The sequence below is a fragment of the Poromitra crassiceps genome, assembly GCF_964638095.1.
Source record: "Poromitra crassiceps genome assembly, chromosome: 18".
Classification (NCBI taxonomy): Eukaryota; Metazoa; Chordata; class Actinopteri; order Beryciformes; family Melamphaidae; genus Poromitra; species Poromitra crassiceps.
The window spans coordinates 4,457,447-4,529,535 of NC_139636.1; the positions used below are offsets into that span (position 1 = coordinate 4,457,447).

The 72,089-nt window shown below is 43.7% G+C and overlaps 4 protein-coding genes and 1 pseudogene across 6 annotated transcripts in view; 4 read left to right on the forward strand and 1 right to left on the reverse strand.

Moving 5' to 3' along the window:
* Positions 1-17,151: 17,151 nt before the first annotated feature.
* On the forward strand, positions 17,152-19,810 carry LOC310792467 (GDP-Man:Man(3)GlcNAc(2)-PP-Dol alpha-1,2-mannosyltransferase pseudogene; annotated as a pseudogene). The gene is made up of 3 exons: positions 17,152-17,207; positions 17,988-18,527; positions 19,441-19,810. The product of its transcript is annotated as a GDP-Man:Man(3)GlcNAc(2)-PP-Dol alpha-1,2-mannosyltransferase pseudogene (transcript).
* Positions 19,811-27,421: 7,611 nt separating this feature from the next.
* On the reverse strand, positions 27,422-28,985 carry LOC310792769 (small ribosomal subunit protein uS3m-like). Its single transcript, XM_083654516.1, has 4 exons — positions 28,928-28,985; positions 28,254-28,325; positions 28,031-28,142; positions 27,422-27,855 (listed from the first exon to the last, which is right to left on the reverse strand). Exons 1-4 carry the CDS (start codon positions 28,967-28,969, stop codon positions 27,572-27,574), a joined length of 510 nt encoding a protein of 169 aa, XP_083510642.1. The 5' UTR covers positions 28,970-28,985; the 3' UTR covers positions 27,422-27,571.
* A 299-nt stretch (positions 28,986-29,284) lies between these two features.
* Positions 29,285-39,314, forward strand: setd6 (SET domain containing 6, protein lysine methyltransferase). 2 transcript variants are annotated; one of them, XM_083654662.1, is made up of 9 exons: positions 29,285-29,380; positions 30,489-30,569; positions 31,116-31,260; positions 32,148-32,289; positions 32,587-32,781; positions 33,573-33,696; positions 33,880-34,081; positions 35,118-35,254; positions 38,724-39,314. In XM_083654662.1, the coding sequence occupies exons 1-9, from the start codon at positions 29,291-29,293 to the stop codon at positions 39,078-39,080; spliced, it is 1,473 nt and encodes a 490-aa protein (XP_083510788.1). In that variant the 5' UTR covers positions 29,285-29,290; the 3' UTR covers positions 39,081-39,314. The 2 variants fall into 2 exon arrangements, with proteins under 2 accessions (XP_083510788.1, XP_083510789.1); XM_083654663.1 differs by having other exon boundaries at positions 29,318-29,380; positions 30,493-30,569.
* Positions 39,315-56,384: 17,070 nt separating this feature from the next.
* On the forward strand, positions 56,385-58,855 carry LOC310792468 (uncharacterized protein; the record flags this gene model as incomplete). Its single annotated transcript, XM_083654153.1, has 3 exons — positions 56,385-57,196; positions 57,770-58,753; positions 58,795-58,855. The coding sequence occupies 3 exons, from the start codon at positions 56,385-56,387 to the stop codon at positions 58,853-58,855; spliced, it is 1,857 nt and encodes a 618-aa protein (XP_083510279.1).
* A 12,825-nt stretch (positions 58,856-71,680) lies between these two features.
* Positions 71,681-72,089, forward strand: part of bbs2 (Bardet-Biedl syndrome 2) — an 11,580-nt gene continuing 11,171 nt past the window's right edge. The window contains exon 1 of the mRNA XM_083654851.1: positions 71,681-71,757. The gene's annotated coding sequence lies outside the window, so the exon portion shown is untranslated. The remainder of the gene's footprint in view (positions 71,758-72,089) is intronic.

Genomic DNA, 72,089 nt, shown 5'->3' on the forward strand with positions numbered 1-72,089 from the left:
TAAAGCCTAACCGCACGGAGCATTCCTCCTGGCGCCCCTGCAGTCATGATTGTATAGGCTACTTTTTTTACTTTCACTCGTGCACTTTCTTGATACATGAGGTGAATTCCCCTGTAATTTTTTTATGAATGAGCTGACCATTCACACCTTTTCCGGCTCGCTGCGACGACGCTTTCAAATGGAGGCGGGTTGCCAGGTAACCCGGGGCTGTTACTACCTACCGTCGCGGGACAAAAGGCGTAAAACAATTGTCCACCAAAGCGCGTTCACGACTTTCACATCGGAGGCGCGAATCCTATTTTCCGTGCATTTTTCGGCTTTCAAGGCCGGTGTGAAAGAGCCTTCTCTATCTATCTATCTATCTATCTGTCTGTCTGTCTCTCTGCCTGTCTGTCTGTCTGTCTGTCTGTCTGTCTGTCTGTCTGCCTGCCTCCATGTCTGCCTGCCTGTCTGTCTGCCTGTCTGCCTGCCTGTCTGTCTGTCTGTCTGTCTGCCTGTCTGTCTGTCTGCCTGTCTGTCTGTCTGCCTGCCTGCCTGCCTGTCTGTCTGTCTGTCTGCCTGCCTGCTTGTCTGTCTGTCTGCCTGCCTGCCTGCCTGGCCATCTGTGTCTGTCTAACCAGCAGTGCCTCAGGAGGTCCCTGAAGATCATCAAAGACACAAACCATCCCCACAACAGCCTGTTCTCCCTGTTACCCTCAGGGAGGAGATACACAAGACTCCTTAACATACACAAATAGTGTAGCAGCTGTACTGTACCGTACTGTAGCTGCTACCATTATGTATGTCTAATGTTTAATTGTATGTTTAATTAGGTATATGCAATTAGCACCTGTACGTCATATACGTCGAATTTAAAATGTTTTAGCACGTCTAGAGTATGCACATGACATGTGCACCTATGTGCAGTGAATATGCCACTGTCTCTGACTTGTCTTATCACTATACTGCCTTATTGCTTGTTGTGTCTCTTGTTGTTTTTGCACTCATATGCCCTGTTATATTTGTACTATGATGTAAACGGAGTCGACAGCACAAGAATTTCACACGTGATACTTGTACCACGGAGTGACAATAAAAATCTTGAATCTTGAATCCGCCTGCCTGATCGCCTGAGTGCAGCCAAAGAGTGTTCAAGGCAAGAATTGACTATTTCTTTTTGAGAGTGCCGCTTTGGCACAATGGGACAACAGGCCAAAATGGCAGGTTTGCTATGCGCTGGTGTTGCAATGGATGATGTATTAGTTGTCACTTCTTATCAATGTGATCTTATCAGTGTTGGGGGGCCTCATGCTAGATGTGTAGTGAGCGTAGAGGGCGGGCCGGCTCTGTGTATGTGGATTGAGAGGACACTAGGGATGTCCAATATTATCGGCCTACCGATATTATCGGCCGATATTAGCATAAAAAAATCGATATCGGAAAATATCGGTATCGGTTTTCATGCCATTTTTTTTTTTTTTTTTTAAATACAGGGGGAGTCTCACTGAGAGCAATGCTCTCTTTTTCAGGAGTGCCCTGTTCACATTCACACACACATTCATACCTGGAAGCTGACCAGTATGACCACAGTCTGATCTGTTGGCCACTGAGCAGCTCCACTGGAGCGATTGGGGTTAAGGGCCTTGCTCAAGGGCACCTCAGTGGTGGTAATGAGGGAGGGGCAAGCGCTGCCTTTTCACTTTCCCCACCCAGATTTATCCTGCCGGTCCCGGGGATTGAACCGACGACCTTCTGGTCACAAGCTCGCTTCTCTAACACTTACAACTTTAACACAACATGCATATTATATATTAAACTCTTCAGCTACATTAAGCTACATTATGTAACTTGTTACGTGAAATTTTGGTGGAAAAAAAGCCCGCTTATATCGGTATTGGTTGATATCGGTTGATATCGGTATCGGAAATTAAGAGTTGGACATTATCGGATATCGGATATCGGTAAAAAAGCCAATATCGAACATCCCTAGAGGACACCTGTTTTGGGTGATCAGATTGCCATCTGTGAGCAATCTGATCAGCCTTCTGTATATATAGTTTTCTATTCCTCCTGTCAGCATACACTTGAAAAAGGTCTTGTACCCAAACGTTGTATAATAAATCCCTGTTTGAGCAAGTGAAGACAGTGTGCAGGTGTCCCTTCCTCTTCTATGTAATAAAACATCTAAAAGCTCAAATCTTATCTGATGGGAAACCCTGGGACAAAATGGCATCAAATGGTCTGTCTGTGGTCTAATTTGTGTCAGTTTAGGGGTCCTTGATGTGAAAAGGTTTGAGAACCACTGGCATACTGTAAATAACAACAGCAAAATATACAAACATTTATTTTTTATTGTTGGTAACTGTAAAACTCAACCTCAAAGTCAGATGAAGGAAACTAGCATTACATGTTGTTTTCCAGGAGATATAAAAACTACTAGCTACATACTAACTACACTGCACAGCCCAGTTGCTAGACTACAACAAACAAAGAAAACAACAGCAACTTGACATGATTGTAACCACTACGAAACTAGTTTAACAGATCCGCGATAAGTCCCTTTGATCTGGTTTGACTGAACAGGATCAAAGCTATCTAGTTAACTGATACTACGACGCTGGTTTTTTACTAGGTAAGTGGACCTGGGATCTGCCTGTGCACGCGCACGTTTTTCGCTCGTGCACAGGCGCGCGTCCACGCGAAAGAGGTGCGCCAGCCAATCACATTATGAACAGCTGAGTTTATCCACGCCCACACCCATTTCCACACCCATTTCCTCGTTCAATGAAGCGCAGTGCATGATCAGAGTTTTAGCGGATATTTAATGTATCCGCGATTTAATGTCAGAATGAAAATCCGCGTTGGATAGTCTGCTGAAGGGCTGTCTAAAGCAGCAGCTTGTATTCACATCAGTCATTTGATTTACTTCGATCAGCGATTTCTGTCTGATACAGCTGCATACATTGATACAGCAGCAACAAATGTAAATGTGTAATCTCAGTCTATACATTTCCACAATCTGTAAGCCTATTTAGACCATAGATTTAGAAACGCATGCTCAATGAATAATGATCTCTATCACTCATGTGTGTGGTTGCACTGATCGAATAATTCATATATAAAATAGCCTAGTATAAAGCCTAATAGCCTACTATAAAAGAGAAAACTGCTGAACTGATCTTGAGACGACACCCTCACTCCATTTGAGGGTCCATTCATGATATGCGCCGCGGTGATTAATAGTGATCATATTTCTCCACGCATCGTTGAGCTGTTAAGACATAAAGTGGTAAGTAGGCTTAATTTAATTATGTAGCCTACAGAGCCACAAATGTTTTTCTTGTTATATTCTCAGTTGACTGCAATCTATTTTTCATATGGCGATCTTATATGAACGGTGAGTGACTCCAGAGAGCCGATTATATGGGTCTGTCATGGATTTTGATCTTATCCTCTGAAGCTAACCTGGTCGCAACCAGGTTAGCTTTGCAGCGTCAGTTGCCATGGTGATTGAAAGTTAACTTGCTTTGTAGTACGGCTAAACCAGGTTTAAACTCAAACTTACTCGGATAAGGCATTAAACTAGCTTCGTAGTACAGGCTACTGTTCAGATGTACCGGTAACTGAAGTTACCTTGTGAGTGTGAAATCCACAACTGCATTTATGCGATTGTGTCACCAAGGCCATTCTGTCCCCCTCAGCTGCAGAGACACTTTCTGTAATAAAGTGATGACAACACAGTCACTGACCAACAACGTTATCAACACATTATAAAGCTAAGTGCCACCAGAGGGTCACGAGACTGGAACTCTATTCCAACTCACATCACGCATCTCAACACCTACAGATCATTCAGCCATCACTTAAAACCGTTTCTGATCAACACACAAACCTGTCAGCACTGAAAGCCACGTCTGTATGTCTGTACACTTAACATCTGGTTGTAAACATTGTCTATGTCCCTCTGTGCTGTTTGGTCTGCTTACTGTTGTAGCCTATGTGTAATTGCTTTTAACACTTGTCTGCTTGGCTTATCCTGTTTGTTATTTTGTTGTCTCCTATGCATGTACCCGTTGAGACTGCTGTGTCTTTTTACTCTTGTCCTTTTTAACCTGCGCTATAGCTTTGCTCAGTGTGTTTTTTACAGTTTACTTCTATTTTTATTCTTTTAGGAAGCCTGTTGCAACACCTTGGCCGGGGACTATGGGTGGAAACTAGCCTTTTGGCTAAACCTGGTGTATTTACATTGAATTGTTGATGAATATGCTCTGTCCCCTTTTTCAATAAACTGAACTGAACTGAACTGAACCACGTTATACACATTATAAAGCTACGTGCCCCCACGTTATACACATTATACAGCTAAGTGCCACCACATACGTTATCGGATTAGTCTGCGTGATTGAAAACAGCAAAGTGTATTGTGTCATGCTGTTACTTTGAACATGCTGTGTCATATGATTTTACGATAGAGGTCATGTCATGCCATCTTTTTTTGCGACAGATGGCCCAAACACATGCACATGCCTTGTGCGTTTTCTTACTACTAGACGCCATGATCTGACATAATGTCATGTAATCTGAAGTATTACAGAAAATAAACAGACGCCAGTGTGTGCAAATGGCCGCAGACGAAGAGTCATCATCAACATTAGCTCGTGTGTTTTCTTACTAGCCTAGCATTAGCATTAGCGTTACGTTACTACCCAGACTGAAAGAAACAGCCAACTTTAATCGTTAGCTAGCGATCGACAGAGCTATCTACATTTAACGTCACGTCAAAGACTGTGAGGGAAAAATACGCGCAATTTTTTATCAACGATAAAAATGCAGATAGCCAAAACCTCGGTTCAGTTCAATGTTAACGTTAATTCAATTCCGGCAGATTAGCATGACAACGAACATGTAGAAACATGTTACCTGAAATTGACCTCGTCAGTTGCCTTATTGATGAAATATTGATGTCGCATTTGATTGGCCGACTTGTACAGTGCATTCCTTGTCGAACGTTGATTGGTTCTGACAGAGAGGCGGGGATTTGGGACAAGTTTAAAACGGCGACACTGCGTTTGAGAGATCAGTGCATCGCCAGTTCTCTCTCGAACAACAAGCATTTTAGTTGTCTCTCAAGTACCTGTTGCAAAGCTGGACTTTCAAACGATGAATGTCACCACCACCACCACTGATGACTATGCGGTTACCTGGAGCAGCATCTGCCGCAGCCCAACACGCTCTAGCAGCAACAGCAGTGCTATGCGCCGTTGGAGCGTACCGGACGTGCTCTCCAGCGCCTCCATTGACTACTGGCTGCAGGCCGTAATGGGCGAGGGCTCCTTTGGTAAAGTTGCCCGGTACCGCAAGAGCGACACACAGACCGACGTGGCTGTGAAGGTCCTGGGGAGGGGGGCTCTGGCCTTAGAGGACTATAACAGAGAGGTAGGTATTTTATTATTGTGATGATCATTTTTCGCATGATGACTGTTAAATTGTTTAAAATCAGTTGTTTATACCCAGCTGTCAGTGAGCAGAGTTAGTTGTTTAAAATTGTTTAATTTTAGTTTAGTTAATCATGCTTTTTGACCTGTAAACTAAATTATATGGCTGGCTATGATGAAACACATCAATGCTGACTTTGACATATAAATGTATACATAAAAAAAAAAATCTGCATTTCATGGGTTGAAATGGCTCACTGTGTCATCTGCTGTAAAAAGAAAAGAAAAAAAAAAGACAAATATTGTTGTTTATTTCAGTTATGCAATGCAATGAACCTGGCTATCTTCTCATCTTCTCTCCCCAGCGGGCGATGCTGGAGACCATCAGTGTCTTGAACACGGACATGTGTCACCTGGTGAAATGGCATGACTGCTTTGTTCACCAGGGACACCCCTGTCTCGTGTTTGAATTGCTGGAGCAGACCCTGTGCGACCTGATCAGAGAGAGAGCGTTCCAGCCCCTCACTCTCACTGAGATCAGGCCGATCATAAAGCAGCTGGTCCAGGCTCTGGCAGGCCTGAAGTCAGTAGGACTGATCCACGGGGACATCAAACCAGACAACATCATGCTGGTGAAAGCCGTGGATCAGCCCTACAAAGTCAAGCTCATCGACTTTGGCCTGGCCGCTCCTGTTGCCTCAGTCAGGCCTGGAGACACATTCTCTGCTCTGATTTACAGGTATGTTCTATTGAGAGTTTTGTAGCACTACTGTTCATGAATAGTTGGCGCTCTTCTATCATTCCTCTAGCTTCTAGGATTTCTAATTCACAGTTGGTTTCACTGTCACACATTTGTTTATTTGTTTGTCTTATGTTTTGTCTCTGGTCTTCCACCTTCAGGGCTCCAGAGGTCATCTTGGGCCTCCAGCCTACTGAGGCCATGGACATGTGGGCCCTGGGTTGTGTCGTGGCCTACATGATCCGGGGTAGCCCCATGTTCATGTACAATAATGAATATGATGCCGTAAGTACATACCTATGCCTATATTTGACTGTGCAGTTACTCATAAGACCACCAGGTGGCTTCTTCCACAGACCCATTATGGAGATGTGATGTAGAATCTATGCTAATGTGCTGCTGTATTGTCTTTCCAGATGAGATGCATCGTGGACACATGGGGGGTTCCAGAGAACGAGATGCTGGATGCTGGAGTCTACACCTCCATGTTCTTCAGGCAGGATGCGGGCATCTGGACACTGAAGGTATTGTAACACCCTCCTGCTTTGGCTCTGTCTGTTTCCAGAATTCGTTGAAGATCGTTCAAACATGTGTGAAGAAGTATCTCATAGGCCTACGTTCTGTTTCTTTAGTCACCTGAGGAGTTCACCGGGCATGGCGGGCAGAGGGGCACCACCTTAGACATCCTGTCCCCATGGGAGATGCGCTTCAGGCGATATTTGCTATATGTAAGTGCCCCCTGTTTTCTTAAGAAAGTGTGTGTGTGTGTGTGTGTGTGTGTGTGTGTGTGTGTGTGTGTGTGTGTGTGTTTCAGCTTGAAAGGTTAACATTCAAATGGCGTTTAAAAATGTGTTTAGAATCTTTAATGCTCCTACAGTTGGTGTAGTAGTAGTAGTAGTAGTAGTCCAGTATTACTGTATGTGTGTATTTGAGCCACATATCAAGAGCAGCATTGATTTGGTATTTATTCATTGTTTAAATTAAAGACGTGTCAAGTGTCAAATAGAAGGAAGGACAGACTGACAGACACAGACTGACTGACAGACTAAACCTCCCTTCCTTGCTTGCATTTGGCACTGACAAGTCTTGTAACAATTGCTATGACTACCAATTAGACAGACAGACAGACAGACATACATACATACTACATACATACATACATACATACATACATACATGAATATAAAGTGTTCATTTGCTGCTTTTCAAATGAGCTGTGAGGTGAATTGGACTGAACTGTCATTGACTGTGTTTTTAAATGCAGCGGAACCCAGAGGCAGCAGATCCAATTGAAGTTCTGGATAAGAGGATGTTCCTCAACCTCCTGGAAACCATGCTGGCAGTGGACGTGAGGCAGAGAGCAACACCCGCCGAGGCTCTGCAGCAACCGTTCCTCCACCTGGGACACTTGGAGGACTTCTACACCAGCAGGCACAGCTCTTAGTAAGTGTGTGTCAGTGTGTGTGTGTGTCAGTGTTTGTGCCTGTTGTGTGTCTTGGTGTGAACGCTGCAGTGTGTGTGCCTGTTGTGTGTCTTGGTGTGAACGCTGCAGTGTGTGTGCCTGTTGTGTGTCTTGGTGTGAACGCTGTTAACAGACAAAACACATGGTTGGACAGGGGCTGGATGGATGGAGGGATGGATGATAGGAATGATGGATTGATGTATTGATTGATGGATGATTGACTGTCATATTTCTTGCAGTGTGAGAGAGGCCTTCCTGACCATGGATGTTGCCATGACAACTGCCACCACTGGCCCAGCTGACGGGGCTTCCACCGCTGCCCCCACTGTGGTCAAGCCAAAAAGTAAGATACACATTTGATCTGTACAAATGTATTATTTCTGCCTCATAGTATGTTTCCTCATGTTGAGCAGGGTGACCATTTGACTCAACTTCAAATGACTTTTCTTGCAGAATTCAGACCTGTTAAGAAGCTGCGCAGATTCGGCTCCAGGGTGTTGAGGGCCCTCTGTTGCTGCTTTCCCCAGGCTGAGGAGTGAGGAGGAGTGAGGACGACCAGGCTATGCTCATCGCCTTCAAAGAGATCACCACCATGGCCGACCGCGTCAACGTACCTAGCAATATCATCGACAGAAGGTCTTCAAACAAGTTTACGAACAGAAGAGCCTGAAAGGGCGAGCCAACGACGCCATCGCATCTTCCTGCCTCTACATCGTGCCTGTAGACAAGAAGGGGTTCCAAGGACAGGCGCTGGGGACGAGCATGGACCGCATCACTGCAGATGGCATCATGTCCCACTTCTGCTCCAGATCCAGAGTGCTGCCACCTTCATCACCTGGAAGGCGGTGGAGCTGGACCTGGTGCGCGGCAGCCATCTCCATGGCCTCACAGGCCTCGTCTGAGAAGAAGACCCAGAACGAGATGGGAGAAATAGCTGGTGTGGCGGAGGTGACCATTAGATAGTCGTACTGACTCATGTAGCCGCGCACCACAGACCTCTTCCCTCCAGACTCCAGATTTGACCAGGGCCGGCTCTAGGCACAGGCCATTTAGGCGCTCGCCTAGGGCGCCGCGATCACCAGGGGGCGCTGCACTGGTTGGATGCGTAATGGACGATATATTACTGTCTTGCAGAGGCTAGACTGCTCATTTTTAAAGCTACAGTGAAGCTACTGGTGTCATATGAAACTAGAAGTCCTAATGCATCCAGTGGTCAAATGTCATGCTAGCTTGTCAGAAAGGAGGCTAAATAGTCCTCCAAAGTTATGCTAAATTTTGGCGAGGGAAAAACTGGCATGGCCATTTCAAAGGCACCCCCCCCCCCCCCCCCCCCCCCCCCCCCAATCAATTCTCGGGTTGTCAAAAATGGTTTCAATCTTGCACCAAATCTGTGTAACAAATGGTATCAACCCAAATATTGCTGCAAAAAATGTGACATGGCTGTCGACAAACTGCCCCAACTGTGAAGATGCTCTGCATACAGTGACCTCTGCTGTACTTATAGGATTATATTCTTTTGTCTTTTTCTTTATTTCCCTCCTAACTTCAGCTTTTGTTGAGTCACTCTTGCAGGAATACAGAGGACACATTCCAATGCTTAAACATTTTACAGATTGCAGACTGTACTTGCAGTATTTCATTTGAGTGTAGCCTATATACAGTAGGCTATATATCATGTATGTCCAAGTGAGAAAATGTAATTGGTGTTTGCAATTATTGCCTGCTAGACATTTCTGCCTGGCGTGCCTCCTACAGCGCCATAGGGTCAGCTGCAGGGTCATCAGCCATTTTGTAGAAAAAATGGCCAGGTTATTTTGTTCTGTAACCTGTATACTGTATATATAATTTCTTATATTATTAGATTATATTCTCATTATTTCTGTATATATTTTTTTCTGTATATATATTTTTTTTTGTAGAAAAATAATTGCCAGGTTATATTTTGTTCTGTATACATTGTGTATATATTATTTCTCATTATTATATTATATTCATATTATTTCTGTATATATTTTGTTCTGTATACACTTTATTTGTCACAGGTATATTTCATACAAACAGTTATTTAACAATACTGTGACTACTGTTGTTGGTTTGGAATGTGTCCTGCCTAAGTATATTTCCTAAAATAAATTTTAAAGGGATAATCCATAACTTTTCCATATTTGATGTCAGTTTTGCCTCACTCTAATGCTAATTATACCAGAATAGTGGTTCAACACCTAAACTTTAGGTGTTGAACCACTATTCTGGTATAATTAGTGTCTTTAGGCCCTAAAGACACTTCATGAAAGCATTTGCATGTTCTAAACACCAAAGAGCAGGTCCCGTTTCCCCAGAACTGCTGACTGAAACAACAGTGATTTGTCTGGAATAAATATAAGAAAGTAGAAGAATTACATTACATTACGTCATTTGGCAGATGCTTTTATCCAAATTTAAGCGACTTATAATATCACATTTAGTCAACAACAGTAGAGAAATCAACTATGCAACACAATCTATGATGGCTACAACTTTTTGGCGGAGTAGCACTTGTAGAAAGTAGTTAAGGAAGTAAAAAAAAAAGATGTTAGTTCAAGATGGGCCTAGGCAGAGCCTGATGGGCGTGAATTATAAGAAGCTGCAGTCTGTCTTTTTCACCTCAGCCATTTTGTATCTAAAATGTCTACATTGCAACATTTCTAGTGGAGCATCACTGACCACCTAACTAAGCCTACATGATATTCTAGTTTGGTTAATGCAGAGATGGTCCTGACCTCCCTCGGGCCCCAAGCAATTTTTTGGAAAGGGGCCCACCTGACCCGTGAGCCATGTAAAGTATTTGCCATTGCCACACAGTCAACTGAATCTATGATTGTAGCTACTTGGTTGAGGATCCAGCATCTCCTCTACTGGCATAAGCACCTGTAAATTAAAAACAATACCACTGTATTAGCTATTAATTTCATCAGCTGCATCAGGCCCATTCAAAATGGCTCCCACAGATTTCCTTTTATACGTGTTCAAAATATAAAATCCTATTGGCTTGGCTGAATACTTGATTGTATGCCAGCTAATCAACATTTTAAATGTAATCTATAATCAATACTTAATGTCATTCCATTCACTGCATTACATCCCATCCTTCTTGCATTAGTCCAAACCTTGACTGAGACTAGTAGGTAATCATTGTCTTCAGTGGTGTAGTGGTCCCTGGAGAAGTGGGTAGCCTAATTTACGCCCCCAGCCACTTTTTTTGGTGATATATATATATAGTTATATATATATATATACAATACCAATACCAACTATATATACAGTAACTATAAATATATATGTATATATATATTATGTATACATATCCACTTCGAGCTGTAACCGGTTACATCAGTGACACACCTTTAACTAAACGGTGTTAGTTTGCCATAACTTCTATGGAGCACTGTATCAATACAACAGATAGGCCGGGAGGGAATAAAGCTCAAGAGAATAAAATGAGTGACTAACCCAAAGGCAAGGTTTATTAAAGAAAAAAAATTATATTATAACAGTAACATGCTTGCTCACCCCCTCCCTCACGCATGCACACAGCAGTGCTTCCCTTCGGAAGAAAATGTAGCACATTTTAAAGTAAATGCATCAATCTGGTGCACTTTGAGAGCAACATGAAGAGGCTAGATCTATGAAGAACTACACACATCACATTCATATCATCTTTACTGTTAACTGGCTTTACAATGATGAACAATTGTCTCTACATATATTCTGCAGACATACAGTATGGTAGAACACCAGAACTGCACACACACAAACATGCTGAGCAGTAAATGGTTCAGAGTCAACTCTGCAACCGGCACTTGTACAACACTATTTTAAAGCATATATAAAGCATTTATAAAGCAACACATTTAAATGGTCTTGAATTTGACATAGACTTATTAGGACTTTTAAAGGGTATTTTTGCCTAAATTGATTTATCAACTTTTAATACTTTTCAAGACCCCGCGGATACCCTGTCAACAGGTTAGATGCAGTGGTGTTTCATGTTCGTAAACTTTAGGGACAATATATCTGAATTCAATATATGTCAAAACAAAATATGACACTGTATGGTGGGTAAAAAAAAATACTGGTGATATTAGCTCCATGCTATTCTGCTGTAGTAATCACAAATCAGACACTTAACCAATAACATCACATTTTCACAAGCTCTCCGTTTATGTTGTAATGGCATTTTTACATTGTTTACATTCTAGCAATGCAATGTCAAGATATATGTATGTCTGAGAAACAAACATGATTAAGGATAGTCAGACTCTGATGTCGCTGAACTTTGATCCATTACACGTTTGGTTGGAGGACAGAGAACTTGTTCCACCTGTAGACAGTGGAGGCGCTCTTCAGCAGGTTAGATGCAGCGGTGTTTCTTCAGACGAGATGACTGAGTGAACACTGCGTTTGTGTTTTGTTAGGTTACATAACGCACTGAAACTGCTCCCACATTGGTCACAGTGGTAGATCTTCTCTCCAGTGTGAATGCGCTTGTGTGATGTTAGGTTACTTAACTGCCTGAAACTGCTCCCACATTGGTCACAGTGGTAGGGCTTCTCTCCAGTGTGAATGCGTTTGTGTATTGTTAGGGCACTTAAGTGCCTGAAACTGCTCCCACATTGGCCACAGTGGTAGCGCTTCTCTCCAGTGTGAATGCGCTTGTGTGATGTTAGGGCACTTAAGTGACTGAAACTGCTCCCACATTGGTCACAGTGGTAGGGCTTCTCTCCAGTGTGAATGCGTTGATGTGATTTTAGTTGATATAACCCAGTGAAACTGCTCCCACATTGGTCACAGTGGTAAGGCTTCTCTCCAGTGTGAATGCGTTTGTGTCTTCTTAGGTTACTTGACTGACTGAAACTGCTTCCACATTGGTCACAGTGGTAGGGCTTCTCTCCAGTGTGAATGCGTTGATGTATCTTTAGGGCAGCTAACTCACTGAAACTGCTCCCACATTGGTCACAGTGGTGGGGCTTCTCTCCAGTGTGAATGCGTTGATGTATTTTTAGGCTACTTAACACACTGAAACTGCTCCCACACTGGTCACAGTGGTAGGGCTTATCTCCAGTGTGAATGCGTTGATGTGATTTTAGGCTATCTAACCGACTGAAACTGCTCCCACATTGGTCACAGTGGTAGGGCTTCTCTCCAGTGTGAATGCGTTGATGTGTTGTTAGTTTATCTAACCGACTGAAACTGCTCCCACATTGGTCACAGTGGTAGGGCTTATCTCCAGTGTGAATGCGTTTATGTGTTTTTAGGCTATCTAACCGCCTGAAACTGATCCCACATTGGTCACAGTGGTAGGGTTTCTCTCCAGTGTGAATGCGTTTGTGTGTTGTTAGGGCACTTAAGTGACTGAAACTGCTCCCACATTGGTCACAGTGGTAGGGCTTCTCTCCAGTGTGAATGCGTTGATGTGATTTTAGTTTATATAACCCAGGGAAACTGCTCCCACATTGATCACAGTGGTAGGGCTTCTCTCCAGTGTGAATGCGTTTGGGTCTCTTGGTGTCTCCCTGTTTCCATAAAGGAAGACATAAATAAAGAATTAGGCAGGACACAGTGTGTGTGTGTGTGTGTGTGTGTGTGTGTTGTTGTTGTTGCAGCAACATCAGTGATACAACAGTGATATTTTTCTCACCCCTTCTGAAGAATTCATTTCGACAATGTTCCTCCCCTCCTACACCAGATGTCTGTCCTCCCACCAAGCAGCTCTGTAGATACAGGAGGGTTAAATTACATCAGTCATATACAATTTAATTACAAATTCTCAAACTCTTTAGGAAATTGTTCAAAATTGAATGGTATGTTGCTTACAATTGATTGAGATAATCATACTTAGGTTTGAAGGTATACTACTAGGCTACTATATATTAGCAATCTAAAGGTTGAAGATTTGTGAGTTCTTAAATAGAGGATGATTTCAATGAATAGCCTTAAGACAAATTCCAATCTTGCATTTTGTGGCAATAAAAGCGATTCTGATCAATGAAATTGGGCATGAGATAATTTGGGATCGCGTCTAAAACGGAGAGAGCAGCAAGATGCGTATATTTACCCCGCTAGCCGGGCGCTTCTCGATGCTCAGTATGAGCGAGAAGCGCCCGGCTAGCGGGGTAAACTCAGCCTGGATTTCTATTTTCCTGCGCGGCCGTCTGTGCCGTGAGCGACTCTGTCAAGTAGAACAGATCAGGGCAGACAGGAACTCCGAAACCGGACATTCGTCAAATAAAACCAATTTCAAAGTAAAATAATGTTTATTTACGTTGTTGATTGCCCCCTTTTGAAGTGTGAAAAGAGAGCGAGATCAGAGGGGGAGGGGGAGCGGCTTCTAGGGGCTCGTTGCCTGCGGAGCAACAAGTAGAGAGCTAGGACTCGCCTTCTCTCTACAACAGCACGCACTGGGAAAACGGGAGAACAGACTTAAATATGATGCAATTGCGTTTTATACCGCCGAAGGTAGCCATTAGGCTAACAGTTATCCCAAACATATTAGGCTACTTTATATATTTATATATGTCGTTATTTACTACCCATGATAACGAAGACAGTAGATCTGGGGCAAAATATATAGCGGACGAGCAGAGCGCGCAAAGTGAGCTGCGCTCTCTGTGTGGACACTTTATGCGTATCAACTCGTATTATAGGCTACTACTATTCAATAAACAAAGGAGATAATCTATCGTCTTCATGATTCTAGAAGATAGGCTATATATCATGAACAGTATGCACAATAAGGCTAATCTAATTCTGCTAGATGATTCACCTGGAGTCTTTGCGTTTCCAAAGTTGTCCTTGCTGCTTCAGTGCTTGTGCGCAGTATAGTTGTTAGTTGTAGACTGGACTGGATCGGAGCACAAAGAAACCTTGATCAGAGGCCTAGTCCTCCTGGTCTATTGTCCTGGAATTTCTGCAGAAAACGTCTCTTTGGTGATCAGAGCTGGGCAGCGGTATAAAGAAGCTGACCAACTGTAAACAGCTGTTTATATAGCGCAGGTGACGTCACACGTATGAACTCACCGACGCCCCGCCCATTGTAGTACAGATGGTTCAGTTGGGGGTTGTGAGGCTTTGTTTGAATGAGGTGAGGGCGGGACTTTGTAATCCTTTGTCCTGCAATGCATTGCTGTGACCAAGCAAGCAGCCTATGCCAATTTGTGGCTGTGGTTTTGTAGAGAGAGAGAGAGAATACCACAAGAATACCACAAAAACCCAAAGTAAATTAGATTGCTATTTGGCCCTAAATCGAGACTACACAGTGGCAGACTACCTGACCACTATTACTGACCCAAAAATGAGGAAGACATTGACCAGGTACAGACTCAGTGATCATAGCCTGGCAATAGAAACAGGCAGACACCGACAGACCTGGCTACCCAGACAGAGAGGAGAGGCTGTGTTCACTCTGCTCCCAAGGAGAGGTGGAGACAGAGCTGCACTTCCTGTTACACTGTGACAAATATAAAGAAATTAGAGACTCAATCTCCCCCAAAATTAACCAGAAGTACAAACAATTTGTAAATATCACGGACACATCTGCACTTCAATATCTTCTGGGAGAGAAACCTAAATGCGCCATTGTAGCAGCACATTATGTGTGGAGCTGCCATCAGCTGAGGGACAGCCAGTGGACAGGAGAGCCATCCACATCTGGCTGAAACACAGAACAGCTAACACACTGTATTATTTGCACTAGCATCCAGTTTATTGGTTTGTATGTTTACATTTAAAATGGTAAGTTTTTAAGTTTTAAATTTGTCATTCCAAATAGGTTTTTTGGTCAACACCAATACTTTATTTTATCTTATTCTATTCTATTTTATTTTATTCTCTTTTTGCTTTGATTGGTTTTTCGCTCTCTTCTGAAGATTTCAATATAACAACGGTTATTTACAGATTCTGTGAATTTTTGTTAATACACAGCTGTAATTGCTCTCTATTTGCACTATCACCATTTAACTGCCCATTTATTACAGTTCTGTTATTATTCTGAATAGATTCCGGTCAACAATAGTCTTCTATTATATTCTATCTTATCACATTCCATTTAATTTTCTTTTCTCTGCCTCTTTGAATATCTTAAGATTTTGTGATTAATGTTACTGAGTAACAAAATGCCTTGTTTTCTGTTTTTGATTCTTTGTAATTGCTAAGTGTTGCTAATGTATGCTTTGGCAATGTAAGATGCACCTTATCATGCCAATAAAGCCCTTTTGAATTGAATTGAAATTGAGAGAGAGAGAGAGACACACACACACACACACACACACACACACACACACACACACACACACACACACACACACACATACACACACACACATATATCAGAATCAGAATCACTTTTATTGTCACAGTATGCAAGTTACATACGAGGAATTTGTCTTGTATGCAGCGTAGCGGTTACATCAATATACAGGGATAAGAAGTAGGAAGATAACGGCAATCGCAAGGTTGCAAGTGCAATCAACCAGTCCCAGTTAGACAGGCATTAAATTAGATACAGTATGATACATACTCCAACACAGCCGGAAATGAGCAATATTCCCTTCAAACTATAAAGTATATATATTTTTTAACATCGTTTCATTAGGCTATTATTATGCCTTTATTTTGAAAGCAATAACCAGGGGAAAACCCCCGTTTTGTATTGTGGCTAGCTTGACGCTGGTCCCCGTGATCTCAAAAACAACAATAAAGTAGGAGAGAGAAAACATGGCGAGCGGAGAGGAGGCCACATGACACCCCTCGCTTCCCTCCTCTTCGGTCGGCCTGGAGGCCCTGTTCCCTCCCGGGGCCTCGGAGTAGGCCGCGAGGGACGGTGACCCGGAGCTGGTCCGCCTGCGGAGCGTCTCCAGGGCTGGCTGTCGCAGTACGAGCCGCTGCTGCTGTGGGTGCAGAGACTGCTCGTCTAGGAGAGGCCGCTGCATATTCATAGCATCTTTGTCCCGCTGACGCTCGACACCTTGTTCTGGTAACTGTCGTTTAGCATCCAGCTGACACCCACACCTTGATCACGTTGCAAATAGGACTTTTTGTGTCTAAAAGGCAGGGTAAGGGGTGGTGTTCGGTCGGTAGTGACTTAAGGATAACAATCAAATAACTGCAATTGCTTCAGCTTCAACCATTTACACATTATTATTATTAACACATAGATTGTTGCCCAATGTTCTGCCAGATCAACTGGTGCTATGTAGTAAGTAACTACTAACTAGTAACAGTTCTCAACCGTTTTCATATCAAGGACCCTTAATTTAGTCCACATGAGGGCCATGGACCCACATTTGATGAGATTTTGTCTCTTGTACCCAAATCTGAGAATATTTTGTATTGTCAGATAGATTAAATCATATGATTTTGTCCATAATTCCATGATCATGACTATCTGTACTGTAGATGGAGAGATAACGGTGAAACTACGAGCAAAAGAGCTGAACTATTCATCAATTTGCTGGGGGAGGGGGGGGGGGGGGGGGTGGAACCCCAGGTAACACCAAAACATGAGTCAGAGGCAGTTTATTTACCATTTGTGTAGAAACCACAGTGGAATAGGAGGGTAAGAGCTTAAAAACACATACGGTAAATCACACGGGCGACATATAAGGCAGTATAAACCTACCACCACGGAGACCCAGGATCACTTCCCGGCTGCTGGTACTTCTGGCTTGGTCAGACGTTGAGTGGGAAGCCGGTGGGGTTGTATGTGTCCCGGTCGCTGCACTAGTGCCTCCTGTGCCTCCTCTGGTCACCCGGGGGGAGGGGAACTGGGGGGGGGGGGGGGTAGCGGGATCGTCCCACGTGCTACGTCCTGCTGCTGAAAGTCCTCACTGTCAGGTGAAAAGCAGCAGCTGGCACATGTATTGGAGGAAGCATGTGTGCTTCCATCTTAACTTTAGTTTGGGTCACATGTTGCACATTCAAAGGTTGTGATTGTTTATCGTACATGATGGAAGCGCTTGATACACGACTGAAACTTTGAGGGGAATATAACCCTTAATCTTAAATCTTGTTGAATTACTGGATTATTATTGCCAATTATTGCTAATTAATTGGTATTGGTCAGCAACCCTATCAACCCCCACAGACGGGATAGGCTAGATTGTAATTTTATCCTATGAGGGACTTATTGAATTATTGCCCCATTAAAATGTGATACATGGATCGATGTTTTACAAGCAGACCTGCCTGTTGCTGCTATTTTCAGCCCAAGCTTGTGCAAAAATGTCAAGAAGAAAATACTAGAATTTGGTGGCTTTTGGTCTCATTTCAGACAATTTATGAGTTCATCACCATCAACCACGTTGCTGCTCACTAACCTCTCCTGCCATTGTCTTAGGTTCAACAACGCATGCTACATCTCCAACAACCTGTTCCTGAGTGCTTTCAAGGTGGTCTACTACTGCCTGTTGGCCCTGCTGTACGGCATGGCCGGTTCCTGCAGCGACCCCGTCATGGTCAACTCCTCCTGGACCCTAGACCACATCCTGTCAACTGTGGCGCGCTCCCAACCGCACCACCCGCCCTGTGACGCCAGCGCCTTCCTGGTCATCCCACTGGAGGAGGATGGGGACAGGAAGCGGCGCTCCATCGTGTCCGTCGGGCAGTTCAGGCCCGAGAAGGACCACCGGCTGCAGATCAGGGCCTTCAAGAAGTTGCTGGACAGGAGAGGAGAGGGGCCGGGGGGGCAGCGAGGCACTCAAGCGGGTACTGATCGGCGGATGCAGGAACCAGGAGGACGAGGATAGGGTGCGGATGTTGCGGGGCCTGTGCCAGGAGCTGGCTTTAAACTGAACATCCTCTTTGAAGAGCTGAAGAGAGAGCTGGGGGGAAGCCACCATCGGCCTGCACACCATGTGGAACGAGCACTTTGGGACAGGTAATATATTGCACAGTGGTTAGAATGATCGTTTAGTTGTAGGCATCTGGGTAGTGTCGAGGTAAAAGCACTCGCCTAACACCGTGGAGACGCGGGTTCAATTCCCGGTAGCTGTCCTTCCGGCTTGGTCAGACACTCCTACAGACACAATTGGCCGTGTCTGCGGGTGGGAAGCTGGTGCGGGGTATGAGTCCTGGTCGCTGCACTACCGCCGCCTCCTCTGGTTGGTTGGGGGACGCCTGTTCTGGGGGAACGAATAGCATGATCCTCCCTGCACGACGTCCTGCCAGTGAAACTCCTCACTGTCAGGTGAAAGAAGCAGCTGGCGACTGCACGTGTATCAGAGGATGCATGTGCTAGTCTACAACTCTCGGCAGAGGGGGTTTAGCAACGCCCCGGGACAGCAGGGGCCAAGTACAATTGGGGAGAAAATGGGTGAAAAAGCTAAAGGAAAAAAGAAAAGAATATTGTTTAGACTGTGTTATTGGTCCCCATTGATCAGATTTTCATCAACGTTAATGTGATTATGCATCATTGCTTTATTCTGGCATTCGTTAAAAAAAAAAAAAAAAAAGGCCTGACAGAATTGTTCAGACACTGCTGGTCACAGATGCATCTCACTACTGTATTTCAGCATTTTCAAACAGTCACTATTGGCCCAAGGGTGGCGCTACTATCAATAGGCATCGCCTCAATTGTGGGGGCTGACATGTTTTCTGCAATTATATCACAAGAGGTTACATCCATCTGATCACAGCTCAGCTAGAAGCACCCATAATGATCATTAATCTCACTGGTAATGTATGGGTCACACCTGATAATCCAACCAGGCCTCTCTGTTGTCCAAGAGCTGACATCTTCAGTTGACATTTTTCACTTTAAAAGACGCTCCTCTCTCTGCTGTCCCCTGCAGGTGTGGTGGAGGTTATGGCCGCAGGGAAAGTCATTCTTGCCCACAAGTCTGGCGGGCCCCAACCTGGACATCGTGGTGCCCTTTGAGGGAGGCCAGACGGGCTTCCTGGCTGATGACGAGGACGGCTACGCGGAGGCCATGGACAGGATCCTGCCGACCTGCCACCAGGCTGCAGATCCGACGCAGTACCCGCCAGTCGGCGGCTCGCTTCTCAGACCAGGAGTTTGAAGCCTGCTTCCTGGCCGCCATGGAGCCTTTAATGGGGAAGCTTGAACGATGAGAGGAGGACTGCATCTTTGTGTGTACTGTAGCTAACCTGATTGTGGCTATCGGCCACCCGAGGCACGCCTACACCATCAGAAGCACTTAGACTGGCCGTAGGCTGCATTCACACTGTAGGAGGGCAATGACAAAATCTGATATTCTGTTCATATCCAAGTGTGAGCAGGCTGTTGGCATGGCTGTGTATGTGGCACATGGCTGTGTATGTGGCACATGGCTGTGTATGTGGCACAGATCAGATGTGTCCAGACAGGCATGTTGACACGACTAACACATGGATTGTTAACTTTGTTGACGGCTCGGGTTCATGAATTAAAACAGCCAATAAGGTCATTTTGAAAGAGAAAAAGGAGGCAGTACATTTGATCTTAACTTAAGTTCAGCCCCACATTTATTTTTATTTATTTTTTGCTTTTGTTTTTTAGATTAATATAACTCTGATACTACTAACATTTGATTATATCTGTATAGGCCGCAATGGAAATATCAGCTCTTTATCAAAGTTTTGTCAGAAACTGTCAGAAAGTTTTTTTTTTTATGTAGCTACATTCAGCTATATCCTGTAGACATACTGTAGTTCTGGTTCCCAAACTGAGGTACAAGGTAGTAACTACATGGGGTATTTGAGAAAAAGGGAAAATGGAAAAATTTCCAAATCAATTGTGAAAATAAATGAAACGTTGAAAGAAATCTGCTCAGGAGGCACAAATCCCAAACACTGCTCGAAAAAATTAACGGGAACAAGCCAGGTCTGTGCGACCCTCCAAGAAAATGCCTCCCCAGACCATCACTGATCCACCACCACACCGCTCATGCTGGACGATGGCAGCAGAACGTTCACCACGCCATCTCCACACACACTCTTCATGCTGGGACCCCAGTCGTCTTATACAGTCTGTGACAGTTAAGTGTTCCCTTCATGTTTTTGAGCAGTGTATTTCACTCTATTTCCTATTTTGTAATGTTGAAAAGGTGGGTTATCATTCATTCATTGCATCATATGCTATCATTTTCTGCTGCACTTTTCTAAGCAAAATGTTGTAGTCGGGTAAAGGCTTACTTGAATTCAGAAATCAGGGAAAGGGGGTACTGAAGCCAAAACAGTTTGAGAACCACTGTCCTATGATGACATAATTACATCTCGATCTCCAGTCATACATGTACTGTATGTGTCTATTATACTGCTGCCCCCCCCCCCCCCTTTTTTTTGACAAGGCACACTCCATCTTCTTTGTGCGTCCTCCCAGTTTTGTTAAAAACGCCTTTATTGGACTCGGTGGCTTGGTTGATGCCCTATATGCTGTTGCTGCAGGTTCAGGCTGTATTGGCTGGGCTATGAGCAAGAGTCGCTTAATCCTTCTTCTGATGTGTTTTAGGGCAGTCGGGATCCAAATTATGTTGCATTACCGCCTCCTGGATTTATCCATTCACTGTTTCACTACATTCTGATTCGCCCTGGTACCCTCGGTGGCCCGCTCCAAGCCACCCAGAATCCCACAGTCGTCCAATTTATAACCTCATTAGGGAAGGATCTATGACATCACTGATGGTGTTACAATGTCTATGGGTGTGACATCAGTGATTTATGACATCACTGATGTCACACTGAGGACATCACAATTGCCAACAGTGATGATGTGATTGATGATCACTGACTGAAAGGATTTGGGGGAACAAATTAAACTTCCTGATATCCAAAATGTGAAGTATTTTTGCTATTGATCTAATGGGAATGGGGGAAATTACAGCATATTGATGATTGTTCCGAAAACATACCCGTTCACTGTACTTGTAAATAGACTGATGTACTGTATTTGAATATACATGAGAAGAAAGCTCAGTACATTCCAAGGGCAGTATAGTACATTCCTTTTCTACTCCATTTGATTCTCATAGTTGCTGTAATTCTCCTCACAGTAAAATCCTGTTCTGGGCTCATCTACTCTTCTCAAACTGGCACCAGATGATCAATATTGGCCTGATGATGAAATGAACGACTGAGGTCAACGATCTGTCACAGTCAAGTTTGTTGGTGTTACAGCCTCTAAGGGCATCACAACACCCACATTAAAAACAAATAAGATTAATTGCACACATACACATCTTCTCCTTTCATACCCAGCCAGCTGGACTTAGTCATTATAACATAATCTATAGCAGGGTAATTTATGGTGATAGAGACATTAGGCTGACAGTGAGGTTGGCAATTTCTGTCTGATAATTGACCTGCCTGCAGAGCTCAGTACAGTCAACATTATGTAAAGTCTACTTGCACAATAAATAATCCATTCCTTTTACACATCAATGAGAGTTTTTGAAGTCATCACCCAGCTCAGTCTGCTATGTATTGTGCCAACACTGTTACTTCAGACAGACTGCATTGTAACTAACAGCTAACGTTATAGACAGAGCTAGAACTGCATGTTTTTGAATGGAGTTTGGACACATGCTAATTCAGACTGATGCAGCTTGCCAGACAGTAAAAAGCCGTTAACACGGGTTGACATGACGTCTGAGGTTAGTTTGAAATGCCATCGATCAAAACATCAACGGGAGCTGGCGTAGCATAATGCTAGCATAATGCTAACGCTAGCTAACGTTAGATACAGCGACGCGCAAAACAAAAGTAAACAAACACACACAGCATTGTTGCTACGCAACACTGGGGGATACAGGCTCGCGCTCGCTGTCTTTCGCGGCAGGTGACCTGACGGGCAGGCGTAGGGGGCGGGGTATCTCGGATCTCGGTTTGAATCTCAGTAGGAGTGGAGTCGTTACTGAAGACAGACGTGCTAATCTCAGTAGGAGTGGAGTTGTTACTGAAGACAGACGTGCTTAGGTGAACTGCTCTTAAATATTGAAGATGCCTGCATCATTGAAAATCAAGTTTCTTCGTTTCTTCACGGCTGCACGAACCAGCCGGCAGGAGTCCGAGACAGGTGAACCATTTGAAAAACCTTTTTTTGAAACAAAACACACTCAAACGGCACCTAGCTAATGAGATGTAATGCAACGGCGTTAGCTTAGCTGTTGTAGCTAGCGTTAGCTAAGTTACTTGGAACAGCAAGGTGAAGCCAGCTAACGTTACCACAACATTAGAACTCGCTATAGTCGTCGATGCAATGTAACGGCTGGGTTGGACTGCCGTAGAAGATGGTACTGCAAAGCTCAGCGAGTTGAGTTAACGTTAGCCCCGCGTTGGGGACTTGTGTCCATCGAGTAACCGCGTCAATCAGCTAGGTTTTCTCATCCCCACCGAGGTCACCTGTAGGCGGCTACCCGGATTGTATGCACTAAACTCGGCCTCGATGAGCCAGGAGAGTGCACCAAGCACCCGTCGCATCAGCACCGATTTTATGCATCAATAGTCGGTCTCCATGAGCCAGGACAGACCCCCTGGCCTGGAGGTCACCGGTCACGTCTAGTACCCAGACAATTATATCATTTTTAAACTGTTACTTTTGCGTATAAGACGTTAGGATCCTCAGAAATAACTATTTGTGTCACCGTGTTTATTGTTTTTAAAACGCCATTTTGTAGGCTACAACAACCTGCACTTTGCTACGCAGTATCAATATGGATGTTAAACAGATATTAACGTCTACAATAACGTTAATCACCAAACGTCCCCGTCGTCCAGTAATATGGCATTTCAAAACAATGCGACATGGTGCCAAGTTACAAACGTTAATACAAACCGTGCCAACACTGCTATTTTACAGAGGACTTTACATCTAGCTAGGGGTAGGTGTAAGATTTAAGTTGTAACTTGCATACATTTAACTATTTCACTTGGTGCAACTGTAATTCTGATTATTTTATTTTCATTCAATTAATGTAATCTCCATCTCTAACACACTCAGCACCTAGTTTCCAGAAGAAGATGATGAAAAACACACACAAACAGACCTGTTGTTCACAGTGTGCTTTAGCAACTTTATGCACTAATGACTTTTTTCCTAGTGCTGCAATTTTTTTGTTAATGCCCTCATTTTTTTAGACAGTGGGGACAAAATATATAAAAATATATAAAGGTTGGGAGCGTGGCCTCATTTGATTTTAAACCAAAAGTATTCTATTCTTTAATTACTGTATGTCTGGTGGAGTTATAAAAAAAATGACTGCCACTGAATCGTCTGCTATAATAGTTTTTTTTTTGTCCTTTCTAGATATCAACGACATGTCTGATGGTGTGGTTTCCACCGGACCTTTCCGGGGCATCGCCCTGTCCACAGCTGCCCAGACGCACTACCTGACGAAGCTGTGGACCCGTGATCAGTGCTGTCTGTGTGACAAGTACATCCGTTTGTTCGACGGGGCCAAGTGTAAGGAGGTGAGAGGACTTTTCATCATGTCTCTTGGAGAGAGGACTGCTCCGAGAGATATTTATGCAGTTCGTCATTGCACTGCATGCATGCACGCACTTTCAAAATACTTTCTGTGATTGCCTAAAAACCTGTCATTCTTCTTCATGTGTTCACACTACAGTGTTCAATGTCATGCCATAAGAGCTGCCTGAGGACGCTAGCCATCCAGTGTAGCCATAAGCAGCTGAAACGTAGCTGCGTCAGTGACAACCTCACCGTCATCACAAAGTGCATCAATCAGTTTGAGAAACAAGCACTCAATCTGGAGGTGAGGGAGCGCTCTCTCGCACGCACACACACACACACACACACACACACACACACACACACACACACACACACCTGTTGACCTGCCTTCACAGGGAGGAATATGTCCAACTCACTTGTGTTCCTCCCTGTCCAGCTCTCCCCGCCTCCCATGCAGCCGATGGACCTGTTGCATACAAATGAGCAGGAGCATGCTCAAGAGATTGAGGACTACAAGGCACTGGTGAGCATGATCTCACACACACAGTCCCCACTGAACACAACACACTTTGAAGTTTTACTTTTCTCTCTTGTGCATATCTCTAACTACTTCATTGTTGAATGTCAATAATAGGTTAGCAAATTGGAGGCCAACAATATGCAGATGTATCACGAGCTCCACCAGGCAAATGAGGCCAATGGGAAGTTGACAAAAGCACTGGAGGAGGCCAAAGACCAGAACAAGGTAGATGGAGACAACCTTTATTTTTTTATTGAACAGTATTTAAAGTATGTTTGGTTGACCAGTTGCTAATCATGAGCTCCACTTCAAAACAGATGCTGTCTTGGCAGTTGGAGGAGAACGACGATGAGATCGGCTCTTTGAAGGAAAAAGCTCTGAAGTACATCACTGGGTACACTCGACTCTCCAGAGAAACGGAAAAACAGGTGAGCTTAAAACAACACAACTAATTTCACTCATTGTTGACATTAGAACAATTTAGACAATAACCTAGGCCTGCAGTTTGATTGATCACTGCAGCAAATATAGTTTGCTGTGATAAGGCCTGAGCCTGCTGCGCCTTCGCTATTATTCTGTGTCATGTCTGTAATACTCTCACACTAAGCCGTCTGTTCCTCCTGGTGTTGTTGCAGATTTCAGAGCTGTGTGCCCTACTGACAGAATACACCGGGCCAGTAGAGCAGCGCTTTTCACCATCTCATCGACCAGTGTACAGTTTTGACCCAGTGGGCTCCTACCAGAGAGACACCTACAAGGCTGGAGGATCGGCCAGTGCCATGCTTCAACCACTACTAGAAAGCCCCATTTGAAGAACATGGAGGGTGAGCAGCAGCACGCTCCTCTGACTCAGGAAAAGGCGACCCAGCTGGTCAAAGACGTCTTCATCTCGGCGGCAGAAAGAGATGTGTACACTGGAGACGCTCTTCGGATCTGTGTCATCTCCAAGGAGGGCATCAAGGAGGAGACTGTCCCACTGAGGAAGGCCTGAGCAGCATTTCATATATATATATAATTTAGCGGTATGCTCTTTATGGAGTTTGGGGGTTCAGTTACACATTGGTCCATGATGACCAAAGATTTTCGAGTAGAGGTTAGTGTTAGAGGACAATGCAGCTGTTTTGATTCAGGGTATCTTTGGGGTGAAGCTGCACATCGGTCACTGTCCAATGTCTTAGAACTCGCATTGGCATCAATTTATGTTGGCAGCACTTTTACATGGAATGAGTTGGCGAAGGAAGACGGAGCAAGTCTTTACCTTGAAGGGAAGCCATACTGTTGTCTGATTTTGTTTTTATTATCATCTCAACTTTGATGATTGTTTACTTTTTTTTTTAATACTGAGTATTAATGATGGCATTTGCAGAGAGCCTTTTTAAAGTTGAAGAGGGAAATGTCCTGCGATGCATTTTGTTTTTTTGCTGTATTGTAAAGTGATGTTTATTCAGTATTTTAACATTACAAGTGACTTCAGAGGGCACTACCTCAACAGGATTTTGTACTTCTACATGTAAAATATCAACAGCAGTTTATTGATATAGTGCTGCCATTTATAATAAGGCTTTTGATAGTATTTTTTTTAAAGAAACACTGTTGAACTTTACTTGTATTTTCTGCGATGCATTTTCTAATATGAACAAAACGTTGTATGTTTTTGCACTGTTGAGGCTCATGTGCCTTAAATGTGAATGTTTGCACTGTGAAATTAAATTACCATTTATATTTGTCACAGGTATATTTCATAGTTATTTAACAATATTTGTGACTACTGATGTTGGTTTGGAATGTGTCCTGCTTGAGCAAAAGGGTAGGGCTGACATCGAGCATATAGTTTTTTCTCTTTCCTAAGTATATATTTCCTATTAAGTAAATTTTAAAGGAATAATCCATAACTTTTCCATATTTTGATGTCAGTTTTGCTTCACTCTAATGCTAATTATACCAGAATAGTGGTTCACCTAAGGCCATTTCATGAAAGCTTTTGCATGTTCTAAACACCAAAGACAAGGTCCCTTGGAACTGCTGACTGAAACAGACCAACAGCGATTTGTCTGAAATAAATATAAGAAAGCAGTATTACATTACATTATGTCATTTGGCAGACACTTTTATCCAAAGCGACTCACACTATCACATTTTGTCAACAGCAGAGAAATCAACTATGCAACACAATCGATGACAGCTACAACTTTTTGACAGAATTGTAGAAAGTAGTTAGAGAAGTTTTTAAGATATTTTAGTTGGCTTGAATTATAAGAAGCTGCAGTCTACATGGAGTGTCTTTGTCTTTTTCACCTCAGCCATTTTGTGTCTAAAAGGCAGGAAGTAATGGATGCAAGAAAGCACATCCAGTGCCCCAGCACTGGAACACCTAAATGGATTGGAAGTTGGGAACCCTCAATGTCTTGCTTGCACCTGTGTTCCTGCCTTTTAGACACAAATTGGTGCTGGTGAAAAAGACCCTAACCCATTAGTGTGAGAAAACAACACCAAAGGAGTGAATCACTTATCACGAAAAGGTGTCAAGAAAACCAATCTTTAGAATTATCACTTTAAATTCCATTTATAATATAATTATCACTTTAAACTCCATTATAAACGGTTTGGAATTAGGATCAATATTAAACCGCCCCACATAATTAAGCATGTTTCCATTATTACGAGTATATTTAAACCGCTAGGTAGAATAGCTTAGAACAATCTCAGCCATTACATTTTGATGTTATAGAATTGCATTTTCTTGGAGCTTGTGGGCGAATACCCCCAAAAATATTAAAACTGAAAGCTATCATTTCCTAACATGTATTTTTACAGAACAGAAAACCCCCAAAGTGAAGCACGCACGCACACAACACACAGCAATGGATCAGTGAGCAGGAATTATATACAATTTAATTGCCACATTTGAACAAAGAAGAACTGTTTAGAATAAATATTCTACATAGCAATCATGCTGGACTCATGTCACCACAGACAACGACACTCCACAGATCCATCAGAGGTACTTGTAGACGGCCTTGTCCTGCAGGGTCTGGATCTCTAACTTGACAGGACATTTGTAGAAGTGAGCGAGGAGTGACTCGGTATATCCAATCAAGAAGTAAAACTTCTGTGGCGGTAGTTTCTGTAGCATCAGTCCGCAAACTATGAGCATGTTGCCGCGCCTCTTGATCACAATCTCATCAGCCAGACAGCCATGGAAGGTCCCGAAGATGAAGCGTCTGATGAACGTGTCCTCCACTGTTCGATCTGCTGCTCCATCTTCTCCTTGTAGATTACCTAGCAGAGAGAAACGGGGGATAAGACCCAGTTTATGTAAATGACAGTTTCCCCTCTGCATTATAAAACAAGCAATGCACAAATACACAATGATGCTTTTGCCTGATCTGCATGAATTTTTTTTAACCCATGGATGTTTTTAAGGATTCAGCCATGAGCTACTGAAGAGGCTCACTTGTGTGTTGGGACAGCCATCCTTTGTGGTGGGCGATGTGATGAGGGTGAAATGCTTGCTCATAGGTGAGAGGCCTGTCTCCTTTCCCCACGCGGATACGAGCTGCTCGATTCTGGATGAAAAGAGAACAAACGAGATGTCAGGAAAAGGTTATTTTACAGCAGCTTGCGAGGTTGAATCTTTCACAGGCTGTGGTGATGCGGGGCTGCGCACTTAGTGTTACCTTGCAGCACACTGCAGTGACATGAAGGGCTCGGCTGCCAGGGATGCTGCTGCCAGACCTGGCAAAGGCACTCTGGAGAGGGAACAGAGAAAACCCTCATGAGAGAAAACAACACTACTGTCACTGTCAGAATGAACCCAACCCAGATTGGTTCAGACTCAAGAGTCTCTGAGTTCTGTTCTCTGAGAGAACGCATTGTGCTGCCTGCCTGCTGGCATCTGTCAGTTCATACCCGCTCTGGATAACAGGCATGGCATTTGACTGATGCTGATGCTCTTTACCAAAACTAAGAAATAGAGGCTAGGGTGGACCGTGTGATATGGCAAATAAATAACGTTACTGCCAGCACGTACAATTTTAAATTAACGGCGTGCAATTGGTATCACCCCTCCCTCGTCATTTAACGCTAAGAGAGAAGCTCGGGAAGGGCTTGAAGGGCACACATTGTGGCGATGTCAAACATGTGTAGTGATGTACGCTAAGCCACAGCCCATACATGAAAGTTAGCTAACGTTAGCTGTGTGTGTTAACCGATCAGCTAACATTGCTATCACTTCGATCTAAGATTGTGTAGGAATTTATTTGCAGCGGAATTACACACAACTTGTATACACTTGGATATTATGTGGTTGTACTGTTAACATGTTTTCACTGAGATTTCCACTATAACTTACCAACAACATTATGCTCCGAGTGCTGATCAAGGACGCCGCCATCTTTTGTCACTTCTTCTTCAGCTTAGAGGTGCAATACCGCCACCTACCGGACTGGACAAACACATTACATAATTAAATAGCACGTTACACGCTAACCGTATTAGTTGTCCATATTTGTCTATATTCCTATTACGATATAATTTGAATATACATTTCGTGAATATTGCAATTGTATGTCATATTAAAATGGCAATAAAGTTTATTTCATTCACGTTTGGTTTTAAACAAGAACTATTGATTCAACAGACGTTCCCACCGGACTACTTTTTGACCTGTACCAACCGGATGTGCTAAATTAAAATAGCTGCATTTAAAATCCGCATGCTCCAAAACGTTTCCCGAGAGGCAGTCAGACGGGCACCTGACAAGACCGATTGGACTCAAATGGCAACAGAAGCTAAAAGGCTCAAGGTTAGAATTGAATGTTAATCCATTTTAACCTTAGAACCATGCTGCTTCATTCCGAGCAGCGTTATTATCCCCAGAAACTCGTTTAAAAACGTGGCTGTTCGTAGCCGCTTTCGGAACTGTTTTTCGGGCATACGACGTGATCATCTCCCTCCCCTCACGTCATATAGTGGACACTAGCCTTTTGATACTAGCACTACGTTCTTTAGCACGTTTTCCACTTTGCCTGTGTGGAAAGTCCTCTATTATTATCGCTGAGGAAGAGAAACTGTGCAATTGGAGTGTCATACTTTGAACTTTGATGTAGCCTAGAAAGTTCCACAGCTTGTCTACCTGCCAATTTGTGTGAACTAGCAAGTAGTTACTAGCTCATCTTATCTAGGCCCGTTTCACAGCAACCGTTTTGACGTGGTAAAGCAGGATGTAAAGCAAGCAGGTATAACCTATAACCAATAACATTAATGAGGGCCCTGGCACTGGAACACCTACATGGAATTTAACCGTGTGTGTGTGTGTGTGTGTGTGTGGTTATACCTGTTTTACTTCCTGCATCAAATTGTTTGCTGTGAAATGGATCTATACTAGCCCCATAATGTTACGCTATGTTCTCCGTATACACTCTGGAACTAGCGTCACACAAACTTCCATAAGTCAGTTGGGGGACTCGGCTGTTCAAAACGCTCTCCTACCCGTCTCTGACGTCCGATTGCAGATGCAAAGATATAATAGTCCTCCTGTGGAAGCCAGTAGTTTAGGCGGAGTGGTTAAATTATACTGCTGCGTGAAACAACCGTTTAAAAGCAGTCTTTCTCTTAACATGGGTTGCTGCAAGTACCACCTACACAACGCCGTTACACATACAGTACATACATCAAAGTTAAGTAAAGTTACACAGCAGGACAGGTGTTACACATACATACATAAAAGTTAAGTACAGTTACACAACAGGACAGGCTACCTTGGATTTGCTGGGTGAAATCATGTGGTGGACTATTGAACAGTTGACTACTTTATCGCTGGCAGAGAACAGTCACACACACCTCACGCCATTTTCCTGTTTGTTTTGCTGTTGATGATGTTTATAATATCCATGTGATCCCATTGCTGACAGGTAGATGAAGGCTCAGAGCTCAAGCCCCTGCAGAACTTTCTACAATGGTGTGACCGAGTCGGCCTAGTGCTCAGCAATAAGGTCATTGTTCTCACAATTTACACAATAATCTCAGATATCCTGTACGTAGGCTATTACTTAACCCATTGATACCTGATGCAGCATTTGCGTGTATACATCCCTCATTTGTGTGTGTATCCCTTTAAGACCGCGAACCGCAGTCACGCGGTTCGCGGTCTTAAAGGGATACACACACAAATGCTGCATCAGGTATCAATGGATTAATCTGTCAAATCTGGCAAGCTTTCGACCCTATTGGGTCTTCATCAGGCAAATGATTTGCCTGATGAAGACCCAACAGGGTCGAAAGCTTGCCAACCTTGAGCGCAAATAAAAACGGGAGCTGCTAATCAGTGTGCGGACAATTCCTTTATTTTTTGATTTCACCTATTTGTCCTGCACCTGATGCCCAATGTGGTTTTGGATGTGCGCACAGTTTTCCTACTTTAATCTGTCAAATCAACATGTATATATGTCTGCCTGAATCTGTCATTCAAAAGAGGTAGAGCCTGATATAGGTGAGTGACATCATTCCTTGAGCTGGACGTGTCTCTCTCTCCCTCCCAGGTGTATGTGAGCAAAGAGGGGACAGTGGCAGAGTATGGCATGCTGGCTAAGGAGGACATAGAGGAGGGGGAGGTTCTGTTCACCATCCCCAGATCGGCTCTTCTCCACCAGGGAACAACCAAGGTGTCTGCCCTGCTGGAACAAGGTGACAAGATTGTTGTCTTTAGTGTCTTATAAGCCCATGCGGGCTGGGCACCCTGTGTGCATGACACTTGAATAAAAATATCTATCTATCTATATCTATCTACAACAAGCAGGGGAAGAAATAGCCTGGGTAAACCCAGCCGCCACGTGACCTGCTCTCAGACCTGCTCTCAGTCACTACCTTGTGACTGTAAGCAGGGTAAGCCTCAGAGCAGGTCACTGGGGGCTGGGTTTACCCAGGCTAGGGAAGAAAAGCATGAACGGACCTATATACCGTACTGATATTTAACGAAACTGCTCACCCTAAAATCCAAAATACATATTTTCCCTCTCCCCTGAGGTGTTATTTATCCATCTACAGATCATTTTGTGTTAGTGGCACTCGGCCTGTGGTGCTCAAAGTGCAAAAAAATACATTTGAAAAACTCAACATCAATGTCTCTTTCCAGAAATTATGACCCGGTTACTCAAGATAATCCACGGACCTTGTTGTGAATGTGAGCAGTTTCATGTAGGAACTATTTTCTTTCCACCAAACTACACCCACTAGCTGCTAGCTAGCTATTTCCGACATGAAACTGCAGCTAGCTAGCAGTTAGTGGCTGTAGTTGGGTCGAAAATAGAAAATAGTTCCTACATGAAACTCTCTATGGAAAGATCTCTAGGGCCGATATCTACAAAACTCGGGCAACTAACACGAAACAATCTAGATTGATAAATAACACTACGGGCGAGAGAAAAAAATATGTATTTTGGATTTTAGGGTGAGCTGTCCCTGCATTGGATGTATCATGATAAATACCATGTATGTAGTATTTCCCCTGCAGCTACATGTGCGATTGAGGCTGACCTCACTGTCTCTACGCCCCCCCTCTCTCTCCTTCCCAGACAGGGCCTCTCTGGAGAGCTCGTCGGGCTGGGTTCCCCTGCTGCTGGCTCTGCTGTATGAGTACACGAACCCGCAGTCCCAATGGAGTCCCTACCTCTCCCTCTGGACTAACTTCAGGGCGCTGGACCAGCCCCTGTTCTGGTGAGGAACAGTCTTCAATCAGTGTACTGTATATACGTTTCCCAGCAAGAATGTCTACCTCCTGAATTGATTGGTTTGAAAGTAACAAAGCAAATTTACTGATGTAGATGTAAGCTATATTATGGTGTTTCTGCACTGCACTTCCCAGAGGTCAGCTGTCAATCACACAGTGTGTCAATGAATCAATGAATCAATTAATGAATTCCAGGCCTGTCTAACGTGTTTAGAAGAATGCTGCTGTTCTGCGGTCAGTATTTGAATTCTAGCATCCTTCACCGTGATTGCTTCTTGTCACAGGTCCAGAGAGGAGAGATCCAGCCTGTTGAAGGGAACATGTGTTCCTGAGGCGGTGGACAGAGACCTGGCCAACATCCAGAGGGAATACACAGACGTGGTCCTGCCCTTCATCAGCAGACACCCGGATCTCTGGAACCCCAGCACACACACCCTGGAGCTCTACACACAGCTGGTGGCCTTTGTCATGGCCTACAGGTTAGCAGACAAGAGACCAACCGCGTTTGGGTTAGGGCTGGGCATTTTAAGTCAATTCAATATTCAACTACTCTCATCAAATTTTGATATATCATATTACTCAAGTACTTGCAAAACATACAGTATCAGTGCCCACTGCCCAGGTGGGGTATCTCGTCGTAAGGGCCTTTCTCTCTGTGTGGAGTTTGCATGTTCTCCCCGTGCTCCCCCAGGGGGTTCCTCTGTATATAACCCCCCCACTAAAAACATGCAGAAGATCAGATCGTCATCGTCATCCGACCAGTGACGACAACATCGGAAGTTGGTCCCCGGGCGCTGTACGAGAAAGCGACCACTGCTCCTGGCCTGCCCCCCGGAGGAAAGGACATGCCTGGATGGGTTAAATGCAGAGGACACTTTTCACCGGCCACCGTCAGCATGAGTGTGTTGTGGCCGCATGCATGTATTGTGGTGTTCGTGTGACAATAAAAGACGGGCTTGTCCGTTACGAGAGAGTTTTTATCATTAACTCTCCTACTGCAAACACACAGGCGGAACTAAAGTTTGCCTACGCCGAACAGTTAATTTTGTAGGTTGACTGAAACACACAACCAGAACCAACGTTTGGCTACTAATTTCATAGGCTATATGCCTGTAAGAACATCTCTTACCATCTCATGTTTTCACCTTTATGTCAATTGGCCAACAACAGAAAACAGCGGTCTTCAACTCCCGGTTCTGAATGAAATGACAAGTCACAGTTACAATCACAATAAGGGAATCTTCATCTTCACCTTCTCCAATCGCTGTAGTTTCCAAGAGCCCCAGGAGGAGGACGAGGAGGAGGAGGAGGCCCCCAACCCACCGATGATGGTTCCTATGGCTGACATGCTTAACCACGTGTCGCGTCACAACGCCAATCTGGAGTACACACCGGTGAGGGGACACGCCCACTTCGTTATAATTAGCTGCACGCACGCACGACCTCTGAGTGTCACTCGCCAAACGTCAAATCTAGTCGCCAATGGCGCTTGACGGATGTTAATCTGATTCCCTTCTTTTTCTGACTCATATCCTCTCTTCTCTCGTTCGATCTCTTACATCCTGTGTCTCTCTCAGGACAGTCTGAAGATGGTTTGCGTGCGCCCCATTCGAAAGGGGGAGGAGGTATTTAACACCTACGGCCAGATGGCCAACTGGCAGCTGCTGCACATGTACGGCTTCAGCGAGTCGTACGCCAGCAACAGCAACGACACCGCCGACATCCCCATCACCAACCTCTACAGAGTCTGGTCCCCTCCACGGGACTGTCCAACAGCAGGTCAGTGACAGTCAATACAAATACCAACGCTCTCTGTCCTTTTCACACCATATCAGCAGGCTGCAGTCTTAAAGTCGAGCTGAACCCAAAAATGACTTTTATTTTATTTTAGTTCAAATACCTGGGTATGCAGTGCATCTATTTAATAATGTATGCCAAAAAAAATCACAAAAATCTAATTTCTTTAGTTTTTCACACTTTTTCACATCAAAAGTTCATTTTTCAAGATTTCATTCATGACAGTAATCTACAGTTTGCTGACGTCCCCTAGTAGTACTATCAAATGTCTACCCCATTTCAACCAATCATATCACGACATGGCAGCTGTCAATCAAATCTTCATTTCAGGATAATTTTCTCTTCCAAAAGAAGGAGAAAATGGCGCCTAGTGCCTGTCATCTGGCAGAATTCCTATCCCATAAACTAACTACTAACTTGGCCAATTGTATGTTGATATACGCAATAAAGAAAACTGTAATGCTTAAGAATGCAAAGAAATGTAACTGGCTCGTTAAAATGCGCATTCCAGGAATATCGTATTTACAGCAATAGCGATAATGGCGCGCGCTTGAGAGCTTGGTTGTCAGGGGTCGCCCCTCGGAGATTCCAGGCCGAGCCCAAAGCCCAATCCAGTCCCCAGAATTGTCAAATAAAATCATCGACATGATACTATGGTCATCTTAGACAAATTATGTTTTCAGTCTGAAACGGACTCTGACGCACGTGACGAACGGGTTCAGTTTTATTCTTTTTATTAATTTTATCATTTTTTTTTATTTGATCTGATTTAATTTATTTATTGTTTTTAGCTGACTGCTCTTCAGTACCCTGTACAGCACTTTGGTCCTCCTCTGGTTGTTTTAAAGCGCTTTATAAATAAAGTTGGATTGGATTGGATTGGATTCAGTTCGACTTTAAAGGAGAATTCAGTTTTTTTACAACCTGGACCTTATTTCCAGGTTTAAATATGATTTTTAAGTCACCACAAGTCAGCCTTCCTCTGAAACGTGTCCTCTCCCTCCCGCTCTCCTCCCAGGTGTTCAGTCTGATCTGGATGGGCAGCTGGTGGAGGAGAAGTGGCAGATGCTGTGCGAGACGGTGGGAGAGGACAGAGCCTTTATCTTCGGCAAGCAGGGCTGCCTCACAGACACGGAGCTCCACACCACGCTTAAGGTGAGGGAATACACACAACAGTGCTGTTTATTGCGTGCATTTGTACTCAAGTACTGAATACTGGACAAATCTCCTTAAATTGCTCTGGCATAGAGAGCCGCAGTAACGAGTCCGGAAATCATCGATGCTAACAGCCCTGGTTCTTCACAGTTTTCGCCTATGGGAGTTTTGAATGGGTTTTTGGCGCGATGCTTCTAATGATCTCTCTGGGCAACACTGGCTTAATCAAACGCGAACCAGAGTTTAGTAATATCGTCTTCACACACGAGGACCACTTTTACGAGTTTTGAAGCTTTTACTTGCCGTTAAAAGGACGGCTAGCTAGCAAATGGCTAAATGAGACTACACTGTTGAGTCGATGGGGATATATACGTCAATAACGTCACCACTTCAAAGGACGAACACGGAAATTCTCTTTCCCTCACCTGTTTCAGCCCGTTCAGCCCGGGGTAATCAGTGCACACATCCAACAACAGTCCAGGTTGAGTGCTGACGTGACGTGGAAGCCTATGCGACAGTGTGTAGTTCTGGATTAGCTTAGCTCGAGCATTTTACTTCTAGGGCTCGCATTTACGCTTCAAAACTCATGAAAGTGGTCCTCATGTGTGAAGATTATCCGACGGAACTCTGGTTCGCGTTTGATTAATCTTGCGTTGCCCAGAGACCTTATTTGAAGCATCGCGGCAAAAACCCATTCAAAAATCCCATAGACAGAAACAGTGAAGAACCAGGAAGTTCGGGACTTCCACGTTCTGCCTACAAAAATACGTCATCCCTGTGGCTCTCTATTCATTTATATTTCATGTAAAAAGCATCTCAACTGAGAGCCTTGCAGATCGCCTCGCACATCCGTCGCTGTGTGGGCTCAATGGTCGCTCATCGAGGTCGCGACTCTTCTCGTTCTTGGCGCCACAATGGTGGAATGAGCTCCCCCATTCTGTCAAGACGGCCGAATCTCTGCCCATCTTTCGGCGGAGACTACAATCACACTTTCTCAGTTTCCACCTGGACCCTTCTTGAATTAACCATTCTTCTTCTTCTTAAAAAAATAGCTTCTTATTCCTTCTTAACTCATTGAGTGCCAGCCACTTTTGGAGAACGGATGCTCCCAGTGCCAGAGTTTTCAGAGCGTTTTCAGTGATTTCTCGAGGCCCACAGAATATTGTGTGATATTACTATGTAAACACCGAACACGCACAAGAACGAGCTGGCTCTATTGTATCATCAGCAAAAAAAAGTTTATTGATACCATTTTCCGTTCTTTAGTTATGAGCCGGAGAAGATAGGTTGTTTTCAGCGTTTTCAGGCTTTTCAAATTATTAGCTGAGATAATCCGCCTTTTGTGAAATGCAGCATTTCAAGCACATTCACTGAGTCTGAAGATAATATTTTCTGATGTAGTGACGTAGTTGTTGTGTGATGCCCTGCGTGCACCACCCCCCTCCCCCCCTCCCCCCGTAAACTCCTCCCCACACTGCACACAGCCTCACGCAACCATTATATTTTCGGAGTGCTGCGTTTGTGTGCTGCTGTCGGCTCTCAGCGCCACAGCAGGGAAGAGCCAACCCGGATTGCTGAATGGTTTGGCGTCAGGGGCTGCTTTCCTGGCTGCTAATCGGGTGGAGAAACTATACAGACAGACAGACAGACAGACAGGGACAGAGGGGCTCAGTTGTGAGCGCGGATTGACTCCTGTTCGGAGCCAATGTCAGCTCCCGCGACAGAGCAAATGGCTCTGGGAGCATGCATCGGTTTGTCTTTGATCCACGGCTTTTAGGCTGTTTCTCGGACCTGTCTCTAATCTGGACTGCACCGAGCAAGCACTGTCGCCACCTAATGAGTCCGTAAAATAGGTTATACACCTCCAATAGCTACTATAGTTGTACAGGAGCTGCGGAAGGCTTTGATCGACGTCCCACCGTCAAAAAACGCATTGGACGTCGAAGGACGTCCGTGGCACTCTACGTCACTATTTAATTGGACGTCGAAGGACGTCCATGGCATTCAATGAGTTAACACGTTCACTGCCGTGGACGAGATATCTCGTCAAGCAGAAACCAACGGTTGACTGCCGTGGACGAGATATCTCGTCAAATTTTTTTTTTTTTTTTTTTTGACGGTGGGACGTGGATCAAACCCTTTTACATATCCTAGAAAAATATGGGAGCTATTGAATGTGTTTAACCTATTTTACCGACCCACTAAGTGGCGACAGTGCTCTCCAGACGAGAGAAAGCCAAGCAAAGACAGCAGCGTGAGGAAGCCATTCTCATGAAAATGGATTGGCGAAAACGCTTTCGCTTTCGCGCTGGGAGCTGGCGGTGGGGGATTGCAAATTTGCATAATAGATTATGGGTGCAACACACTTTGAAACACCAGCAGAAAGCCCAGAATCGCACGCAGCTTCATTCCAGCTGAGCTCACAACCGAAAACGAACGAGCCCCATCCAGACTCGCCCAAAGAGCGGCCGCCAGCAGCCAGGCAGCACAGACAGCAGAAACTCGCTTGTGACACGCCCGCTGCAGAGCCACGGAGGGAGGAGGAGAACACACACGGAGGGAGGAGTTTGAAGGAGAGGGGGGTGGGGGTGGTGTTATGGAGGAAATTACTGTTCAGAACGTTTAGATGTCTGATGTGTTACTGATGCCAAAAATAAATGGTTAAAGTGACTGTTCTATCGAATTTCACAAAAAGGCATTTATCTCAACTTTCCTTTTCAGATGCTGAAACCATGCTGTATTCAACTGCTAATGCCTACATAACTACTAACTCTACAAACTAACTCTTTTAGACAGAGAAAGCACACATTCTATTAGTTCTTTTGAGATATTTTGTGTTCACAAATTCCTAGCAGAAAATAATCCTCGGCTCTTGAAAGATGAGCCAGAATCCTCAAAAAAACCCTTGGCAGAAGCTACCTACAGTAAAAAAAACAACTTGGCAGTGAATGTGTTAAAACAACTTTGAAGAAATGCTACTCTATTCCTTTTTAAAAGTCTTAGCTGACGTAGACTGTGTTGCACAGTTGATCACTACTGTTGACGAAATGTGCTATTGTAAGTCGCTGGATAAAATCGTCTGCTAAATGACTTAACGTAATGAGACATTTGATTTGTCATGAGGCTTTGCTGTTAAGTGGAAACGTCACTGAATGATTTGTAACGCGTAGGGCCGGTTGACATGCTGCGTCATTTGCTCGGTCAAATCCATAATGGTCGGTGAATCAGCCCTTCTACTATAGTACTGTTTATTAATTCTTTAACACTGAAACTCTCCATGGAAAACCGTACAGATCGCCTGTCCCATCTATTTTTAATGGAGACATCTATTAGTCTGAATTCCCATCACTTCTATCGAGGAAACTACGGGTACGACTTCTTCACTTGAATGTTCACAGAGGCCCATGTAGTTTGTTATGTCTTCTCCAGTGCCCACTCTACTTCACCTCATCCTCCTCTCTGTCTCCAGGTGATGTGCATGTCAGCGGAGGAGTTCCAGGAGTTCAGAAGAAACGAAGGATGGGAGGAAGAAGAGGAGGAGGATGATGATGATGATGAGGAGAAGATTTCCCTGGCTTTCTCCAACGAGGGTCTCCCTGGCCTGAAGGCTCCGTGGCGGCGGCTCGTTCACGCCGCGGCACGCTGGACTCTCAGTTCCTACGACGACGGGGACAGGAAGAAGGGGGAGGGTGCAGACAGCGACCGGGCACTGGCCGAGGACAAGGTAGCGCTTGCGGGACTGAGCAGCAGGCAGCAGAGGGCGCTGCAGGTGCGCTGTGGACAGAAGAGCATCCTGCAAAGACTGATGGAGCTCACAGAGTCATGAGTGCAGCGATGGGCTACGATGGAGGCCGGAGCATCTTCCCGTTAATATACTGTACACTGCTAGAGTGTTTGTTCATTTGTATGATGTTCTTTTTTATCCTTATTGAAAACAAAGATTTGTGAAAAACACCAGGCTACCCCCTACTCAAATTGGATGGTAGTGGCTTTTGTTTGCCTTAGCTGTTGTCCTCTATAATGTGTGCAGTGTTGTATAAATTGGGATGGCACATGCATGACCTTTGACCTTGACTGAATGAAATCATTTATATTCAGTTTATTGATGATCATGTGTTGAGTCTTTGTATGAGGGCCAAAAAGAAACAGTGGTTCTTAAAAAAAGAAAGAGGTTCAGAGCAGCTTTTCCAGGGGCATCACTTATTGATCTAAACAAAGCTTGAGAACAAAGTGGGAGTAATAACTCAACTGAATCTCATGATTCCTTTCTGACTGTTCATACGGTAATCAAACATCACCTAGATGAATGTGTGATGAGGGCCTCATTGCGTAGTCTCAAAGCTTTATTGTCCTCACTGCGGTGGCAGGGGGTCTACACATTGGTACTGAAAATACAAACATTTACATTTTAATTATTACTTGTCTGCATGTCTAATCAGCAATATGTTGTGAAAATAACTGATATACCTCCTGATCAGTTTTTCTATGTGGTCAAATTAGCATTTCAATGTTTTTAAAAGCCTAAAGATTGTTCCAGATATGCATGTTGAACTTGCTGAAAACCTTTTCACATCCAGCTCAATTTGATCAAAATGTGCTCTCTACCTATGCACATTATTAGGTCTATACATGTTGCCAAAAAGTAACAACCACCGTCAGTCTCAGGTTGCTACAGTCTGTTACAGCTTAAACACATCACAGATACAAACAAACAAGGCACCTTTTAGGTACATCACAATCTTCCGCTTCAGGTTGAGAGAAAAAACTACAGAAATGAAAAACAATTAAAACAAAAAAAAAGTTGAAAACAAATCATAAAATGAAGAAAGCAAAATGGCTATCTCGGATTAGCAATGAAGATAACTTTAGAGCTTTTGTGTCTTTAACGAGTTTCAGCCAAGAGCTTTTTACCTAATTTTTCCCGACAGGAAAGTTGTCTGGTTCTGTTCAACTCAAGTGTCATAAGTCCCCTAGAGACCGTGAACACAAATATGCCAACGCAAGTTTGCAAAAACAATAAAAATGTATTACAAAAAACAAAACAAAATGGGAAAGAGATTCAGGGCTGAAATTAGAGCCACCTTTATAGAATCACTGCCTTCAGAATGACTTTAATAAGCTTAGTAATCATATTACTAAGCTTATTAAAGTCATTATGAGTGGAATATCAGTTGTATTTAAACTGAAATAGAAAAACGCTAATAAATGCTTTACTTTTTAGTCTGTGCTCCTATAGTTTTTAACTCAACACCAATGGGGGCTCTCTGGAAAAGGTCAAGTGTAGAACCTGTCATTACAGACCCGAGTTATCACATGTCAAGCTCACAGAACTCAACAGAAAAGAGATTTAAAGCCTCAGTTACCCTTTAGCAGGCAGGCTCGTTGGTCTAGGGGTATGATTCTCGCTTAGGGTGCGAGAGGTCCCGGGTTCAAATCCCGGACGAGCCCTCCCTTTAACCTCCAGAGGTCAAACATTGCATCACACCTCTACACCTTTTGCTAGCTAACATTTTGTTTGCCACAGTGTGTCATGAATGAGCTGTGTGATGCTGTTAAATTTACCAGAGTTCTTCCTGACGATTGTAATGACTGGACGTAGTCGACTCAAATCAACTTGTTTTTAGGGTTATGCGCTTTAAAAGTCCAAGATCTAACAGCACAGGCCTAAACCTGTGCCAGTCATCAGCTGTACTGATTTATAATTGGCACCATTGCATTTCTTGCCACCAAAAACGTAGATTTAGCCACTAGAATCAAGATCCTAGGTCATCTAGAAGTCATTTTAAAACACCCAAGATGGCCACCATATTGGCTTCTGTGAAAATGGAATCGTGCATTTTCGGAATCGTTATTCTATGACGTTTTCAAAAATGTTTAGTTTTCCTAAATCTCCAAAGAAACTGAACGAACTCATAGGTCTGGACATAGTGAACTGAACTATATATAGACCATAAGGACTCTGTGACCCACCATAAATAGCAGTAAGGCTCAGAAATAGGTGGGCACACTGACACAAATAGATTATTTGGAGTGGGAATAGGAGCTGTGGGTGCAGGCTAGACAGAGGGAACTTCCTTGTTCATCTGCACATATACTGTACTACCGACGTAATGACACAAAGCTGGTTGAATATCAGCAAAGTCCTCTATGGGGTGGTGGTGGTGTGAAGAAATCAGAACATGCCACTTGATGTAGATGCACATGAATTCATTTACACAGAAATGATCATGCTGTTGTGACCAGCAGATGGTGCTGTTTGACCAGATGAGTTCTCAGCCCTCTGTCCTGCCACATCACCAGTTTGACAGGCTCAACAGGCCTGGGTGAGGCAGACAGGCTATTCTAACTCTCCATTCCTGTCACACAGACAGGCTCGTTGGTCTAGGGGTATGATTCTCGCTTTGGGTGCGAGAGGTCCCGGGTTCAAATCCCGGACGAGCCCTGCTTTTGCTTCTGCAGGTTTCTTTCTGGTATAAGGTTCTAACTTGTCCCATGCTCACAAGACTGCTGACCACTCTGTATCACATTCAATGCATAAGAATGCTGCTATTGGTGAGGATGTTCTAACATTTTACCATCAAAGCAAGACTGCAAGTGTTACCAACTACGTACAATCTGTCAACCTGGTGTCCTAACACGCATAATCCATTTGGTTTAAAACATGAGTATTGCTGACATCGTGTCTGATGCAGTAGCCTACAAAAGATTTGACCATCTATAGTGCAGCAATGCACGTTTTTAAACGTATTTAAGCAGGAAAATGAAAGAAATGTGCGAGAAATTACCAATACAAAGAACATATTGTGGAATTGCACAAGAGCCTTCCAAAGATGTGCTCATGTCATTTCGTAACATCTCTAATCCAGCCCCTGATCTGTACATGTCAGTTAGGCTAACTGATGGTGTCCACGGCAACAGCAGATGGCCGACAGGAGGTCTGGACCTTTCATGTGCAGAGCAAATCCAATCAGCTGCTTTTGTTCCTGCAGGAGCAGCTGCAGTTTGTTCTGTCCCATCTGCTGCTGACAGACACACCCCGTTTACACCTGACATTCAAATCTGGTTTGGGTGATCAGATTGCAATCAGATAGTGCTTGACCACATGAAAGTACAGGTGTAACTGCACCCAAGATACATTGAGGACAGATTGTGATCCGATCGTTCGGGCAACCTGACCAACTATTTAGCACAGAACCAGAGCTAGCCTAGTCAATCTGCTTTCAGTAAGGTGCAGAATTAACCAGAGTTAGCCTAGCCTAGCTAGGTTGGGAGTGAGAATGTGTTGCTGAAACAGGATCACTCACCACGTCCATCTTTTTGACAGTCTATGGTTGACATCACACTCACTACGTCCATCTTTTTGACAGTCTATGGTTGACATCACACTCACTACGTCCATCTTTTTGACAGTCTATGGTTGACATCATATTCACTACGTCCATCTTTTTGACAGTCTATGGTTGGGAGTGAGAATGTGTTGCTGAAACAGGATCACAGAGGTTTTGTGTTTGTTTTACTGTGTCAGTCATCCCGGTTCCCCTCAGGGATCTCATGTTTATTATTCTGCTGTTTCCGCTCTGTCTCCTTATCAACATTCGATCACCCGGACCTTCCTGTACTTTCCTCTTCTCTTTTGGGCAATTTTACATGAACATGCTGAAGAACACAATGTCCACTTCACTGGATCTTAAAGAAAGAAAGAAAAGGAAAAAGAACAGCTAGCTGTATGTTAGAATATAGCATGAGGCCAGGTGGATAATGTCTCAAGTTTTGCACCATCAACCTGGGCTGACAGATAGAACAGTTAGCCCACACTATTCACAACGACAGGCCTACTTGTTTAGAACCAACTTTTAGGAATGATGTTTACAGTTTATTTCCAGGGTATTTTCCTTTCAGAGTTTTTTCTTGTTCTTATCAAGGGTGTAATGTCAAGGGGAATATTTTCATTTATGGTTTTATAATATGGCTTTGTGAAGCCTTTTGAAATGTAAACTGTAAGGGCTAGGTGTTTGAGCATCAGAAGACTTCAGTAACTGCAGTAAATCTTCTGCTCAGGCTCCATCACTTTCAGCAGACTTCAAGGCAGCATCTGGCAGCTGTATACAGACTGATGAGTGTACAGACCTCATACATCAGTCTGTACAGACTGCCTGATGAGTGGCTCTGGCCAACATCCCCCCCTTAGCCACCCCCCCCCCCCCTGACTTAGCCATGCCACCCCCCTTAGACCAGGGATGTGCTCCGTCTCACTGATCAGATCAGCTCAGTCCTAGGTCTTTGTGGTTCTCATGGGGGTTCTGAGGATCCTGAGCAGCTCCGCGGCTCTGACCCGGTCCAAGACCATCCTGAAGGACAGGAGGTCCGGCATCTACAGCAAACCACCGAAGCAGAAGATCGGACCTGGGGTGAGTCTCTGGATTAGAGATCAGATACTGACAGAGAAGAGACTGTCTAACAGAAATCCTCTGAGGAACAAGCAGATCTCAGCTGTGAGAGTCTCAGAAAATACAAGATGTGTTTTGGATGGAGGCTTCCATCAGTCTTCAGTCTGGCACTTGAAGAAGTTCAGTGTCCCTCTGGAACTCTATAAGTTTATTATATTAATATAGTCTTCTATAAGTTTATACTAATATAGTCTTCTATAAGTTTATACTACTATAGTCTTATATAAATCTATACTACTATAGTCTTATCATGTAAGTAGTCTTAAATAAGTTTATATAGGCTACTACTATAGTCTCATACCTTTATACTACTATAGTCTCATATACGTTTATACGTTTTAAAATACATGCTACAGCATGCGCTGGGACGCGTCATCAGTGATGTTAACTGGGGTCGTAAGGTGTTTCGGGTCTATCGAACATCATACACCCTCGCCCAGTAGACCCAGCCCAGACCAATTAAGACCCCGACTCGCGTCCCAGAAGCAGCCGCTCACGGATCAGCCCTCCTACTCTGTCTGCAACGTTGCCCACTACTACTATAGTCTCATATACGTTTATACTACTATAATCTCATATACGTTTATACTACTATAGTCTCATATACGTTTATACTACTATAGTCTCATATACGTTTATACTACTATAGTCTCATATACGTTTATACTACTATAGTCTCATATACGTTTATACTACTATAGTCTCATAAGTTTATACTACTAGTATTATATAAGTTTATACTATAGTCTTCTATAAATGTATACTACCATAGTCTTCTATAAGTTTATACTACTAGTATTATATATGTATATAGTCTTATATAAGAATATACTACTGCAATCTTCTATAAGTTTATACGACTATAGTATTCTATAAGTTTATACGACTATAGTATTCTATAAGTTTATACGACTATAGTATTCTATAAGTTTATACGACTATAGTATTCTATAAGTTTATACTACTAAATTATTCTATAAGTTTATACTACTATAGTCTTCTATAGGTTTATAGTACTAAAGTCTTCTATAAGTTATACTATGGTCTACTAGCCTACAGTGGTTCTCACACTGTTTTGGCTTCAGTAAACCCCCTTTCCATGATTTCTGAATCTCTTTACCCGACTAGAACATTTTTCTTAGAGAACTGCAAGAGAAAACCTTGTGATGCAATAAATTAGTGATAAGCCACCTTTTGAAGAATATAACATTACAAAATAAGAAATGGAGTGAAAGAGTTGCATTTACTGCCTCCTGAGCAGATTTATTTTAATGTTTAGTTTAGTTTCTTGATTTATTTATTTCTCTCAAGTACCCCCTGTAGTACCTCCACGTACCCCTAGGGGTACGCGTACCCCAGTTTGGGAACCACTGGTCTACTATATACTATTTATACTATGGACTATATACTGTATACTACTATAGTATTCCATAGATTTATACTACTGTAGTCTTTATATTCATATACTACTGTATAGTCTTATAAAATGATTACTCTGGCAGATTAACTGACTGTTAAAACTCAAACTAACAAAGTCTTAAAACTCAGATTAACCCAGACCATTGGCTCCTACTGTTGTTTGACTCTCCTCCTCCCTCCTCTCTCTCTCTCTCTCTCTCTCTCTCTCTCTCTCTCTCTCTCCCTCTCTCTCTCTCTCTCTCTCCCCCCCTCTCTCTCTCTCTCTCTCTCTCTCTCTCTCTCTCTCTCTCTCTCTCTGTCTCTCTCTCAGCAAAGCCTCTTCGTCATGTCTGTTTTCGCAGTGGCCATGTTGACCCCAGCTGCCTGGATCCTGCATCACCTACCAGAATATCGCAAACGACCCAGTGCAACACCAAAGGCCTGAGCACTGACCTTCGTCTTCCTTCGTCTTCCTCACACCAGTAATGTCATAAATCTGTAATAGATAACATATCTGTAATATGTCATATATCTGTGATACAAACCATACATAAGTATCTGCAGCTGCATAAGGATATCTGATGATAATAATGGAATACATCAATTGTCTTCACTTCTCTTTTGTCCTGCTTTCATCAATGAATACATCCAATAACAAACACTCTAGTGATGGCTGTCAGAAATTTTTGTCAAGCTATTTAACACTTTTTTTTTTAAATTGTAGTGTTACTTACTTATTTACAGCACCTTTAACAAACTGTTCTATTTTTTGGAAGCTAAAATGTGACCAATCTCTTTCAGTTACTGTATTAAACTGTCTCCTTTTTCGTTTTGGCTGGGAAACCCTTTTTTTTTGGGTCCATTTGTTTAGTTTTATTTGACCTGGATTTGGAGATGTTAATTATTTCCTGTTTGTTCCTGTTTGGATAAAAGCTGCTTGAACTAGGGGAGGAGAATCTGGACGGAAGTTTATTATCATTAGTTATTGTATTCTTATCCTTATTATTATGATCATTATTATTATTATTTCTTAATCAGATTTTTGTTGAACTTATTATTATGATCATTATTATTATTATTTCTTAATCAGATTTTTGTTGAACTTGAACTTTTTTTTCTGGAAAAATTAATGGCAGATGAAATCCCTTGGTTCGTATGTTGTCCGCGGAAGAGGGCATGACTTTGGCACTCGATGAGGGAACAACAGTTCATGCATGTGATAGAAAATGAACATGTTGTGTCCAACAGAGGGTGCTGTTGGACCAGATGAGTTTTGAGGCTCCAAGCTGCCACATCAGCAGTTTAAACAGTTAAACTGCAGACTGGAGGAGAAATTTAAACCCCCAGTTCTCCTTACAGAGACAGGCTCGTTGGTCTAGGGGTATGATTCTCGCTTAGGGTGCGAGAGGTCCCGGGTTCAAATCCTGGACGAGCCCTGCTTTTTAACCTCTGGGGGGTCACAAACCAAAATATGGGTCAATACCAATGCAGACCAGAGGGATTCTTTCATATGTGACAAACATGCACATAGCAGCAACTTTCTGAACTACAGTAATGGTCTGAATGTGGGCCCCAGTGTGTGACACAAATAGACAATTTTAACTTTTGCTGAATTTAAACGGGAATAAAACATAACTTGTAAGTTGTAACTTTTGACTTATACAGTATTTAGCTTTGTTTCACACAAAACCTGTTCCTAGGTTTCACTCACATCATCACATGAGCTTCAGAAATCTGTAGGCCTTAACTAATAAACTGTTTGTTTAGTCTACTGTTGTGTATTTGAATTTGGCCCTGCACCTATAGGGTATGAATCCTGCATTATCTAACTGCCTTGTAATAAGACGGACCAAATAAATTGCATTGTAACATTTTCGGCGGAATGCTGACAAACAGACAAAAGGTTTACATGATGAAAACTTTGAAAATTAGAGAGAAAACGAACCCCTCGTTTTATGATTATGAAAATGAACATATTATCATAAGTAGAATAAATACACTGCATGCCACAACTTCATTGCAACATAATGATGGAGTCTCTCATTTGAAATGAATGAACTTCGGTTGCAGAGTAACACATTCAGGGACTCATTCATAAAACTCGGTGGCAACAGAATAGCTACCCAAAGTCTGTGACCGGGTAATTTTACTTAATTCATAAATGTACCTGTGAATTGGTAGACGGCACCACATTATGGCTCTATTATCCTCAGGTACCTGGGTGACAAACAAAACCAATATGTTAATAAATACTGTCCTATCCACACCTGTGTGCCAATGGAATTTGCAACTGAAATTAGGGCTGTGATAAACTGAATCATATCAGATGGAAACTGCTGTAAAAATGTTAAAATAAGACTAGAAACAAACAACACTGACACTGAAAATGAATCTATTTCTTAGGAACGCTTGCTAGCCGCAATTAGGGAATTAAGGATAGCCTGTCTGCGTGCACGCATGCACTCTCTCTCTCTCTCTCTCTCTCACACACACACACACACACACACACACACACACACAACCAGTGCGCCCATAGTTAATGGTTGAGGAGGGTCATTTTTGGATGAGTTTATGCTATGTCAAGGAGGGAAACTGCTCAGCATGCCTTTAGCATGTTGTGGGGATCTGACCAGCAGAGGGTGTTGTTTAACTAGATGAGCTTTGAGGCTCCAAGCTGCCACATCACTATAGCTAAAACAGTTTAACTGCAGGTCTGGATGAGACAGAGGAGGACATTTAAAGCCCCAGTTCTTCCTCTAGAGGCAGGCTCGTTGGTCTAGGGGTATGATTCTCGCTTAGGGTGCGAGAGGTCCTGGGTTCAAATCCCGGACGAGCCCTGCTTTTAACCTCTGGAGGTCAGGGGGTCACAGAAGTCAGAGGGACTTTCATCTGTGATGCCATGACAAAAACCCATGAAATCTGAAGTGAAAGCAAGCATTGCATACAGCTGAGCATGCTGCTTAAACTATACACATAACTTTAGGATCATATTATGTTCCTGTTTATGAATTTCTGACACTGATTAAAGTTAGACTGGACCAAATGTAGGAGAATACATTTATATAGTGCCGTATTGCAATAGGCTAGTAGTTAGTGTGCAGGATATTGTTTTTAATAGTTTGGCATTTGCACTGGTTTTAATAGAGCTCTTAGTATGACTATGCATATAGACGGTTTTAACTTGACAACAATAACAACTGTCACAACCCACCTGAATATCCGGTTTACTTCCTGTATATACATAGCTGAGTGCAGACTGATATTCGGTTCATATTAAATGTTAACGTTAGGCCGTGTCTCCGACAGACACAGTAACAACGTAGCCTCTTTCTGTCTTGTAGTAGTTAGTAGTAGTAGTAGTTGTTGTTGTTGTTGATAGTTGCCATAACAACCACCCGTCGGAAAGACGTGCACACGCTGGGTAGTAGGAAGCGTTGTTGTCTGGTCCAGAGCTAGCCTGAGAGGCTAATAAAAGCTACATGTCATGAGTAAGCTGACTATCAGTACGTTATTGCACGCATAGGCCTATCTTTATATTTAAACGTATAGCAAAAAAAACAATAGAAATAGAAGTAGGCTATGTCAGTGTTTTCCCCTGAACAGCTGAGAAAGTGGACACTGTAAATAGTTACAGTAGCACTGGGAAGCTGATACAATTCAGCTGGCGGTAGCTAATGCAACATTTAAGGATGCCAACCGCCATAAAACACAGAAGAAGAAGCTGAGAAAGAGGAAGTGCTGTGGGGTTGCAGCTGGTGAAAACCGTCTATATAGGAGAGAAGCCTGATGGAAAGTTGAGAAATGTGAGGTTAGACCATACTAATGCAGCACAGTGTGAGACACATCTCTGTGGTGGAAGAGGTCAGAGTTCAGGGGTCAGGGGTGAGATGATGGCATTTATTGCACATATTGAGCGCTTTTCCTCCAAGCTGCCACATCACCAACTCAAGCATTTTAATTGCAGGTCTGGACAAAACATGAAATTGAAAGTTCAGTAGGCATAGGCAGGCTAGTTGCCCTAGGGCTAGGCGGGCATATGTTTCTCACTTAGGGTGTGAGAGGCCCTGGGTTCAAATCCCGGACGAGCCCCTCTTTTAACCATTTAACGAGACTCAAGAGGTCACAGAGGGCAAATTGTGAAACCTTAAACGGAGGCAGAGACTGTTACATCAGGCCCTTAACTTTCTCTGGTGCGGAGGCTCCCAGTTCTCCCAGTCTGCTGCTGCCATTCTGTCCTCCACACAGATGGTTCACTCCAGACTGGTCTGCACTGGAACATAAAGAAAACACATGTCCAGTAAACAAATAACGTCACAGACGCCAAACCTGACTACCTTTTTGACAATATTCTATCAAAATTCTGTTTCAACTGCTGCTACAAATGATCAAGTGCTGTTTCCACTCGGTTTAATGGCTGAAACCACAAGTCAAACTTCTTATCTTTCTAGAGACATCTTGTTTTAATCATTCACTATAGCCGTTTCCTCACCAGAGTCTGGGAAGTGACGTTATTGCTGGTGAAAAAGCTGCGAGCTAAAATACCCAAAGCTGACCAGTCCTATCTGAACGTTTTACAGGGCCTTTCTTCTTCATGGTATATTCTTCTTCTGTGGTACCGTCGCCCAAGCGGCTCACTGCTACTTTCTCTTATCAAAGGCACTTTTATAAGGTATTTGGACCTTTTATCGTGCATATTTTAATATGAAACTTTACACATAGACTGTCAGATATCTGCGAATAGAAGGGACTTAACCCAAGAGGTTAATGGAAAATTAACCTCTTGAATAGCCCGCAAGGAAGGAGGAAGTACGTCACTCCTGTCCCCAAACAAAGGGGGTTGAATTTGGGTAAAAGTGGTCAGCTATGGCGTTAGTTCCATTAAATGAAATATACACATCTGAGTTTCTTCTTTTTCTTTTTCTTTGCTTTTTTATTTTTTATTTATCCTTTATTTAACCAGGTTAAAAACCCATTGAGATCAATGATCTCTTTCACAAAGGTGACCTGGTCGGCCGCCGAGAATAATTCTGCTAAACACCAGCTGATCCATTTCCCATTCATTGTGTATTGGGCTCAAACTCCGTTCGGGCATGAGCACGCAGGCCACGGTAGTTTTGCTTTTCGTTGCATCTCAGCTGTGGTCAAGATGGCGGAGGTTGGCAGGGAAACTCCTTTAGGAAATAACTACGTTAAGTAAGTAATTTATGATTCAATTTGTAATGATATAACATTTTATTGATTAGACTCATGTTGTTTTGACCTAGACAGCATCGCGCTGTGCATTGGCGTTAGTTAAGTCGCGTTAGTTAGGAGGGGAGGGGGGGGGGGGGCGAAAATATTTATTGGTAATGCTATCGTTTCACACAGTAGTGTAGTTAAGGGTAGTAGATAACATTAATGCTTTCAGATCGTCTGAAACGTTATTGGCATGTACAGTATGTAGCAGCTGGATCATTATGGGCAGTGTTGAGGTGCGTTTCTTTCTCAATAGCTTGTGGTTGGATTACAGTCATGTCTTTCTGTGTAACTAAAAAGAGTATCATCTGATTAGCATAACCCCTAGGTTGTTTACAGTATACAAACTGTACAGTATAGCAGACTGTACAGTTTGTAGTGCTAGCTTGTCTGCCTTTCTGTGTAACTAAAAAGAGTATCATCTGATTAGCATAACCCCTAGGTTGTTTACAGTATACAAACTGTACAGTGTAGCAGACTGTACAGTTTGTAGTGCTAGCTTGTCTGCCTTTCTGTGTAACTAAAAAGAGTATCATCTGATTAGCATAACCCCTAGGTTGTTTACAGTATACAAACTGTACAGTGTAGCAGACTGTACAGTTTGTAGTGCTAGCTTGTCTGCCTTTCTGTGTAACTAAAAAGAGTATCATCTGATTAGCATAACCCCTAGGTTGTTTACAGTATACAAACTGTACAGTGTAGCAGACTGTACAGTTTGTAGTGCTAGCTTGTCTGCCTTTCTGTGTAACTAAAAAGAGTATCATCTGATTAGCATAACCCCTAGGTTGTTTACAGTATACAAACTGTACAGTATAGCAGACTGTACAGTTTGTAGTGCTAGCTTGTCTGCCTTTCTGTGTAACTAAAAAGAGTATCATCTGATTAGCATAACCCCTAGGTTGTTTACAGTATACAAACTGTACAGTATAGCAGACTGTACAGTTTGTTATTATCTACTGAGACACACACACACACACACCTTCTGATATATCTGCCTGTGAAGAACAATCTTCATCTATACTGTGATATAACCAGACATAATCTTCAAAACAAATAAAGGTCTGGAAAATGTATGCAATATTTGATTTGAAAATGCCTGTGTTCAACACAAACACAATGTGGAACTCAGGCTATCAGAAGAATGCAAAACACAGTGCAACTTATTTTGTTTTTCTTCTCTTAAGATGTGCTGGAGTCATCTTTATGGCCTAAAAGCCATGTCCCTGGGGAGAATGAAAGTCTGCTTTCGAAAGGGGTCCTACGGCTTTTTGCGGCAGGATCCTTCGGAAGCAGCTAAAAAGATAAAAAATGACCGCTCTTTGCAAGATACGTCAGCACCAGTGAAAGAGGAGGTGGTCAAGAAGAATGCTTTTACGGTGGTCTTCCAGAGGGGAGGAGACTATACTGACCAAACTGAAGTACTGGCGGAGTATATTCTGCAGTTTGGGAAGTATAAAGGCAAGAGCTTCAAATGGCTCTTGGAAAATGATGTAGGCTATGTCATCTACCTCATCAGAAAAGTGGATCAAGAAACAAGAGCTGGCACCTTCTCAGGTGAGGGCCACAGCAAAGACAGCCTGTTGTCTTTCCTAGGATATGCCCAAACACATAAAGAAATCAATGACCTGCTGGCCTATGAAGCAAACAAGAATACTCCACCAGAACCTGTCATCTCAGAGGGAGACAATTTGGTTGGCTTTGGACGGTTTCCAAAGAGAACCTGGAAAGACGTGTGGGAGAACAGGGCTGATGGCTATGCATCATTCATCACGACCAAGAAGAACTGCCATGCAGGCACGCAGATGTACAAGCTGCAGAGGTACTTGCTCCAGCAACACCAAGAGGAAGCTGTAGTGACATCTGCTGCCACACCACCCTCTTCTCAACAACTCGGTCAGTTCATCAAATATATCCACAATAGTAAGCCTACATTCACAAATAGTACTTAAGATACATATTTAATGTGTTATTACATCTTTTAGACATGGATGATGATGAGGAGTTGGAGAAAGCAATGCTGAGCCTATCACCCTCAAAGTTGGGATGTGAGTAAATAGTTTTATTTATATTAAACTATGTATAAATGAAGACATGATCAACATCATTGAACTATATTAAACTAGGCATCTCACGCGCTCTGCATGCTCAATTCCTCGACTCGCCCGCCCTGCACCTAACCGAGCTGGCCCTGCAGCTGGCGTATGCAACTTGGCCGCAACTGTGGCCTTGCCCACAGCTCGGCTGCTGCATGGCCTTGCCTGCCCTATTGGCACACTGATGATGTCATCAGTGGGACTGATGTCCCACTAACTGATGAAAAACAAAAGGCTCAGACACAGACACAAACATATAATTCACATTCCAATACTACAACTTAGAATTTAGAGTTTCTTATCAGACACAGACTTGTCATTCCTACCAGCTGACAGCGGGGGGCGTGGTCGTCCTGTCAAATCTGACAGGACGACCAAGCCTCAGTAAACAATCAGCTGTTAAGACACATCATCTAGTGACGCCTCTGATGAAGACGGAAGTGTTACCATGGAAAAACATGCCAGGTAGGAATGACAAGTCTGTGTCTGATATATAAGAAACTCTAAGTTCTAGAGTAAGGTGCCTATGTGTTTGCAAGAAGTGTGCGTGGGATCCCACGCAAAGGGTCCATGAGAAGTCAGTTAGAGATTAATGTTTTAATGAATCAACTTTTATCCTCTTAATAATTTTTGGTTTAATATTCCTCTAGGTTCAGCAACACCTGCTGTCACAGGAGCTCCAGTTGTGTCTACAGGCAGAGGTTTCTTTCCTATCAGTCTTGAGGGACTGTTACTGATTTGTTTATTATTTTGGCCGTGTTCTGGCTGTGTGTTCATGTTCCATTTTTGTCTTGTGTTCTACTAAGATCAAAGGATCTTAGTATTTCAAACGTCGCGTAAAGGATTGGTGAGTTCACAGTTTGTATTTCTGAAGAATAGTGTTTGTTATAAAACACATACATAGTGTTGGGGAGGGAGACTAACTCTGATTTCCTTCCACAGTCCTGAGCACTCCAGAGGCAGCATTATCTAAACCAGGGGACACTTCCATATGTGTGCCTACTAGGGATGGGCTTTTCTAGCAAAAACACTATTCGAAATTCGCTGGCCAAAGTCGACTTTTAATCGAAATTCGAAAATAAAAATAAAAAAGTAAAAAAAATTAAAAATGTATTTTTTTTTTTTGGTGAGTGAAATGTTGCATTGTCTCCCCTGATTCTAAGTCTAAGGCTTTATTAATTAATAGAAAAAGCTTCTGCTGTGGATTTTTAGCTCAAACAAGCATTGCACCACTGAAGTAAAGAACATGTTACATGACATTGACATTTTCGAAAATAAAAAACAGTTTTGACAATCATGAGTGGTTCATTAAATATTTAGTAGGCTCAGGTCTGAGTGCCAAAGGGGTGCCAAAGTCACCCCCTCTCCCTCTTCATGGGATTTCATCCGCCATTCATTTTTCCATAAACCTTGCTTAAAATGCTTATAAAAATTGTTTTACTTGCTCAAACCAAGCGATTCGACTATACTTAGAATCAGGGGAGACAATGCAACATTTCACTCGCCAAAAAAAACAAAAAAAAACTTTTTTTTCTTTTCGAATTTCGACTTTCAATAATAAAAGTCGACCTTGATAATAACGATTATTCGAAAATTCGAAATTCGATGCCCATCCCTAGTGCCTACCTCCTTCTTACATGGTAAATATATTCATAATAATTACATCGGGTGCCCAAGACTCGAAATTTAATTATGTCATGGCTCTTGTTTAAATCCTCTAAGATGTATTTCAGTCAGGACCACTTTAGTCAAAAATAAAGCTTTTATTGATATTTGTACAAGTTATATTTGCCGGTATGGCTCTGTTCTGGAGGCTCATTGCCCAGAGCAGCAGCAACAATGACAACAGAAATGACATTGTTTAAGTCAGAGTGAGACAGCATGAAAGGAGGAGCTGGGGAGGAGGTGGCTTGCAAACGGCTTGCAGAGGAACCAGCAATGTTGACTGAAACAGATTTAAATAGGGCGCCCTGTTTGATTGTTTTTTTTTTTTTGCTCAACTGTTTGAGTTGAGCCAATTTAATGCACCAGCTGATGTGGGCTGTCACCCCACCAGGTCCTCCTGTCCAGGTTTCGAGGGGTCCTCCAAGAGCCAGAGAAAGCAAAGGAGAGGGAATTGGTGAACCTTCAGTCCCAGTGAAGACCACAGTACCTGTGCCGCCACAACTGCTGCAGGTGTTCCCTGAGCCCACTGAAACCTCGACTCAAAGTATGTAATTTAATCTTTACCAAGTGACCAAGGTCATAATATTCTGCAAAAAATGGATAGAGCTGATGGCTCAGCTGATGTGGGTTGGGTTTCGCATCAGCTCCTAATAAGCTGTGGGCTAGGTTTAAGCTGAGCTTGACCACATGGCCTGCCTGAACTAGTGCCATGCTCCATGTCACCCCACCAGATCCTCCTGTCCAGGTTTCGAGGGGTCCTCCAAGAGCCAGAGAAACCAAAGGAGAGGGAATTGGTGAACCTTCAGTGAAGATCATTGTTCCTGTGCCTCCACAACTGCGGCAGGTGTTCCCTGAGCCCACTGAAACATCGACTCAAAGTATGTTTTATTTAGAAGTTTATTTCAGGGACAACGTACAAAAATACATTAATCTATGAAGAGAAAATATGCATTGCACTAGATTATATATTATATACTAGATTTGTGGGGACTCTGATTCAAGCCAGGAGACAAAAGCAGGTTTAAACGCAATAAGCGTTGTTTTATTCAATCAAAATAAGGTTCCTCCCTTCTCGGGGAATGTCCGTGAAAGATAACTCAGGCGATAGGGGTTAGCCTGCGGCTCCGTAGTGGTGTTCTCCCCACCACGTAGCCCGGGCTCAGTTCCTCTTTTCTAATTGCTCCAATAACGTGCCTGTGGACGAGAGGAGAGAGGCTTGGTCAGGCAACATCAAATCACCACATGCCTATGTTTAGGGAGAGGATTGGGAAATGGACTTACCACCCGACAGCAAGGAGAGCTTCCTTCTGGAGGAAAACCGGCCACACAATGAGGTTCAGAGCGGCGTCTGTTTTTCTATGGCCCCTAATTGTGGGATCCGTTCCAGCCGTGCGCTCTGTTCCTAACAGCGCCCGGCTGCTAGCGGTCCCACTGATTCATCATGTAATTGGGGAAGTACCTATTATTGATGACGCGGCCTAGACACCGTTTCTGTCGGGATTCCCCGGCTCTGACGTCACTGTGGTGGCTGGTTGTCCTCCCGCTCTCACCTGTCAGGGGGTAGGTTGCCGAGACTCCACAGATTACTTATACAAAGAAACAAGAGGTCTTGTAACTGATTCACTAGCTTGTCCCCAGCATGTGATACAGTATGCCATGTGGAAGAGAATCATAGCGTGCATAAATGTATTGGCTGCATCTAAGGAGAGACAGTTTCTGATGTGTCTAAAATTAACTATGTTGTACTTTAATGGTTTAACCGTTTTTTTTTTTTTTTACATGTAATAGAATCTTTACCAAATGACCAAGGTCATAACAATATTCTGCAAAAAAAGGATTGAGATCAGTTAATGTAGCTGTTGTTTACATGTCGTTGAAGTTGTGATATCATTTGTGTTAGTTTAGGTGTCCTTAATGTTAAACAGTTGAGAACCATTGCACTATACAATACAGGCTGTAGCGGGTTTCACAATTTGAGTTTACTGTACTATACACTTTACTATTTTCTGTCTTATAGCAGTGGTCCCTGTCCCTCTACCTTTGCTTCCTCCGAGCTCTGACCAAGAGCTCCATCACTGGAAGTGTTCACAACAACAGAGAGTGTGGATGAAGACCGAGCTGGAGTCCTTGGGCCTGTGGCCAGGTTCCCATCCTGTTCGGCATCGTTTGAACATGGTGTCTCTATGGCGTCACCCACCTCAGCCAGAGCTCATTGACACCTTATCAGCTCTGCCTTCTGCCCAGTATTTCCAGCTGCATCCTTTTTTCATCTGGAAGCCTGAGAATCCCATTATGGAGAGGGTGAGGAACAACTACGTGCTACCATGTCTCCATGGCTGTGCTCAGCCGCAGATTGCCTCATCAGGTGTGGGAAGGCCACGCGTGATTGCTGGAATCGGTGGGCAGTATTACATCTTGTCCTCAAGGCTTTGCTGCAAAGCATGCCAAAAGCACTGGTTTGCAGACAATCCCCAGTGGCTGTGCAAGCTGCCCAAAAGATTCCAGAACATCCTACCAGCTGTCCTCACCTACAAGAAGGCAATCTGCAAGACCATCATGCATGAGCTCAGGCGAACAGGGAAGTCTCCAAGTGATATGGCGAACCAGATCACTGAAATGCTTCACCTGAAGTATGAGCAAGCACACTTGTCATATCTGCACAGCGTAGAGAACATGATGGATGGCGAGGCTGGACTTTATTCCCAGCAGACCATCACAGGCTTCATGAGAGGAAGCAATGAAGCTGCACCGTTTGGAAGCTACGATGACAGAGATGGGTGGTGTGGTGTGTCCTTGTCGGCTTTCTATTTAACAGACTGCCTCCTTCATGAGTTCCAGCGACAAGAAGCAGATATCAACCTCCTTCTCCAGGGTACGTTTGGCCAAGTACTTAGGTCTGACCACACACAGAAAATTGCCAGGAAGGTGACGTTGACATCAGGCACCATGTCATCCTATGCGGTCATGAATGAGAAGTGGATGATCATCTCCTGGGTGATGGTTCAGTCTGAGGCGGAGGCGTCACTGGAACCACTGTATGAAGGCCTTGCTCACAGGTACATCACTGCTGGAGTAAAGAAAGCCAGCTACCAGTGGATGGACAGGTATGCAATCTATTTATTTGTCATTCTGTCTTATTTTAATCCATTAATTAATGTTTTATCATTTTCAATATTATTTCAATCCATTCTTTAATGTAATGTCATGTTATATGTTATGTTAAATCCATCTTATTTAAATCCCCCCCCCCCCCCCCCCCCCCCTCTGTCTCTCTATTTCTCTCTTGTCGTCAAGGCGAGGGGTTTTGACCCACGGTGGTTAGTTTTATGTTCACTAAACCCACAGTGGTTTACCTGCTTTTGAGATCTGCACTTGCTATTCTCTTTCTTTCTCCCTCCCTCCCTCTCCCTCTTCACACGTCCTCATCCCAGCGACTCCAGAACCTAGTACAGAACTATAGGCTACTCGTCTGCAGTTGTCTGTGTGCGTCTCCTGTCTGGACTATAAAACAAAGCAAGCCTACAGTATACTCGTCCATGGTGTCCAAAATTGAGGGTCTTGGGGAAAAGGAGGGGGAGGATTGTGATTGTGTTTGTGTTGCATTTACCTTTGTTTGTGTGTGTGTGTGTGTGTGTGTGTGTGTGTGTGTGTGTGTGTGTTGTATTGTATTCTTTCAGGGACTGTTGCGCTGCCTTCAAGGTGTTGGACCCAAAGCCAAATGACCACTTATCCTGGGACTCCTGGAGGACCACTGAGGCCATAGTTTCAGATTCAACTTGCGGCAATTTGGCCAACACCTGCGCGTCACGAAAACAGTTTAATGAGGACATTGTGGTGAAGCTGGACTTATTCCACTGCATGCAGCGGTTGACCAGAGGCTGTGTCTCAGAGCACCACCCACTCTACAGCTCCTTCTGTCAGTTCCTCTCTGCAGCATTTACAGTGGTGGACCAGAGTGACCTGCAGAAGTTGAAGGAGGCCTACACCTTCTGCAGGATTGCGCGAGCTGTACCCAACACACAGCACATCCGTGAGCACTGCAGAATGAAAATCCCACCCCCACGGGAACTGGTACAGAGAGTGGAAGATGTCCTTAGGCGTTTCCACCTTGCCAAGGACCACAACGACATCCCCCTCTTCAAGCCCTCTATGTTAAAGACCTGGAGGATTCAGCGGGTCCACATGTTGAGAGGCTGCCTCACCGACCCAGAGTTGGAGGATGCATTCCTGTACCGGTATGGGGGCACGCTGCAACTCAATCATGTCCCAGGAGAGGCGGCTGCCGTGCCCATTTGGATTCCTGTCAGAGGCACCTCTCAGCAGGAAGGGTATCACTTCCACCAAGCTAAGTGGGTGACTGGTAACAAAGTCTCTCCTGAATTATTCCAGGCACAGGGAATAACAGGTGTCGCACGGTGGAATTACCAGAGACTGGTGGACCTCAAACAACCAGATGTGGTCTTACCTGCAATGTTTGATCCAGTGCTAATAGCAGAGCTGAATGCTGCCTCTGTGAAGGTTACTGGGCATCCCAAATACCCAGCCCTGCTGGTCTCCAACAGAGACACTGGAGAGAAATTTGGTCTCCAGTACCACGAGCCCGGTTGCAGCCCGGTTCCCATTGACTGGGATAAACACAGGTCTCTGAAACAGAAGGACATGTCCGTGTTCATGACCCCTCTTCTCCTTGACACTGATCAAGCCCAGCCTGCTTTGCTTCTGCCTGGCCTGCCTCCACCACAGCCTGCTCTGCTTCCACCTAGAGATGAAACGGTATGAAAATGTCATATCACGACTATAGTGAATGATGAAAGTTTTATTTTGAAAACTCAGGCGTGCAGCCTGCATCTGGTAGACTGTTGCTAACGTTGGTTGAGGGACAGTGTTTTTCAAAGCGCTGTAACCAAAGTTTGGTTTTATAGATAACTAGCTCGGCCACTGCGCGGCCTCGCCTGTCCTGCAGCTCGCCGAGCTGGCCCTGCAACTCGCATTCGCAGCTGCCTGCAGCTCGGCTGCTGTGTGGCCTTGCCTGCCCTATTGGCGTGCGCACAATGTCTCCCTCTCTCTCCCTCAAGCTCTCTACCCCTCTCTTCTCTCTCCCTCCATCTCCTCCTCTCCCTCTCCCCTCAGTCTCTCTTGTGACTTTGTGTGTGTGTGACTGAATTGATGATGTCTTCAGTGGGACAGACAGAGAAACAGAGAGACAGACAGAGCTCTAGCTCCCATTTATTTTAAACCGTAATACTATTATCTGGAAATGTATCACAGTTTATCAGTGCTAATCATTTCATCCCTACTTCCACCACAGCCTGGCCTACTTCCACCACAGCCTGGCCTGCTTCCACCACAGCCTGGCCTGCTTCCACCACAGCCTGGCCTGCTTCCACCACAGCCTGGCCTGCTTCCACCACAGCCTGGCCTGCTTCCACCACAGCCTGGCCTGCTTCCACCACAGCCTGGCCTGCTTCCACCACAGCCTGGCCTGCTTCCACCACAGCCTGGCCTGCTTCCACCACAGCCTGGCCTGCTTCCACCACAGCCTGGCCTGCTTCCACCACAGCCACCTCAGCCCCAACGAAAGAGGACGAAGACATGCCTCTCATGTGGCCAACCCAAGTCGCGCTATGAAGGTGATGGCTCCTCTATTCACTTTTTCTACCAGGGTGGACAAGTTAGATACTTTTATTGCTCATCCAAAGTGTACAACATTTACAGAGCAGAGGGTCTCACAAACCCAAAAATGTCCTTTCAGGAGTTCTTCCAAACTCCCTTCTTTCAGAGAGAAATTGAGGCAACAAAGCAGAGAGTTGAGGAACACCAAAAAAAGAGGAAACGCACAGAAGAACCTCCAGAAGAACCTCCGAAAGGACCTTTATGCAGATTCTGCCGCATGGCATTAAAACAAGGCCCTAATAGTCCACACGTACACATTGTATTCCCAGGCGTGGCAGGGAAATATGTTTATTGCCCTGAAAAGGTATTCTCTATATACCAACCTCAGGGCATGAGAGAGAAGATGACCTGGCGGGAGTTCCATGCCTCTGCTTTTTATGAAACAGAAAAACAGAGATGGGTTGCTGGGAAAGGAAAGTGACACATCAACCTAAATGCACACACTAAAGAGACACTATCGGTTCTCTGCCCCATTCCTTTAAACAGTTACTCTCCCATCATCAGCCCAATCTTTCCAGTAGCAGCTGCATACTGACAGCAATGTAAAGCTTGGAGCTGAACTGGCAGGAGCATGTAGCATGGAGTTAACTGCTCTGTTTAGTGGATATATTGGTTGCAGGAGAGGGATGCTGTTACTTAAAATATTTGTCACGCAGAGCGTATGTCCATGCACTGAGGTTGTCACCTGTAGCCAGTGGCTAATGTTAAAATTTGGCTCATTTGTTTGGTTTTATATTGTTAACCTGTACCTTTTTTTGTTCTTCCAACAAGCGTTCATTCTCTCCTTGAAACATAACAAAGTTTGAGGTGTTGTTTTCCCCTCACTGTGACCCAGATGCAATTTGTCCACTGCATGGTAGCCATGGAATCACAGGTCAGATCTGCAGCTTTGTTCGCCCGAGAACCGGACAAATCTAGCACGTTTTATGTGCTGTAGCAGTTGAGTTGTGAGTTGTGAGTTGTGAGTATAGAAGAAAACCTAACGATCTAAGTTGAGTTGTGAATTGGTCTGGTGATGTCAGGCTACATCTTTCATCTTTTTTGTTTTCTTTTTTTCACAACTGTAAAACTCCCAACGGTTTATTCCCATGTAAATCCATGGATTCAAACCTTCGTTTTAAGGCAAGAATAGGATGTCATTATTTATGATTTGATATACTTGATAGTTAGCTACATTGGATTGATGTTAGAATGGACCTTCACTGAAGTACAAAACCTGTGTGTGTGTGTGTGTGTGTGTGTGTGTGTGTGTGTGTGGGTGTGTGTGTGTGGGGGTGGGTGGGTGTGTGTGGGGGTGTGTGTGTGTGTGTGTGTGTGTGTGTGTGTGTGTGTGTGTGTGTGTGTGCGCACGCTCACGCTCGCTCTGTTCAAAGACACTGTTTGAACAGCCCCATCACACCTAAAAAGGCCCGAGAAAGTGGTGGGCGGGTGATCTCACAAGTGTCAAGACCCCCCTTGAACTCTGGCCCACACTGTGACTGTGTGTGGGTGTGTGCTAGTTAATTAAGTAAAGAATGTTTCAATTGTAATCAAACAGTGTCGTACATGTTGGATATTGCTGTGAAATACAAATAGTTGGATTAAACTGTTCAAGGAATCGGATTCCCTTGATTTGTAATTTCATGTCACAAATCACCTTAACCTATCTGAGGTGCACAGTGTAATATTTGAAGCTGGGGTGAGGTTAAAGGCTATTTTAATATGTGACGTGCTCTATCAAAATCCGTTACATTGACCCTGAAACACATTTTGCGTTTTATACACTGTTGTAAGAGGAGAATGTAAGCTTTCTGGTGATATGAAAATGATCTTTGTAGTCCAAAGATTGAGTGACATACACCCAAATATGTCTTGACTGTTTCAAAACTATGTTTTTGAGAAAAACGGGCTCCAAGTATGACAAAGTAAGTTTGTTTTGCTTGTCACTCTACAATTTATTAGCTTCAAAATGCTTTATTTGCTCACATCGGGTGAAACGCCTAAAAAGCCTAAATCAATATTTTCTCATAAAATCACGTTTCAACAGGGTTTCTACACAAACGGCCCATTGCTACATGTGAGTGATTTTTGTCAGAGCAGGTCAAATAGCAGGTTGACTACCATCTACACGTTATGGTGTCTGGGAGGGTGAGGACCATGCTTAAAATTCAAGGTTGTAATTTACAACAAGTTGACTCAAAACAAATCATACAGAGGCTGCCCACAGGGATTACAGTATTACATATTATACTTTGGGCCTTGCGATATGCAAAACTAAAATAAATCCACATTTCAGACTGAACTGATGTGGATTCTCACCTCCCTGTCATGTTCAAGTTGAATGCAGCAGTTCAGTGCCAAGGGGAGGAGACAAAACTGCTGCTATCTCATTGGCTGTCGATTATTGACATCTCTCCTCCTCTACTCTCTTCAAAGTCTCTCTCCTCAACTTTTCATTCAGTGTCAGAGTGAATGGAGTGGAGAAGAACAGAGGTGACATCCAGCTCAGCAACTACTGGGTACATGGCATTTGATTTGTCTAAAACAGGTAAGTGACTTTTTGACAAAGTAGTAGATAAAAAATGGGGCAGATACTGTATGTAGTCGGAGCTTTGGATGTTGAATGACATTGATCTGTGGGTGTGTGTGTAAATATCTATATCTATATCTATCTATCTATATAGATATAGATATCTCTATCTATATCTATCTATCTATATCTATCTATCTATCTATATATATATATATATATATATATATATATATATATATATATATATATATTACATATACACGGATGTATGGAAATAGCAGTCAAATAGCTTTATGTGCCTTTGATTGCTGTCCTTGTTTGTTCGTTTTCTTTTTCGTGTAAGGACATTGAGAGCAAAGTATACCGGAGTGCATACTTCACCAATAAAGCTGATCTGAGCTCTGTAATTTTGAATATCTAATTCTCTCTCTCTCTCTCTCTCTCTCTCTCTCTCTCTCTCTCTCTCTTTTCCTTCCTCCTTATGTCACAGGCCAGCATGCAAAAAAAATTCAGTTTTTTTCCTGGGAGGATCACCGTTGCTTTCTGCAAGGGACCTCAAGGGTGTCTTCGCCAGGATCCAACTGATGCAGCTAAACTGCTCCAGGACAACCCTTCTCTGCAGGACATGTCTGCACCTCTGAGGGAGGAAATTGTGAGACAAAATGCCCTGACTGTGGTCCGTCAGAGAGGGGGGGATGCCTCAGACAGCACAGAGGTGCTGGGGGAATACATCCTGCAGTTTGGTAAATATAAGGGAAAATCTTTCCGGTGGCTTTTGGAAAATGACGTAGGCTACACAATCCACCTCATCAAGCAGACAGAGAACGAAGAGGCTGCAGGAATGTTTATGACTGAGGGGCACAGCAAGGCCAGCTTGTTGTCATTTGTTTATTATGCCTTCAGCTTTGACCAAATCAAATCTGTTCTTTGTTGTGAGTGGGAAAAGCCCCCACCTCCCCCACCTCCAGCAGCCTCAGACGATGACGAGCTGGTTGGCTTTGGCTCCCGTGCCAAGAGCACCTGGGGGGAGGTGTGGGACAGCAGGGCTGATGGCTATGCAGCCTCCATCATGGGGACTAAGTCTTTTCCAGGGACTCAGAGGTACAGACTGCAGCAGTACCTGAGAAAGAAAGAGTCCACCTCGGTCTCCTGTCCACCAGTTCTTGCCTCAAGTGCACCTGAAGTCATGAGTAGGTGTTTTTCCCAGTATGCCCAAAATGTGTTGTTTTGTATTATTTACATAAAAAAAAGTGTAATTACCTAGTGACTGAAGATTCAAATTAGATTTAGGCTTAATGGTTGAATGTGAGTCTGCTATATGATTTGATCTTTTTGTGTGTTGCCAGCTGCTGCTTTTACATCATCATCATCATCATCATCATCATCATCTGCTGTACCAGGACACGCCACACAAACGAAAACAGGTTTAGTAAAAGTCCACGCCTTTTGGATCGAGCCACAATGAATTGCTCTCCAAAACGGATCCATGAATTAAACCGTCCCTTTTGTGTTCTGTCCATGTTCTGTCCATGTTCTGTCCATGTTCTGTCCTTGTTCTGTCCATGTTCCACTAATATTGTGTTTGCATGCTGATCTTCCTACTAACGAATAGGGTTCATGAATTGATCTCAACGGTGAGGGTAAGTTGACCCCCCCCCCCTTCGTGCATGTTATTTAAAGTATGAAAAGTCATCTTGCTTCCCCTGCTTAGACTAATAAAGGCTAAAATAGATTATTATGATTGAACTTCAACCCACACAGAAATGTGTATATGAATCAAGTGTGTCCATTATATTACCATTACATTTTTTTAAATATCAGAATGAAGTATGCCTTGAATTTATAAGACTTAGCAGGTGAAGCCAATTTTTGGTAGTTTGTGCATTTACCAAGACCGATTGTTTCATGTTTCTAAGTAAATAATGTCTGTTTTAGGGCCATCTGCTTCAGTGTCCAGACGAAGTGCTCCACCTGCTGACACCCAAAGGAAAGTGCACAAGAAACTAGTAGATGGTAATTGCAGTATAATTTGGCTCTCCATCTGCAATATATTTCTATTAATCCTATAAATACATTCTCGTGCACTATTGTATTTAAATCACTGGCTGATGAATGCCTCTTGTTATCCCATTGTCTTTCTGTCCTTGTCTTTCTGTCCTTGCATCTCCTGTCATGCCTACAGTGAAGAGACCTGTGCCGCTTCCTCCTGAGCTGCAGTTTATGGTGAAAGAGCTTGGAAGTCCGCAGCAAACCGAGAGGACTGTCTCAGCACCAGGTGTGTATCATGGGCTGACTTTCATATTCACTTTTAAACTGTGGCCCATATGACTCGTATGGGGCTTTCTGACTGGCGCCCGGGTACCGTTCCCGAGCACACTTGTCTTCAAATTGCCCCCAGTTTCGGAAACATTTGACGAGTGTGAACGTTGCGTTCCGTTCCACACTCGGTCGCGCAACAGAGAACCGTGACAGGATCCACTTGAAAAGGTGGTCTGGGGAGCGCCCTGGCGTGCACGGGCACGGAACACTTGCGAGTGGGAAAGCCAACCGTTCCGAACCTCATAGACAACACACGGAGCAAGGATAAACTCCAGGCATAGTTGATGACGCAAGTGCACTCTGTTCCGTTTCCGAGCACGGAAGAAATGTTAAATGTGAAAGGTAATACTGATAAAACTCAACTGAATAAGAAATTAAAATGTGTGAATGTTCTCCTTGTCCTCCTTGTCAGCTGGTCCTTCTGCTGTTGGTCCCTCAGAGAGAGACAGACTGGACCCTCATACACCAGAGACACCACACAGTAAGAGGTTTTATAACTACGCTGAAGATGTTACTGTGGACAGAATATGTTTTCAAGTATTGTACAATCTGTGATAATAATAGAATGTATCAAAATTGTGAAAAGACCACTGCTCATCTGTATCAGACTTTGCTGAGGTGCTGGAGCTTTAGAGTATCCAAATGAGTGGGAAAAAAAGCAGCATCTGCACACTCAAATGTGTGCAAAAATCGTGTTTATTGCAAGCTTTCGGTCAGTCATTCTTCAAGGCTTCCTGAAGAAGGTCTATGACCGAAAGCTTGCAATAAACATGATTTTTTGCACAGATTTGAGTGTGCAGATGATGCTTTTTTCACTCATAATGGAATATGTATAAATGATGTCACTAATTATGTTAATTTTTATTTTTTATCCTTGTTCCCACAGCTGCTCCTGTGGTTGCTGTTGCTGTTCCCCCACCGACACAGACACCAGAGAAGGATATACACCGTTGGACCTGTTCCCATCATCAGAAAATGTGGATGAAGATGGAGCTGGAATCTCTGGGACTGTGGCCTGGCCATCAACATAAGCTCAAGCCTGGAAATGCCCTTTCATTATGGCGTTGCCCTCCACAGGCAGAACTCATTGAGACTGTGTCAGCGCTCCCATCGCGCAATTTCTTTCAGCTCCATCCATTTTTTATTTGGAAACCAGAGAATGACATCATGGTGAGACTGAGAAATAATTACGTCCTCCCGTGTCTTCATGGTTGTCCAATGCCAGATATTGTCTCAGGCGGTGTTGGTAGGCCTCGAGTGATTGTTGGCACCAGTGGACAATACTACATATTTGCTTCACGCCTTCGCTGCAGGGCGTGCCAGAAGATTTGGTTTGCTGACAATCCTCTGTGGCTGGATAAGCTGCCAAAGCGGTTCACACACATTATACCAGCATCCTTAACTTACCACAAGGCCATTTGTAAGTCAGTGCTTTGGGAGCTGAGGCGCACTGGCAAGTCACCCTCAGACATGGCAAACCAGGTAAATGAGCTGATGCACCTTAAATATGAACAAGCTCATCTGGCATACATCTGGAGCATAGAGAACTTCTGGGATGCTGATGCTGGGGTCTACGGGCAGAAGAAGGACGACACGCCACAGTCTACGCCACAGTCTTTTGGAGCCTATCTTGACAGAGATGGGTGGTATGGGACCTCTGTCTCTGCTTTCTACCTGACTGACTGCCTCATTGATGAGTACAAGTGCCAAGAACCAGCGATGACTAAAATCTTGCAGGGCACATTTGGACAGGTCTTCCGGTCTGATCACACCAGGAAGGTGGCCCGAAAAGTGACCATGTCATCTGGCACCATGTCAAGCTATGCAGTTATGAACGAGAATTGGATGATTGTCTCCTGGGTGATGGTGCAGTCTGAGACAGAGAAGTCCGTTGAACCCATGTACCAGGGGTTAGCCAAGAGGTACAATGATGCAGGGGTGGAGAAGGCCAATTACCATTGGGTAGACAGGTGAGAAATACCTCCAGGTCCTTTTACTGTCACTCAGAACCAGTGTTGGGAAAGTTACTTTCGAAATGGAATATACTACATATTACTAGTTACTTTCATTTGAAAGTAATGTTACTTTACAATATTACTGTCTGTGTAGAGTAACTCGTTATTTATTACATTACTTTTGCATTACTTTCACCAAAATAACAGCAGTAGCTGAATGACATCGCCGCCCCGGAACCATCCCGAAATATAATTTAAACTGATTGTAGTCGGTGTAAACCGGCCCAAAATTCTAAATGTTATCCTTTTCCTTTGTTATTGTCATCTATAGCGATTAGTTGCATAAAAACACACAATTTGATTAGGAAATTATTGTATCTTTGTTTCAATGCGCTTTGATCAAAAACAAATGTAACTCAAATTGTAACTTGTTACTTGATAAAGTAACTGGTATAATATTACTGAAATCCTATGGGTAATAGGTTATATATTATATTATATATATTATATATTTTTTTTATAGCATATATAGTAATCAGTTCCTCCTCCTTGTGTTCAGGGATTGCTGTGCCCCATTCCGAATCCCTGACCTTGCCCGCGGAGAGCACCTCTACGAGGATGCCTGGAGGACCACACCATCCATCATCACTGAGTCCACTGCTGGGAGTCTGGAGAACACCTGTGCATCCCGTACACAGTACAACTCCAACATTGTGGTCAAGTTGGATTTGTTTCACTGTATGAGGCGTTTCACACGGGAGTGCACTTCAGAGCATCACCCCCTCTACAGCACATTTTGTCAGGATCTCTCCGCTGCCTTTTCTGTCGTGGATCAGGAGGACTTGCAGAAGCTCAAAGCTGCTTATCAGTTCTGCAGGATTCAGCCACCAAATCCTACAAAAAAGCACATCAGACAGCACTGTAGGATTAGAATTCCACAGCCAACAGAACTGGTTTACAGAGTGGAGAACGTTCTTCGACATTTCCACCTGACCACAGACCCAAACAACACACCGCTCTTCAAACCATCCATGCTGAAGACATGGCGCATCCAGAGGGTGCACATTCTCCGTGGGTGCCTCAGTGACCCTGAGGTCACACAGGGAATCATGTATAGGTATGGGGGAACTCGGCAGCTTAATCATGTCCCTGGTGAAGGCGCAAAAGTCCCAATCTGGATTCCAGTCAGAGGGACTTCACAGCAGGAGGGGTATCATTTCCACCAGGCCCAGTGGATTACTGGAACTCATGTTTCCTGTGAATTGTTCCAGGCCCAGGGCATGACAGGAGTGGCACGATGGAACTACCAAAGGCTTCTGGACCTCAAGCAGCCAGATGTAATCCTCCCAGCTGTATTTGATCCATTACTGATAACTGAGCTCAACTCTGCTTCAAAGAGAGTAAGGGGAAAGGAGAAGTACCCTGTACTTCAGCTCTCTGATAGGGACACAGGAGAGAGGTTTGGCCTTGAATACAGAGAGCCAGAGTGTCGTCCAGTTCTGCTTAATTGGGACAAACATAAGGTGCGTGGCAAAGATGATCCTTCTGTGTCCATGCCTCTCCCCACTGGCCCAACACCATCCACAAACACAGCACCACCCACTGCTGTGCCACTCGCCCCTGGCCCAACACCATCCACAAACACAGCACCACCCACTGCTGTGCCACTCGCCCCTGGCCCAACACCATCCACAAACACAGCACCACCCACTGCTGTGCCACTCGCCCCTGGCCCAACACCATCCACAAACACAGCACCACCCACTGCTGTGCCACTCGCCCCTGGCCCAACACCATCCACAAACACAGCACCACCTACTGCTGTGCCACTCGCCCCTGGCCCAACACCATCCACAAACACAGCACCACCCACTGCTGTGCCTGTGTTCCAGTTTCTCCAGATGTTGTCCCAAGGAAGCATGGAACCTCCAGTTAAAATGGGTAAGTTGATACCAATTTCAAGGATCAGCATTTTAAATATCATTTTAAATCACGTTTTATACTCATGGACATCAACTGAATAAATATGAATAAAATATCAATTAAACTTTATTTTCTTTGTTCCAGAAACCTCAAATATCCCACCCCCACCCCTGCCATTGCAGTCTTCACCAAGGAGTGCCCGCACTGGACCAATCAAGACTGGTGGACGACTGTTCGTGTTGGACCACCGACGCTGGACATCACCTATGAAAGATGCTATCGACGGCCTCCTAGACAAGTACCGTGGACAGAACAACATGTTGAAGCTTGTGGATCAGGAGTACAATACTATGGTCCATCAGTCTGCCACAGATCCAAACAGTCTGCTACATCCAACAACCAAACACCATATATTGCAGTACATAAAACACCTGGCTAAACTGGTGAACACAAGCTCATCACTGAACACCAGTACAGATAAACTTTTTCAGACACAAAAACTGTGGCAAAGTTTAACTGAGGGAAGCGAGACAGTCCATGTCCCAGTTGTAGCACTGCCGCCAGCCATTGTGAATCCAGCAGACCTGGTCTCACAACCAGCACCTGAAGAGCCACTAACACGGGATAATATAGAGAAAATAGTGCAGGACATATTGCAGCAGCAGCAGCAACAACAACATCAAAAACCTAGGCAGATAAAAAAATGTCTCTCATGTGGCCAGCCAAAATCCCGATACCAAGGTGATGGATCATCAATTCATCACTTTTATCAACAAGGGCCCGTTAGATATCATTACTGCTCCACAAAGGTGTTTAAAGCTTATTCTGCAGAGGGCCTGACAAATCCCAGAATGGCCTTTGAAGAGTTTGCACACACCGAGTTCTTTCAGCGTGAACTGCAGTTAACAAAGCGCAGAGTGGAGGACAAAGCTGAAAAGAAAAGGAAACTAGCATTCTCTCCACAGGGGAGAATGTGCCGTTTCTGTCGGACACAGCTAAGGCAGGGCCCAAACAGCAAACATGTTCACACAGTGTTTCCAGGAGTGAGAGGAAAATACATTTACTGTCCTGGTAAAGTCCTCGACTTATACAAAGACAAAGGCATGACAAAAGAAATGACATGGCGTGAATTTCAAGCCTCGTCATTCTATGGCATGGAAAAGGAGAGGTGGACAGCAGAGAAAAATAAATGATGTTTTAGGATTATAACACTATACATTACACATTTGAATCAGTCATTGTTTTTATGTGCTTCCCATCATGCCCTTAACATCTGTGGTTCTCAACATGCGGTCCTTGAAGGCATTTCAGAGGGTCCCCAGCAAAATGATCAATTGTTACAAATTTCAACATTATTTCATTTGCAAGAAGTTATCACAATGAGGGAATGTAGAAGAATGATTGTGTTGATCATAGTTTCACTGTTATCTCTCTACCAACAGTACAGATTGACAAAATCATATCTGACAGTAAAACATATTCTCAGATTTGGGCCCGAGAGACAGAATCTCATCAAATGGAGGTCTGTGGCTCTAATGTGGACTGAATAGGGGTCCTGATTAATCCAATTCACTTCATTTGCTTGTATATATGGTATGTGTGTATGTATGTGTATTGAGTGGATTTAATAAAACATTGATTTTAAGGAAATAATTTGTTTCACTTGATTTCATCTTCAAGGGCATTGCTCAGCTTGTTTTCAATTATAATAGGTCAAATAGTTTGTTTATCAAATTCATTTTTGAATGCAACAGTTTTCAGTACAGTATCAATATGATTTATGCAGTGTAATAATTATGCTATTACATGCTATACTTTGGGCCTTCCTCTACAATTATCTGTACAAAAAATGCTATAGCCACTACACATTTCAAACTAAACTACTGAACTGATGTAGATATTAGGCTAAGCTGCCTCATGTGACATTTTATTGAAAACTTCAACTGGGAGCAGAAAAGTGCCTGACTTCATTTGCACCTGTCACCTGTCATCTGTCAAACTGCAGTGTGAATCATGTAATAGTTGATATTTTTGTATTAAAATTAATCAACTGTTGTTCATGTTGACTAAAAACATGTTTTAGTTATCAGCAATGGTGCATGACAATTGTTTGAGGTGGGGTAAATAAACCTTTACATCATAAAAAGGTGTCCCCCAGGTGAGATTCGAACCTGTGTCTCAAGAGTTGTAGATTACATACTCAGTGTTCTAACACTGTAGCCTATGTCACGTGAAAATCCTGGCCATTTCATTGGCTGTCAATCTGCTACAACAATACGCGGCTGGCCCCCGCGTGCAAAGCATGCGCTCTACCACTGAGCTACATCCCCATGGATATGACTGCGGTCATCTGAGCCGTCGTTTGCGAAACCACAGTCAAGCCAGCCGCCACTTGGTTTTTGATGTGTGTCTATTCGTGCTGTAACGGTACTGCTGCTTCACCGGTGTTCGGAGCGGACTAAAAAGTCGAGTGTCACAATTCAGCGATCCTTTCTCACATTTACTTTACCACACTAGATCGACATTACAACAAACATAGTGTATTGAATGACTGTTGTTGAATATGTCACAAAAGTCCTACCTTATTGACCGATCGTAGCTGCTAACTCTGTTTGTCCAAGTGGAATTGCCGTAGTTAGGAGGCCCCCGGCTCGCACATGCGCAGACCGATTCTCTAGGGACCGATTTGTTTGGTACCTTATCGTGCGTTCCTTTATCGCAAAATAACTGGCATGTGGAGGCTAAATGACATCACATCCGTTTTGTTAGCGTTCCATTTGCAGAAAACTTGAGCTGGGAAGTTCACTGTTCATTGGTCAGATCCAGTCGCTAGCCAGGCTAGCCATTGTTAGCCATTGTTAGCAATAAAATTGACAACATGGCATTTCGCGGCAATTTGCGCATACAAACACTGCAGCCTCATGTCCACACAGATAGATGTTAGGCAGTGCTGTGTGTACAGCTGATTTAATGAGACACAAACAAAACAGAAGTGCTAAACAACATTACTACGATTAGAACTACTGTTGTTGCGCGGCGCAGCCATCTTGGATTTTTGAGGTTGGGGCTGCTGAGACTCCTACGAGTTTGGAATGGGACATACCAGCTCTGATGACGTCACCGCCCAGCTCATGACCTTTGAAGTCGTAAGATTACCAGTCCCCAGTTATAAAGGAATGCACGATTACTAGTACCTTGGTACTGACAGAGCTAACCAGCTAACGCTAGCTTAGTTAGCTAGGCCAGCGATACAAATACCAAAACCCGGGCAGCTATTGAAGTGGTGAGATGATTTGCATGCTTCATGATTCACTTAATTGCAGCGGTTGCGTTTGTTTTCTTTTGTGTGTGTGGAACGTTAGTCAACCATTTGTATTGGAACATTTAACTGGGCTAACGTTAGCTAGCTATTCGTTGTAGAAAAAAATACGTGTATTTACTTTATCTGTGAATTGTGAACAAGCATTACAGTGTGTGGGAAAAGTCACGTTATATTTGTCATTGTTGTAAAAACGGAAGAGGAAAACGTGTGGAGAGAGCAAACGAGAGGGAGATTAGCCAGATGAAAAGCTTTGGCTATAGCTGCTCTCTGTTGCTAGGCAACAGGACTCTGGT

What these genes read in the sequence shown, in the direction of transcription:
- LOC310792769 (XM_083654516.1), bottom strand. Translation starts at nt 28,969, where the DNA reads ATGGCGGCGTCCTTGATCAGCACTCGGAGCATAATGTTGTTG. An exon ending in TCACTGCAGTGTGCTGCAAG is followed by an intron (nt 28,143 to 28,253) that starts GTAACACTAAGT and finishes CTTTTCATCCAG; the next exon opens with AATCGAGCAGCTCGTATCCG. An exon ending in ATGGCTGTCCCAACACACAA is followed by an intron (nt 27,856 to 28,030) that starts GTGAGCCTCTTC and finishes TCTCTCTGCTAG; the next exon opens with GTAATCTACAAGGAGAAGAT.
- setd6 (XM_083654662.1), top strand. Translation starts at nt 29,291, where the DNA reads ATGCTCCAAAACGTTTCCCGAGAGGCAGTCAGACGGGCACCTGACAAG. An exon ending in CAGAAGCTAAAAGGCTCAAG is followed by an intron (nt 29,381 to 30,488) that starts GTTAGAATTGAA and finishes CATTGCTGACAG; the next exon opens with GTAGATGAAGGCTCAGAGCT. An exon ending in GCCTTTGTCATGGCCTACAG is followed by an intron (nt 32,782 to 33,572) that starts GTTAGCAGACAA and finishes CAATCGCTGTAG; the next exon opens with TTTCCAAGAGCCCCAGGAGG.